We start from the raw sequence: 70933 nt of genomic DNA, 5'->3' as shown, positions 1-70933 counted from the left end.
CTTTCCTTTCTTTGTTTGTGGGACAAAATCATCATCGTCATCCAACATTGGCGCCACACTAAAGAATTTTAGTAGGATAGAACTTTGTGAATTTAAACCGTTTTGTGCACCTGTTGCTACTGTCATTCAGTGTATCATTCAAAATGGATTCATTTACAGATAACAAGTGCTGACTTTCACCGTCGTCGTCCTCTTCTTTCTTTTTGAACAAGGTGTGGCAGTAGCCGCGGCAGAAGAAACTTCAAATGGTTCGGAATAACCAGGATTGAAACCTGCAAATAATATTAACATTAATTAACAATCGCATATACTTTAAAATCATCTTGGCATTACCTTTCTGTAATCATCCAAAGAAAATTGCACTTCCGATCTCGAGCTTACTGAGGATGATTGGTCACCATTCAAGATGTTCATCGGCGGAAGTGGGCAAGTTAAAGGCAAGAGAAAAGAATTATCAGCTGACGCCAAGGAATTTTCACAATCTATCACGAACAAAAACAACAGAAAAAATAATTGCAATCACTCTTTTGCATTTTTTGTTTACATTTACCTGATTTTTTCGTAACTGGATTATTTCAGAATCTGGGTGTTATCAAAATATCATTCTCAAAGAATGAGAAAAAGACATTTACCTCCTGTTATTTCACTTATCCCGTGATTGGATCCATCACCCCTGATTGCGACACCGATAACTTCGTTTCGGTCAGCTGTTGATACAAATGAGTAAAGAAAAAGATTTAGTAAAGTTTTGTTATGCGAAGTTTAAAATTGTATAGAAAAATATTGTTTGACGTATATTGTAGATGTATATTGTTTGACGTATGTTGTAGATGTATATTGTTTGACGCTGTTTTTTTCAGCCGAAGTACCTTCGTTACTTCATAGTCACTGAAGTTGACTCGCCAAACGTCCCAGGTTCCATTGAGAATAAACTCACTCCCATATCCCTCCCATAATAATAAGGTGGTATTCGCTGTGAAGTATTTATCCCTTTTATGATCTTTTGAATAACACTTTAAAGTAAAGCATAACATATCATTACATTTCACAAGATGCAAACGTTTTAAATAAAACACAATACTTTTGTCTTGTAGATTTAAAACTGCCTCCAGTTTCCATTCAAGGTAGTTTCTCGTTAGATAAAATTGTTGCTGAATAGTTCAGCCCCCCAAACATGGGGATTGGTTAGAAGGTCTTCAAGATTAATTGCAAAATAAAGAAAGCACTTCTTGCAATTAGACATCCACGTGGTGGAATCATGTAGAATTCAGGAAACTTGATACCGGTCTTGGTATCAATGGTTAAAATTTTGACAACGTAGTACTTGGATGATTTTGGAATGCCAGTTTTATCGCAGTCCAGTTCATCAGAAGTTTCATACCAAGCATCTTTTGAATGTCCAACATTCTATCGTAAAAGTTAAATGTCACTTACAAACATTTCCATATTCATAACAGAAGAAACATGTTACTAGTGTTGAAGGTTCATCTTCAGCCATTTCAAAGTCACACAGACGGAAACCTATAGAAGTAAGACAGCTTGCAGGGTGGCAACCATTAGAAAAATTGTATTAGCCAGAATCTGCAAGATTTTATTGGAGCGGAGAAATATTGTCATCAACATAAAACAAAACTCTTTGTTTCAGTCCTCACTAATCTAATCTGAGCGAGTCATGAAATAGATAATAAGGTATGCATAACCTTATAGAGCTAAAGGCAAATCTATACATTTCCATCTTCCATCTTTGAAGTTTTCCACTTCAAAATTTGGACTATTAACTACAAACTTGCACTGTCGCCACCTGAGGCATTACAAATTTCGACAAATTTTGAAGTGGAAAACTTTGAGGTATAGGGAAGGGTTCTCTGAGTTGGTTTTATTGTAAAGATTTTTTTAAATTCGTAAAGAGTGAAGAAATCTGCAGCTTTTTGCACCAAGACAAAGATTTTAGCTTGATTTTTAGTATTTTTTGTTTTTTTTTGAAAACACCGTATTTAAAACGGCGCAAACGAGGGAAAACTAAAACCCCTAATAAAGTGAACGATACCGTAGCACCATAGGGGTTAATCCTACAACAACTTTGTGTGTGTAAAAAATGTAGATCATCATGGGATCTACTCAGGAAAAAAGGAAAAAAAATGTAGCCAAAGCCGTTCGGGTAGTATTTGCACTTTTTCTAAGACACGTAGTGCCATAAGAATGCACTGAAAAAAGGGGAATGAACCGAATAGCTTGGTGGGTACTGTAAATATATATAAAAAAAATATATTTTTAGTTGGCTGAATAAATCCTAAAAGAAAAATGCATTGGAATAACTCACCAATTACAAACTCACTAATAGTGGATGACATACACAAAATATATTAGATTGCAATTTTTAATTGACGAATGAGTTAATTAAGAAACGAAAAGGTGATTTGATTACATGAGAAATACTTGAAATTCATAAGGAACCGCTCTTTAATCTTTCACAAAATTCCTTTAATGGAATTGAAACATTCTTGACGAAATCATGAAATGGGTAACTCAGTTGGTCGCTCAGATTATTTCTTCATGCCGAGTTGTTTCAACTCTCGTACAGTTGCGAATCACAGCTCAATTTTTTATGCCACAAGCAATACTTCCTGGTTTCAAGATCAATCTCCATTATTTGACTAGTAGTCTTTGCATCAACGTCTAATTTTACTATTCGTTTCAACAAATATCTCAAACGAAAAACACAGATTTCGTATAGGAAGGGACTGAGAGGTTTGGAGGGTTGAAAAACTTGTTAAAAGGGTTCGACTTTGTTTGCCATCGATTAAAAAAAGAAAATTTTTGTGATAAGAAAGGAATCGCTTTTGAATACGGAATCCAAGTTTTCCAATTCTGACTTGCGTTCTTCATTTTGGGGTTCTTTTCCACAAATTTCTAAAGATTTCGAAAAAAATCTCAAGAAAGCGAGTTAAAACCGATCAATTATCAATCCAGCTAGTGGCAGAATTTTTGGGGGAACAAGTAGAACCGGTAAAATTCGTGTCGTCTGCACGGCGAGCTGGGCTATCTTTAACCACATAGTAGGCAGATGTTAAAATCTGGTTGATATTCCATGTTGCCTAAGTATGTCCAGTTTGAAACGCTCCATGAATGACATTCAGTCCACAACAGCAACCTAGTTCAAGTAAATCTGTCGCCTCAGGGTCGATTGAAAGAAGGTTCCCTTTCAATTGACGCAAAAATGCCCAATTTACGTTAGGGCCATCCATAGACACCTGCAAAATTTTTCACACAGGAAGGCCGGACAGACTTTCTTTGAACTTCGATAACAAGTCGCTGGCACTGGCTTTTGGAGGAAAAGCTGAATTGAAATACTGAGTTACCACCTCTTTGTTGTCTTCGTTCTTGATGTAGTAATGAACAGCTAAATCAATTTGTCCGTTTATTTGTGTTTCTTTGTCATTTTTGCAACTTTCTTTAACGATTCATAAAAAGAAAGGACAAAGAGATTTGGCCAAGTGTCTTTGGCTAGTTTTGGCAAAACATCTTGAAGACATTCTCTAAAGAATGGGGCCAACCAGAAGTTGATCAGATAAGCCATTTTTGTTGACGCAATCTTCTTTTGCTGTCCGTGAACTCATATACTGGCCAGAAGCTCTGCCGACCCATCTGCTGAGTTAAACGAACTGTGGAATACCTGTGGGATACCACAGTTTTCATAGCCCAGAGTAACTCGGCGTAACGGCGTCAGCGATGATAAAGGGACTAGGACGTTCTTTGGTTAATTGTTGATTTCCAGTTTCGTTGATTCGCGAAGGAGATGGAACTTCGCTTCGCTGGCCATCAAGTGTAATACTAGCTGTTGTCGACGGAACTTGGGCAGCTTCTTGGGGAATTAAGAATACTTTGGAAATTGGCTGTTGTTATTTCTGAAGTTCAATGACGTTCTTGTGTTTTGAGTTTTTCTAGTGGCTTACCAAGGCACATCTGCCCATGTTACTAGACTAAATGTTGTGCTGCATGGATAACAACAGGCATTGTTGGAGTTCTTCGGGTTCTCTTTCACCCATGAGAATATTTGGGGCCTTTTCTTGGCTTTACCATTAAAAAAAACTTATTACTTTTGCTTTCGGTTGACTTTCAAAAATTAAACAAAAGACTCCTGCCCTGATACCCCTAAAAATACACATTTCCCGTGAAAGCAAAAGTAAACTAATAGTGCACTGGCTTATAGTTACACACGCTAAATATTGAGTTGAGTCCTAACATACTTACATGATAATCGGAATAATATAACTTACGTTCTCTCCTCTATTCTAGGCTTCTGCTCAGAGTCGTACATTTCTATTTCTTAATTAACCGAAACTAGAGTCCCCAGGCTAATACAGAAGATCAAGACTATGAACAATTTTGGCAATCAGCCCAACTTTTTAAGAAGTCAACGAGAGCCAGAAGCTTCCCCTTTGCTTGTCGTTTGCCTGAGGAATCCTCATCGATTGCAGCATGAGGTATGTTATATGACCATACAGATAGGTAATACTGGTAAATTAATCTATCGTTATAATTCAGTCACTGTGGTTGCAGCAGTTGGTGTTATTCCTGCCACACCAGAATCATCAACCCACCCAAAGCTGTTCCACCATCAGAATTAATCAATTAGCCAACCTTTGGTTGTTCATTTATGGTGCGTTCAGTTAGTTAAGAACCTTCTGGGGCGTATACTAGTGATGTTACATGGAAAAGAACTCCAACTCCAACTTTTAGACGTGATTCCAGAAGTAGCAAGTCAGAATACTGGCACTATTTCTCAAAAAAGACCACATCAACTGGGGAGGTCCGTGCATACTGTGACTTCTGTACAACAAGCTACAAGGTGCCCTGCACCAGCAACATGGAAACCATATGATGTCCAATCACAGCACGAAGATGGTCCCCGTTGATCAGCCTACTTTAATGAACCGTTTTACAAATCAATTGGAAGTAGTCAAGGTACCAAATTATCTCCGTTTATTTTTTTATTAAACTACATGCAAGTAACATACTATTTTTCAATTTTATTCAGCCTTTCAGCAATGAATATGCTAAGGAAGCGTTGCTTGAAATGATCATCAGCAACAATCACTTCTTCACATTGGTTGAAAAGCAAAACTTCATCAAGTTTGGTGCCATCCTCAACCCACATTTCAAACTCACCAACAATGCGTGAATAAATTCAATCTTTCGTCGCTACATTTTCGAACGAAAGGATCTCATGCAGTACTTCAAGTGAAGGTCAATAAGGATGGTTTCAGCTACCACAGATTTTTGGACGTCTGGCAATAATTTGGCCTTGATGGCTGTCACAGTCACATGACTGACCTTTGATTTCGTGATGATGGAGCTCACTCTCGGATTTCGGGAGCTCAGAGGAGATCACTCTGGAGTCAATACTGCCAATTGCTTTTTATCAATCCTTAATGAGTTTGGTCTTCAAAACAGAGTAAGCATAACCATCTACACGGTTTTCTATTGAACCACACATTATGATTACTTCCTTTAGATCAGATGATCCTATCAATCCTTTATTTTCCTAGCTAAGCCATTATTCTTTTCATTTAATTTACAGCTTCTTTGCATGACAATGGATAATGCAAGCAGCAACAGGACTTTTATCGAAGAGCTCGCGCGTCTAACAAAAAACTTTGATTGTCCATTTGAAAAAGAAAATTGGATTTGCTGCCTCGCACACATCCTCAACTTAGCATCTCAAGACGCGCTTGAATGTCTCAAGCCTCATATCGAAAAGGTAGTTTCCATTGTTCTACTCTGACTCAAATATAAAAGTAACTTTTTATTTCATTGCTAATAGTTGAAGAACCTTTCAATCGAAATTCAATCTTCACCTCAGAGGATTGCATTATTCAAGTCAGTACTGGCTACTGATAGTTTTTATATCAGGGAGGCAATCCTTCATTATGAAGAGTCTCCTGGAGAAGACAACCCTTTCATTCGAGTCTTACTTCCCCTTCGTGACGTCCCAACCAGGTGGAACTCTTTATGTCCTTAAAAGAGCATTAGATTAGAGCATTAGCATTAGATGCAACTACAACACAGCGTGAATGGAGAGGTTCGGAGATTCATGAAGAAGAAAAGGGAAAGAGTAAAGAAGCAGTAGAATTCCCGGAGTCATTCGCCCTTACGACTTGTTTTCTGGAAGGCTACAAATACCCCACTCTTGGAGCAGTCCTTCCGTTGTTTACCAAATTGTTAATGTCGTTGAAAAAATGGAATCTTGATGTTGGCCACTCAATGGAATCTAGAGAGGCCACTCTTGCGGCAACAGAAAAGCTGAAGAATTACTATAAGGGCTCACATCAGTTTATATAGTATCAACTGTATTGGACGCAAGATTGATGGTTGAGTACTTCACTACAGTCTTAAGATGGGAAGCTGGCAATGCTGATTATTCAGATATTTACATGGTTAAAACCTTTGTCCTGCCTGCGTAAGTTTAGTGCTGTATATTTTCAATTATTCCCAAGTATAATTTTTTTATAATTTGTTTTAATTCAGTCTGGAGAAAGCCTGGGGAAAGTACAAAAATAACCCTGCTCCCACGCCCAATATCACCAGTGGACTATCTTTGACTTCTCATGGCACCAAGGATACAGAACTGAACGCAAACCTTTCTGACTTATATTCGGCGAAGAAACGAGCTCGCCTTGAAGACAAAGTTGAGGACTACCTTGCTGAACCTCGCGAGCCATCAGATGCAAGTTATGACAACCTGTCATATTGGAAAGCACACATGACGTGCTACCCTCGTCTCTCCTGCAAGGCACGGGACTACCTTGCCATCATTGCAACCAGCGCTTCTAGTGAACGTATATTCAGCTCCGCAAAGGATCTTCTTGGCATATACAGATTTTGTTTAAAACCCACCACAATGAAGGCCTGTGTGTGCCTTCGGTCTTGGCTACGAGCAGGGATCAAATTGATGGGAGGAGAGGACGCTCATATCTCGTCGTCGTCTCAGGAATCGCTGCGCGGATCCATCCATCTGCACAGTGACAATGAAAGTTATAGTACACAAGATAACGAATTCGTAAACGAATACTTTCAAAACAAATAAGAATGTATTCACTATTCAATTCAGTCTAAGAAATAAACGAATTTCCTTAAGCATCAACACGATTTAATCGATTATAATCGATTGTAAAACTTTTTAATTTCTTGTCTTATAATCAATTTTAATCGATTATAATCGTTGAGAAAAATAAATCTATCGGATCAATCTATGGTAAAAAAATTCTAGTCGATTGCAAATCGATTAGGATATAACTAATCAATCGATTGGACCTTTTTTCAATCGATTTTGGTAGGATGAGAAATCTAAAAGAAATGTGCATTACTTTGCTCGTTTTCAGGGATTTATGTTTATGTTTAAGTTTGTTACTCGAGTCCCGTAGACTCCACGGCGTAATAGCATGTTTAGACACTAGAGCGCCGTGGATTCCACGGTGCAATAGGCGCGACCATATATGAATGTATTTGGAACTTTCGTCTACAACACATTTTATAAGGGGAAATAATTTTGCTTCTTTTTAGTTATAAATATCCTGTGTTACATTTTTCAGCCGTTTTTTGTTATCCAACCATCTCTGCTTATGTGCCTGTCTTCTCAGCTGCTTTCTGTTAGGTCGTACTTCTGCTAAGTTTCTTCACTTCCCTTATGCCCTTTTGTTCGTTTTTCTCATCCTTGTCGTCACCTTTCTCATACTTATCACTTTTCCAAACTTGTATCGCCGCCTTCGCGGCGATGCCCAACGGCGTACAAACCAATATTGCTCTGGGCCTTGGCGCATCTGAGGAGTGGAAATGTCGGCTAGGATGATGACTAGAGCTTGATAAGTATAGGGAGGTTGATGAACCATTCCTAGAGAAAGTCGTGTGGTAGGGAGCCGAATGCGTTGGAAAGGTCCAGCCAGCAGATGGTCTTTGTGGTGCTGCTTCGCATCTTCGAGGGCTGCTTCGAGGATCATGGAGTGTTCTTGGATGCCGTGGGCGCCAGGAAGAAAGCATTTCTACTCCACCACCAGCCAGACATTGTTGCTAGCAGTCGTACAGAGACGTGACGCAATCGTGCCTGAGAACACTTTGTAGAGGGTGGAAGCGATAAAGTGTTCGAGGTTGCCATCTTGGATAGTTTTAGTTCCAGGTTGGTGCAACCTCAAAGGGTACACAAGGAAGGATTGTCAAGGAAGGGAAGAATAGAGTTGGGAAGAAAGGGGTCGGTCCCTCTTTTTTCACTCGCTTTTGTCTTTCCATTCGTACCCTTTACAGTTGCCAAAGATACAGAATGTCCAGTTAAAATTACACGAATTCCAACAGTAGAAAATGTCAGGTAAGCTCAAAGTTCTGGTAACGATTGAAAACAGTCTAGCATGTGAGTCAGCCTCATAGGAAGAAGAAGGGGTGTTGTGCAAGACATGCAACAACGTCGCCCCTATCAGGCGTTACGGACATCATAAGGAAAATTGGTATAAAATACTGAAATTGGCATAATAATTTGTCCTACAAATGTGTTTATTTGACTTCAGTCCAAGTGAAAAGAAGTTGCGGTGCAAAACAAATAGCAACCCGCATCAAATCAAAATATCATTTTTCCTGAATCAAACTTATTCGTACACCGTACGAAAAGAATATGGATTTTTTTTTTAATTCCGACTTTTTTCTGTTTATAACCAACTTACTGATCTTGTTTTGGTTGTTCTCGTTTATTTCTTTCTTTGCATTTTTACGGAATTATAACACAGATTTCACCCAATGTACAAGGAAGGCGTCTCTTTCTGATCAGCTTTTTCCAGCAGGCCGACAACCTTTCGCCCTTGTTAATAGAGTTTTTCTATCCGTAAGCGATATTGTCTAGATTGCAGGAAAAGATGTACCCGCCCCTGTGGAATTTTGGCACCGGTGTTCGCATCCACCGCTGGTGGAATTGGTGCTCGCATCTGCCGCTGGTGGAATTTGTGTTAGCATTCGTCGCTGGTGGAATCGGTCGACGGTCGACGCACTCGACAAGTGGCAGCTCCACTCATCCAAGCCGTCTTCGCAGTCCTAACAGTCCTCGCAATCCTCGCAGTCACTGTGGTCGAAGAAAATCTGCAAACGCAAAATTCACCGGCTGCTGTCGCACTGGAATGAATCAAGACCGCCGCACTTGTCGGAGCACTCTTCCGGTTTGTCGCCCGATAGTCTTCGCAGTCACTGATGCCGTTGCAGCGATTTTCCACGTTGACGCTAACGTGATTGCCGCATTCAAAACGTTCCGATGGGCAGTATTTCCCGTCTGATCAGATTACAATTCAAATTAATAAACATGTTAATTAAAAGGTAGGCGGAAAAAATCAATGTAATTGTTATTTAAATTATAATGCGTCAGCGCCATTTTGCGTCGTAGAGCTTCATCCTCTGGATGTTTTTTTTTAAATTAAAACATTACTTCACCTTACTTTTAATTATAGGTAGATTTTCCATTTTCTAAAAACCTAAAACCAATTTGGATTACCAAATCCACATCATTGCGGAAATTGGGCACTGTTGCTCACTTTTAGCAAACTTTTGTGATTGCAACAGATATCTTCGTGACGAAAAAAAATATCTCATCGGACAACATGGGAAAGCTATTTCTATTCTACAATTCATACCGCTCATCAATGTTTGGATATCTTTCCCAATTAACTGGAAAGCTAACAAATCATGTAAATTATGACGGACACTAATTATTTTGATTTCGTTAATATACATTTTTATTTACTCCTTTTGTCCTTTCCATTTCTTTCATTTAGGTTCGTAATCTCAACGACCTTAAACGAGGTGGAATCGAGTCGTGTAGAGTCATTTACATGTCTCACGGAGTACACAGCAGTTATAGTGAGAGCTATTAGAACAGAAACAAGAAAGGATTAAACCCGGGTGTAAGAATTGAATATCTACCAGCTCAGAGGTTCTCGCTGCGGCTTTTTTCGCGTGATTTTTGGGGGCAAGAGCTTTCCCCATTTGACGGGTTTGACGCTATGAGACGCTTAGGAACACAAGAATCGAAAGGTTTAGAAATGGGGATTGAGTACTCCAAAGAGGAATCTCATTCAGAAGAGTTTTTCACTGATGAGGAACTCAATTAAGAAGAGGATGTTATCTTAGGATCTAGAGGTTCGAAGAAGGCTAATGAAAACACAAGCAGCTGAAAAAGAGCCCTAAAATAGAGAGGGTTTTGTAGACATAAATCTGAAAAAGCCAAATCCACCCGATCCAGCTCCACTCCCATTTCCCCCGATTGGTCCAACTAACATTGAAGTAAATGATCCTGTAATTGATCCGGCCGCAACTGACGTCGGCGAGATCGAGACACAAGGCATGGGCTCTGGGGGGGGGGGGGAGTATATTGGAAACGAAACTCGTCCCCAACGGCCGACGACTAGATCTGGCCGAACCACCAGAATTCCGGCTCACTTACAGGAGTTTGATCTTCGGGTCCCCCAATAGGTGGCCCCTTTTCACACCCGCTTAACTATTCCTTTCTCTTTGTGTCCTTTCCCCCCAGTTTTAAATTAAGATACTGGGGGGTTGTCGGGACTTAAGTGTCAATTAATCATCTGTAAAACTTAGTCTTCAGAAATAAAAGCAGGTCGTAATCAACTTACGAGTGTCATCATCTCTAATTTAATCATAATCTCGGTATAGTAATTAGAAATGTTTATTATTCCGAAACACATAGGATCATTTCCAGAAGAATTTGCTACGAAGTGCAATAGCCAATAGGGGAGAATGGGGCAATTAGAGTATCGGGTAGGTTGGCACCCACCTTTTTTCGTCCTCCTGCGATCGGGGGATTGCATTTAACAAATTATTATAGCTATTATAAGTTTTTACCTATTGCTAATAAAAACTAACGTTCTCGAAATTTGCGGAATTTGGTGGTTTTCTAAGTTGGTTTTCTGCAAAACGAGACCATCTAAAAATATATAATTAAATAGAAATGTAGAGCTAATATTCCTCTACAAATATCCAAAACTGTTTTATTATTTGAGGCTTTTTTACCGAGATATTAACTTCTATAATCAAAAAAATAAAACCTTGCATTTTTTTACATTCTCTGGCTTCTTCCTCCTAGCAACCCAACGGTATACGTTAAAAATGCGTGAATCAAATCTCTTTTGAGTCGATTATTTTGTCGTTTTTAATCAACTTTCTTAGCTTTTATTGTTTATTTTATAGCTTAAAATATAAACGGTTTGATTTCCAGTTTATTTGCCTAGAAATACATGTCCCAAAATAGATTTGATCGACGCGTTTTCAAGTGTTCCAGTGTTGTAAGCATAAGTAAAGACGGTGTCTTTATCTGTGTTGCAAGATTGCATATTTGATTTTTAAGACAAATCACGCAACACTGTTCTGAGCGCTTTATTCAAACGGAAAAGTTTGTCGCATTAAACTATTGTTTATGCCCCTGAATTTTAAAATAAAATAAGTGGAAATTCACGGGGCACAGGGAAGGGCTATGCAAAATTATGGTGTAAAATCGAAAAATCCATATGAAATTACATATGCCCGAAAATACGTGTGTTTGAAGCACTCGAATAGTAGGGAAACGGGAAAACGAATGATCTCCTTCCAGTGGCTAATTGTATTCATCATTTTATTTTAATAACGAATGCATCACAAAAAATGGTGACTTGAATGGCTAGTGACTTGGGGAACTCCCTTGATGTCCTACTTATGGTTACTTATTACAACAATAAAAGTCAAAAGTTGCCTAATGTTTTCCTTGGTTCGTCGGGAAAACAAAAAAAATCTTTAGAAATAAAGGAAAATTTAGTAAAACTTTAGAAGAATAAGGAAAATCGGGATATAGAGGCTATTCACCTCGCAGTTTTGTGAGTCAATTGTTTCGATGTCCGCCAATTTATGCTTGTGGTTCTTAAACTCTTTTAGCACAATTTGTTTCTGCATAATATGGAAGTAAGTGCTATGTATTACAATAAACAATTCCGGCACTTAGTGACGCTAGGTTTTATATTATTTTTTTACGCATCAGACCCAATTGAAGGTCATGAGCTTGACTGATAAGCCTGCTCTGCATGATGAACCTTAAGTGGTTGATCCTCGGTGACGACCAAGTCCATGTCATTGTATCGAATTTTTAGGCTGGCTGCAGACACTTCCAATTTATCTCTTGCAACCAACAGGATTATGGTCTACGTAATAAATGAATTTAAGAAATGAATTATTAGCAGGTGATGGATAAACAATTAGACAGTCAGAAAACCTAGCCATAACCACTTTGTTCTCGCCATCTTTACGCCATCTGATCAGCACGGCCAGCGTTTCGATGCCTGGAACCGCAAACACGACGTGCTCACAGTCGTTGGACAAAATCACGGCGGTTCACTATGTGAACAAGTCAGGCTGATCAAGGTTGAGGGACCTGTAGTGGGTAAGCGTAGAGATCGTAGCGTGCTTTAAAGCGCGGTCGATTGCTATTAATGCCGTTTATCTTCCCGGTGCCAAAAATATATTTGCAGATCACCTGTAAATAGCCCCGCCAGACTCAAGCGACTGGATGCAGAATCTAGCCGTATTCGAACACCTAAGATCTAGTTGGAGCCTAAAGGTGAACCTGTTTGCCTCTTTATGAAACAGGCAGATGTACCGATTAGTGAGCTGTCATCCGGGCGCGTTATCAGTAATGTCTTCAGCATCAGCTGGAAGGATATAGACGCACACACATTCCCGCCATTTTGTCTGATTCAGAAATGTCTGACCAAGATATGGAGGGAGCAGGAGGAGCTGACGCTTTTGACCTCTTATTGGCCGTCCCAGCCATGGTTCCCGTCACTGCTGGAGCTAACGTGCAAGCCAACGTTGATTCTTCTGAGGGAGAAGCTTCTGTTGTGCCCAACGGGCCAACAACATCCGCTGGTGAAATAGATCATGTTATATCGCCTTGCGGTTGTCAGGAATCAAATGGAAAGCAGCAGCCTTTCGGAAAAAGTGGTCAAATTTCTCCTAAGATGAGTCTGCCTCCACATCAGCTGCTTAACAATCCGCTTGGAGTGGTTGGCATAGTTGGTATGTTCTAACAAGGAGCGGATCCCATCTCTCCACCTTTTAGATAAAGTCCTGGATTTTTTGTCATGGCTGATGGGCTAGGGGAAGGGCTATAGGACGGTTAACGTCTCCCACTCTATGCTTTCCTCTACTTTGGGTAAAATAGACGCCTTAGACATCGGTAACCAACCTCACATGGTTAAATTAATAAAAGGGGCCTACAACAAATATCCGCTGGCTTCAAAGTATAAAGGTTTTTTGGATGTATACTAAGTTATAAACCATATAATCTCCTTGGGTCCAAACGATGGACTCTCCCTTTGCGCCATATCGCACTAAGTTGGCAATTTTGTTGGCGCTATCATCGCTATGCAGGGTCACGGAGTTGGCCAGCATCGTCAAGGATTCCATTGTGATTAACGACGAGCAAGCCAAGATTCCCGGTAACTGCCTAGGAAATCTCATCGGGTGTCCGATCTTAAAGTGATCACCCTAAAAAAAATTTGCTTCCTTAGCATGCTTGGTAGAGCCATTGAAACAATACATATCCGTGTAGGAACAAAAGCTAGATTACTACTGCTAGGTCTCCGTCCAACTCGAATATATGTGAGCGGTTCAACGGTAGCACGTTGGATCAAGCCAATGTTTTCGGAGGCAGAAGTACACACGAACATTTACTCTTCCCACTCTAAGCGAGGGGCTTCTGCTTCCAACGTGGCAAATCGAAGTGTGCCAACGGACGCTACCTTATCAGCAGGTTGCTAAAAAACGGAATCCACATTCACCCGGTTTTCTTGTTGTTCGACTGCGGATGTATGGGTAGCAAGTGCTTTGCATATGGGTCGTTAGACCATAATTTTTGTATGCCTTAAAGTCACCTATATGGATCGAAGTAGAGCCACTTGTAGGCAATTATCTAATTGCTCAAGGTCACTAACTAGAGACAGAAGGGCAATTGTGATATTCTGGTTTGTTAGAGTGCTTACATTTTTCTCTACGCCGTGAATCCAAAAATGTCCTGAGGTCCTGAACTTCAGTCACTTTCGTATTCTTGAGCATTTTGGGTGTTGACGTTTCGTCCACTTCTGCAGTCACCTTAGGTATAAAAAAGGTCACTTTCAGTTGATTTCCCGTAAAGATATCGGAAGGATGTGACTAAACTTTGCGGGATCTTTTGGTAGTTTCACACTTCGAATCCGTCGAATTCTTAACTTCGCACTTGACTTTGAACAAAAACTTGACTTAACCAATCGAACTAGACTTGGCCAAGTCAAATATTTTTCTTTAAGTTCAAACTTGAAATTAAAAGTCTCAATCAAATTCGGAACCCATTAACGATGCTAACTCAGTTTAGTTAAAAATTATACTCAACTTGGCAAGAATTTACATTATAAATTAATACATGGAAAATTTAAGAAGGAGTTGGAGTGTAGTGGACCAATAAAAACAGTGCTTTTATGGCAGGAAGGAATAATAGTAGACGGACAAACACAGCCTTGTTTGATTTTTTTATTTCTTTCCCCATCGGTGTGGCCTTGTTTTGATCTCATTTGCACAATAATCGAAAGAAATTACGGTTGTTGTCAACTCTTTTTTGGCTCAATCTAAAAAATGCAGTAGTCGTCTTGCTTCAGCATCAGTCAGCACGAAGTAACGAGAGACGTGGACTGAAGGTGAAAATAACTCGTCGTTGCTCTCTCATGTCTTCATTCACAAGGTAAAAATCAGGTTTATTTGTGTGCATCAATTAAAACTAAGCAGAGATTTATATAGGATGCCATTTCAGGTACTTTCAGTCCGGTTGTCACGAAATAAACTCGCCAACAATCTTGGGTGAAAATTACAGAGTTCATTATGTTGGAGCATCCGGATTGTCCACCAAAAATTCCCGATGCTGCGAAGAAGAAGTTTGTCAATTTTAAGCAGAGATCCTGTCACAACATTTGCAGTCATACTGCATTGAGCGAGACAGGTAGCCTCTCCATTTCACTCATAAAACTCTAATTATCATATCTATTTTATAGCCATTGTTTTATTTCCATATATACAGGTGGTGGCCCATAAACTGTCTCAATAAATCCTTTGCATAAAAAGTATTGGGGGCAATATTTGGACATTGACAATCTTTGTTTTGCGGCAACCATTATAGTATGTATCTCTGATTCAATTCAGGGAATTAGAATCCCATTGTCAATTTGAATGATTCAATTCCTCAATCCAAGATGATAAATTTAGACTATTATAATAAATAATTGTACAACAGAGCGCGATCGACACCAAAGCAGCTGATGAATTGCTCAATGGTCAAGAGCAGGAATTGTGTGAGTATCCATCGATTTCATACCTCAATTGGTTAATTTTTTAGTGATATGGCGGCTGAGAATAGGAACGATGGAGATGGGCCAAGATTTTTTTATGAAGAAGAATTTCGTCCAACTATCAACAGACGAGTCTTTCGATTTACGTACCAAAAAGAATACGCTAAAGCATCCGTCTTTTGCAATTTCCGTTTATTCCAGTGGCCGAACGACCCCTGCCACTGACTCAGACCTCCATTCTTTTTTTAATAACATTTCAAAACGAAATTCCAAAACACTCAGGGAGACCAGAACAACCAAGTATTTCAAGCCTTGGTCTACAAGTGAGACTACTGGCCATGCCCGCATGATGGAGACACGCTTGCGATTACTCTCTGCTGCCATGGTGGTGCGTAAGAAGTAGAACAATCCAATGACTGCTCCTGAAATCCCAAAATACCTGCAAGACATTATCTTGGATCCTTATGACAACATTTTAATCTCATTTTTGTCTTTTTTATCCGCAGTTTGTGCCCAAATACAATAAATGATGGGAAAGATTAACAAAAAAAATAAACGACGTCACCAACCTTGATGGTTGCCACCTGTTTCGGCACTTTTTTTCGGCACTTTGATTTCGTCGTTTTCGGCACTGTTTTTGTCGTTTTCGGCACTGTGTTTGTCTTTTTCGGCACCGCCGCCAGATTAGTTCCAGGCGTCATGTTTTTGGGAGGGTTGCCAGGCGTGTGTGTTTTTCCGTTTCGGCACTATATTTTTCCGTCACCTATCAAAAATGTTTTTTGTTGTCTTCTCTCTTTCTTATTTAACCAGTTGGATCCACCCTGTCCTTAGCATTGGGTCTATTTAAAATAAAATAACATTACTACATCATATTCACATTGTTCACATCACTCACAGGGATAAATTAGGTAAAATAGTCTTTGACTTACATGAATGTGATGGATTTCGTGTGATGTTGACTCGAGTTGGTTGTCACCGAATCGTTATGATGTGCTGGAGGTGGTAACCGACAGAATTCTCTTTTTGGTGATGCTTCTAGGGTGACAAAAGCTGGTAGCGACTGGTTATGGTAGTAGTGATGGTACTGTGATGGTGGTGTTTGAAGTGTAGGCTAGTCTAGATTAAAGGATCCAGAGAAAGGGATTCAAATTATGACTTGGGGGACTGTGACTACGCAGATGAAACTTCTGAATCTAAAGAGGGATTGGCGTCTGAGGATTCTTTTGAAGGTGATGAAGAAGATGAGGGAAAAGATGTAAGTGAAAAATTCGATTTTGTTGAAAGATCTGGGCGTTCAGAGAAAGAGTAGAAGATCAACAAAAAACAGCTGAAAAGAAAGGCCCGAAAGAAAAAGATACCTTAGCAATAAAAAAAGTTTGAACAAAGAATGATAATCACTTCTTGAGAAGTTGGTATCACACTGCGACACAGGTAATAAACAGGGAAGAGTAAGTCATTACTTTATTTTTTTTTCTTTTAAAGACGACATAACTCCACAAAGGAAAACAATTTTAAAAACCGTTGTTGCACTCATTTGATCTCTATACATTACCCATCCCAGTAAACGAAAAAAAAACTAAAATTCCCACCAATTCTACGACAGTTAATTGCCGTAACAGTTTACAGCTATTTATTTGATAGTTCCATCCATAACTGTTAACACAAATTTATATTTTACCTACGCTTACAATTAGATTTTACGAACAACTTAGATTTCGCATGGCAACGCAGGTGACTTATATTAATAAAAAATGTTAAAATCATCTTAACCTTTATGGTTTAATAGCAAATCAGGATGCATCAACTTCAGCTTCGACCCTCTTAGCACTGGTTGATGAAACGTTGATAAAATAATAACAATCTTAGCACAAAATTAATAGAAATATTACCATTACTCTTAAAACTTCTTTAGTTTACCAAATATCACCAGAATTGGTCTACAGGGATGAACACAACTAGTCCAATGAAGATATTGGGAGAGGAAGATTATGGTTAAGAAACCTCAGACACAGAAAATTAGAAACACTTCAAATATGAGGAAGGTTCAGAAAAGAAGGATGAATATTCAGAGTAGGATGAAGGTTTAGATGGAGATTAAAAAGCCATAGGAAGGATGAGCAAGGCAACTTAAATTATCTAATAATAAGGATAAACTAATAACAAGAATATGAAATTGAACAAGGAGATGAAAAAGAAGGTGATGGGCAGCAGTTGGTAAGGATAATGAAAAGTGACCATCAATTAATAAACTATTTTTTCAGATTATGACCCCCTTAAAGAACTTAGATCTTATAGGGCGCAGGAAGATTCTGAGGAAAAAGACTCAGTTGAAGCAGGGACTCTAATGATGACCTGGGAGAGTGTGATTACGCAGAGCAAAGTGCTGATTCCAAAGAGGAATCAGCCACTCAGGATTTTAGTGAGGGGGATGAAGCAGGGCATGAAGCAGGAGATGAAAAAGAAGAAGAAGAAGGAGATGAAGCAGAAGATGAAGAAGTAGATGAAGAAGTGGTTTATTTGGAAGAATCTAGTTCAGAGGAAGAAAAGACCAACAAAGCATTGAAAAGAAAGGCCCGAAAAGAAATATACAGCAGCAAGCAAAACGACCAAGACAACTTTGACAACCATGACATCGTTTTCAAAGAAGCTGGTACACTTGAATGCAGGTAACAAATATTTAAGATGGAAAAACAAGAAAAAACACTTCATCTTGTTTGTTGTTTGTTTTTTAAAGATGACGAAGACAACAAATGATGATGATTCTCATGAAAAAAGTCATAAATTATCAAAAACGTTTTTTCTTGTTTTCCTTCATTCATATTTCACCCGTTGGACCCACCCTGCACGACGCGTTGGCCCTTTTTACAATAAAATTACATTACTACATCATATTTACATTGTTCATATCATTCACAGGGAAAAATTAGGGATAACAGTCTATAACTTACGTGAGCTGGGAGCTGCTGCTGCTCTTACCGTTCCTACCAGATGCGGAAAGTGACGACTGTGGCGTCTGATGATTTTTCTATTAAAAAAACAATACATCATCAGAAATGGGGGAGTTTTACAATTAGACTGTACTTATAACATTTCAGAGATCTACTCTATAATTTTACACCCAAGCAGGTGGTACAAAATGTTTTTGTTAGACACCACGGGCATTGGAATGAAATTAAGAGTTTTTTTTACGATAACATTTTTCTTATTCATAATGTCTTCCATTCTGTTTCAATTTTTCAATATAGTGTGATAAAAATAATTAATAAGGAATATTGGGGAATATTCATAACCGACAAGGATTGGGCAGAAATCTTAGCCATCCACGAAAACTTCTCCAAAGTTACCCAGCTGCTGTAGGCTACCATTTTCATATTCTGTAATCTGTGAAAGATTTGAAGAAGAAAAAACAAGACAGATCTGTCAAATGGGTCAAAGCAGGACATCTAAGAATAAATCCCCCAACCCTTTCGATCCCTAAACATAACCCAGCCCAGGAAACGGAAAAAAAACTAAAAATCTCATTTCTACGACAGTGCCCGCCATAACGGTTTTCACTAATTAACACTTTTAAACGCAAAAACCATGAAATATGCTTGATCGTGTAGGTAACTTATAAATAAAAATTAAACCGTATAATCCCACTTGTCTTTATGTCTTTTAGGACACCAGGATGCGAAAATTAAATTTTCTACCCTCTCAGCGAAGAAATGTTGCTTGCTGTAAATTTGGTAAGAGAAAAACATTTTTTCGTACAAATAATTAATAAATTTTCAATTATTTCTTTAGATTACAAGCTTTCATCAGAATTCGTCTACAGAGATGAGAACGACAAATTAGATGAAGAATTTGGGGAGCATGATTACAGTGATGAAAGCCCAGACTCTGAGACACTGACTGAGGAAGACAACGAAGATGAGGACATTTTAGAGGAGGACGATGAAGATATAGAAAGGGATGAGAAAATTTATAAGGATGAGACAGTTGACGACAAGAATGAGGAAAGTGAATGAGGAAATGAGGAAAGGGAAGGCACACAGGAGAAGGAGGAGGAACCTAACGTAAAGCAGCTGAAGCACGCAAGCAAAGACGGTTGGAAAAACAACGAAAGAAGAAAATTAATTATTGAAATTGGATACTGACTTACTGTAAGAAAAGTTGGCTGATAAACGTAATAAAGGTAATGTATGTCGGGCTTGTCTAAAAATGTTTGGTCAGCGACTAAGTTTGTGTTGATTGTCACTAATACAAAATGTGAGGCACAACTCTAACTTATATAAAAGACAAAATACTCACAGTTAAAATTAAGCTTGTATTTTGGATACTTGGGGGTTCATTGTTGATTAATACAGTTGCACCATCACAAGGATTTGGTGGTGCAGGAAGAGAAAGATGTTGACTAGATGGCGCAATTGAAATTGCACCATCCAGTGCAATCTTTGTGAAAGATGAAAGCTAAGTATCAACAGGGGCGTGACGGTAGAAACTGCTGTCGCTGGTTGCCTTTTTTTGTATTTTCACAGCCTAGTTTAGTGGAGGAACCCAGTTATCCATTTGAAACTCCTTTTTTAGCCTTTTAAAACCTCCCAAAATCTAAAGCAGCAGCAAAAGAAGCAAGATAAGTTTAAAGAAAGAAGAAATACAAGTGCACACACACCAATTGTTTTCTCTTCCCTTTGAACAATCATCCAAGCGACTCTATACAACCGCCCACACACACGAACGGCGTGAAGAGATTTTCCATTTAAGGACTGTATATTTCCAAAAGATCTTATTTCAAAAATGGAAGAGTCGACAAATTACGATGCAAATTTTTTAATAGGACCACCAGACTTGATCAGCGAGTAAGCATCCTAAACGACACACCACCCACTTTCAACCGTGCTTAGTGTTTCAATTGCCAAAATCAGTATGAACTGTTCTACACATGAAGAATCACTAATTTCCTCAACAAGAAAATATTTCCTGGATTCAACCAAAGTTGACCAGAATGCCACCATGGGGCCAATACCCGGATTCCAATGTTATCAAGAGGTGACATAATTTTGAAGAAAACTGGGTGATGCGAACAAGTCAAATCGTTAGCTGAAGGAGCAGCAAAAAATTCTAGAAAACCATATAGCAAAAAAAATTTTTTTGAAAATGAGGGTCTCCATTTCCAAACTAAAACACAAACTAAACATATTTCTTATTTTAAAACAGCTGTGGAGACAGAAAGAAAAAGAGGTAAAAAAACATCTACATAAAAATACATCAGCCATTCATATCATTCATAACTTGAATACTCCATAAGCAAGGCCCAAATGAAGATGGAAAAAAATTTACTGTTTGCGATAAGTGTACGTGTGTTTCTTCATATAAAGGAAATGCATACATTTATCACTAAGGATCTGCTCCTATGTTCCGTAAAAGATGTGCTTGAAATGCCAAACTCAACCTAAAACAAACGCTTTAAAGAAAGAAGGGGTTGGGCTATCAGTAAGATGTCCACTTCCCTATCTCTGCATCTAGCGCTGACGTGCACGCAATATTTTTGCGGGAATTTCCTAGACTCATTAGTGAAGCCCAAGTGCACTATGTCTGTGCCAAGGGACCGGGGACCTCCAACAGACTCTCAATTAAAAACGATTCTATCGTCCCATCCGGGCAAGAAATTCGGGTGAGATTGGGTGAGATATCTTATGTTGAACTAAATAAGCTATAATTTTTCTAATTTCGACTGTTTCAAACAAAATTTCTTTTTTTTGATGTTGGAAATAGAGATGAGAGTTCTTAGTTTATGCCTTGTAATTCGTGATTACACATGTGGCTCATGTTTGCTTAAAAGAGCGTAAAAGAAAAAGAGGATCTTGTTGAATCATCTAGAGCTACAGAGGAAAAGAAGGTAAACAAAAAGCAGCTGAAATAAAAGACTCAAAAGCAAAGATAACTTAACAATGAAAAGAGGTCAAACAAGAAATGAAATCACTTCCTGAGAAGTTAAAATCATATTTCAACATTATGATATTTGGACAACAAATAAGAGAAGAAGATTAAGCTGGAAACTGAATCACTGCCAGAAGAGCTAGCTTCGAAGTCACAGGTAATATTACTATAGGAAAACAAAATAATTATCCCTAAAAATTTTTTTTTGTAGACTCTGAATATGAATCTGACAGAAAGGACGACATAGGAAATCACAAAAATTAAAACTACAATATTTCCTCCTTTTTTTGGAGGATCCGGAAGTTCAGTGGAAGAGGCCAACAAAAAGAAACTAAAAAGAAAGGCCCGTAAGAAGAGATACCTTAGCAATCAAAACCAAAAGATAGAACAAGAGATAAAATTGTTTGTTGTTGTTGAAAAAGAATTTGAAGTTTTTCTTTTTCTTCCGAATTAATTTCTAATTTTTTTTTCATGTTTTCTGTTCGATTCTCTAACTGATCAATTCACCTTTTTTAATAAAATCGGATCTGTTTCACATTACGTCATCAAATTGGTAAACTACATTATACTCAAATTATATTAATTTTCCTCCCCATCGATTATCAAAATAGAAATAAAAAAAAATGTGTGGGCTAGTTTCATCAGGGTGGGTTAAGGTTCATCACCCAAGGATTTTGATTATATTTTTTGTTATGCCAATACAATTTACATAATGATTGAAATTCATCACTCGTTTCAAAGATTTAGATGAAAATGGATTCAAAAGAGATCGGAGTTGATGAAGCCAATGAACTGGCAGAACTGAAGGAAACCACTTTCCCCCCTCCATATCAAGTCAAGACCTATGAGCTCTATACTAGACCAATCACAAAAATCATCTGGACTTTGTTTAAGTTTGTAGACGAAATATACAGCATTGCCAATTATGATTTACTTGTCTTGTAATGAAAGGACTTTTTTATAACGTTTCAAACGATTTGAATTTTGAATCGTATTAAGATTAAAATTTTTTTATTTATCATCATCATTCACTATTTACTTAAACAGATTCCGATTTTAATTTTTAATTTCCGAAAGGAGACTGAAAGGTTTACGAAGATTTTTAAAAATTGTGGTATTCGAGCTACTACTACGGATATATACATTTTTTTATGATTTCCAACGCTAAGGTAGCCACCGCCCACCGTAAAATAGGTATTAAAGATGTAAGCCTGGAGCCAAAATGATGGGATTGCCCACCAGCCTACTTCTTCAAAGCATTTTCGCCCGTTTTTCAATACTTCCAGGCATAGAATTTAGGGAAAAATCTGAAAAAAAATCTTTATACAGGCTATCACAACGACCATTGTTAATTTAGCTGAATCTTGATTTTTCGAAAATGACAAAAAAACATGGCTTGATGGTATTGTACTATTCACCGCCCACCTATATAAACCCCCTCTCAACCCCTCTTTCTTCGGGAAGTACGTTTAGAACACCTACCTACAAGAGATAGGAATAATAAACATAATATGGTTTAATCAGGATTTGAACTCTAGACGCTTGAGATGGATAATATATCCACTAAGCAGTAGTATACATTCGACTCACTTCTTTCGTCAAAATGTATTTTTTGTATTCCTTCATAGAACTTTTAGACCTTTTACACTTAAAGTCAGTCTTCCACAGGCCATTTATTACACCATCAGAACCCGTGTTTTCGTAGTTTTATTTATAGGTAAAAAACTTGGGCCTGGATGACCAGGCCTAAATTTCGTACATCTCAAAGCTAAGATCAAGAAACTCATTTATTTGCATTTTTGCCGAAAACATCGATTGTCAACAACATCACGACAGTAAAGATTTTTTTCAAATCATTTTTATTCTCCATAAAAAGACTTAATATGGCAATGGCAATGCAGCGTGAAACTCTTATAATGAATTCCCGACCTCAAAAGAAATGAGAAAATCCATATTTAACAGCTTGACCCAGTAGGCTGGAAAATCCCGCCTCTAGGAGTCCTTTATGTCTAATCCCCCTCCAAGGCTTCGCAGAATGAAAACAGTTACTCATTTTGGTTGAAAATAATGAAAATGGAGCAGTGTTCAGAATTCGAATCAGACCAGTTCTCTATTACAAAACTTTGTGTAGTCCCAAATTGAAAAACGAAATTACGATTTATGAAGAAGGCGAATGGATCCCACAGTAAAGTTTTTTTTTCAATAGATTGATTTTAAGAGCTTAACCTTCGACTAAAAACGAACATACTTCTATTTAACTTTGGAAGCATAATTTGTTTCCTTATCAGCCGAGATTGTTGTCACATATCCAGCAAGTAACACTTTCAACGTGTTTGTCTGCATTTGTTATCAAATTCAATGCTCACGTCCGTTGCCTCTAATGCTACAGGGACATGTTGTCAATGCTTATCTGTTCTCTCGATGACAAGAACTGCATGTATTATCAAGAAATTCCAAACCATCGATGCAACAAATGCCTCGATCCAATTCACCTCACTGAATGTCTACACTTAAAACTTACTGGGGATGAAATAACATATTCGAATAAATTTCAGAGGAAGATGAAGAAACCATCACTACAGCAAATTTTTTGTGGTAACAGTAATTGTGGTCTTGAATTCAGTTATATATTTAAAATATTGATATGTTGACATATATTTCCCAAATAAGAAATTATTGTTATAAGAAATTAAGTTAAGAATACATGTTAAGTGTAACAACTACTCAAATCATTGCCATGTATGGTTCTTTGGTAAATATAATGACGAATAATTATGAACGTATAGATAATTATGTCAAAGGCGGTCTACTAGTGCTTCTGCCACTGCCTGTGTGAGTCTGTCGGCAACCACCAGCACTTCTGATGTTTCCAACGCCTACCCTTCTGTCAGTACCAGCGCCACTTTCGATGGGATGCATCTGTTTTAAAGTTTTAAAAATCGCAAGATTTATATTTCCCTTATTAAAGATTTTTTCAAATGTTATTTTTGCTATTTAAGAATCAGGTAGTTGGTCTTTCCAGTCGTCATTTTTTTACCTATTCAGAACCTGTGTCGGAACCCTACTATATTGAGGGCTCACATCCTAGCATTATACTCGTTCTTGCACTTTAATCTTTTGAAGAATGCATTCACTTTCTCTAATTTAGATGAGCATTTCCGAATGTTTGTCGTGTTTGTCCATTTCGTAGAACTCGACTCGAATTTCATGAGTTTTACAAGGTAAGCAAAAAAGTCAGAATTCTTGTGGCGTTTCAAAAGAAAACTGTTGATTAATTGACAGCAGATTTTGGGACATCGTTTTCGATGGCCTATTGCATAATTTCACTGCAAATTACATCAACGACAATTCCAATGTCAAAATGATCTCGCGTATCTTTTCTTGGCCTATCTTGGAGATAAGCAACACTTCTGAAAATATCGGTGTCCACCAGTTTCGGCACTTTTTTTCGGCACTTCGATTTCGTCGTTTTCGGCACCCCATGCAAACCACACTTCCTCGATTATGAAAAAATATTGTCCATTTCGGCACCAAATTTGCCCGTTTCGGCACCAATTTCGATCGTTTCGGCACCAACTTCAACCGTTTCGGCACCCCATGCAAACCATACGTCCTCGAACATGAAAAACTATTGTTTGTTTCGGCACCCAATTTCACCGTTTCGGCACCAATTCTGTGCCCATATGGAAGTTTTTTGTACAATAATCATGTGATTAAATCACTCGATTTATTCACCCAAGCAAAATTTTGATTTTGGTTTTAGATAATAGCTTTTTGTGGGGTAGAGCCTTCTAGGGTGTGCTCAACAGCGTGCCGCTGAGAAACCAAGGGAATTGCCGCTGAGCTCGGCGACAACTCGCTGAGATTTCTCCCAGTTTGTTCGGCCGGACCTAGAGCTATTCGATCGCTCAATCGGAACTTACTTTAAATCTCGATCGGGAGAAGTAGTCTTTGCTTCGGCTGAGGAATATGTAAAGGCTCGTACAGGCCTGCAAAGACAAATCAGACTAAGTTAGTGACTTCGGCGCTAACTCAGAATAGACGAGTGAATCCAACTGCTCGCAGCGTCGTCTGCAAGTTGGCCGGGAGTAGAGGCGGGTTAGTCCCGGGATGGGGCCGTTCGACGGTAGGTCGTACTAGGTGCCCGAGAAGGAGAGCGAGTGCCGTGTTACTCGAAATCACAGCAATGCGTGTGCTCCTTCCAGTCAGTCCGCCGGAATGCTTCCGGGTCCCGACACATAGAATGCCTGTAATCGAGAGCGATTCTAAGCCCCAACTTTACAAGTTGTTTTACTACGGCTGGCTTCTCGACGGAAGCTGGCAACCAAAACAGTGTTAATACATCGGCGTTTCGAAGCCGAGGGGATGACTCTAAGACCCTAGGAAGAGAATCAAATAAATGAGACGCTTACTGTTTGAGTAAGCGTCTCATCATTTATCTAGCGTGCCGTACCCGTGTCACTAGACTATACGAAGAATAGGAAAAAGAAAAGAGTTTCAAAATGTGGTGTTAAAATTTTGACAAAATTTTATTAAAATCCAATAAATAAATCTAATAATAAATACAATAAATACAATAGTGCTGAAACGGAAAAACATAGTGCCGAAACGGAAAAACATAGTGCCGAAACGGAAAAATATAGTGCCGAAACGGAAAAATACACACGCCTGGCAACCCTCCCAAAAACATGACGCCTGGAACTAAATCTGGCGGCGGTGCCGAAAAAGACAAACACAGTGCCGAAAACAACAAAAACAGTGCCGAAAACGACGAAATCCAAGTGCCGAAAAAAAGTGCCGAAACAGGTGGCAACCAAAATATCTGGCATAGATCTTGGAAGATATAAGTACAAAATTTATAGGAATCCATACAAAGGGATTTTGGACAATGTTCCAAGCATTGTTAGGGCCACCAAGGGAATTTTAAAGAATGAAAATATACCCTATTTCATTGAAGCTTTGAGTTTTGCCGTCAAACCCGCCATTCACGGACACCAGGTTTTCTTCGATTATCAAAAAATGCCGAAACACGGTGAAGTACTTCCATTCAAGTTCTCATGCCACTGCCAAACTTAATATGTGTTGTGGTGGTATGGCGAAGTAGAAATTGGAACAGGACGTTCCCACCAGATGAAATTTGACTTCCGCAATGATCGTAATCCCTGAGGTAATATAAGTTGTAGATGAATCTTTAACTTGATTCATATATTTTATTTATTTTATATTTTAGTCTTACAAAAACTTCTATTAGACTGTTGTTTTTTGTGTATATAGATTTAAAAACAAAAGTTGAAGAGACTCTGATGCTATGCCATACAGGAAAGACCTATGGCGTTTTCACGTGCGCTCTTTTGAGCGCTCGAAAAAAAAATAGATTAAGGTACTTTTTGACAATATACGTTTCAGTGGGCGCTAATGTGTAATCCCAAATTCTCGAGCGTCAATCCGTGCCCTTCCACTGGGACGGAATTCGTTGTCTTGATTCATTTTGGGTTCCTTTCACTGGACAATCTCGATTCATTTTTTGACTTCGTTATCTAGAGCCGGAAACAAGAAGCGAATCCCGATTCGACTTTTTTCTAGGAAGTAGAAGCAGACGATGTTATTTTGTTTACAATCGCTTGGACCTTTAACATACTGTTTCACTGGTCGAGCAATAACATTTTTCATTGCAAGATTTGTAGGCGCTCTAAGTGGGATTTTAAAGAATCCAGCTCCTTGCGTGTTTTGGAGCTCTCGAAAAAGCCCACGCGAAAACGCCATTAATGCTCAGTGAATGGAAGGTGTCGACCGGTATCATATCATACAACTTCTTGAACCGTGTTAGCTTCTTACAGCAGATCTGAGCTCGAGTATATACTCGCCCTTATCAAAACGTTCTACTACTTCTAAACTACTGAGGGATAAACTAGATGACATAACCGCTGCTATGATCACGATGAAATTATTCTGTATTGTTATGAGCAGGAACTATTTACGGAATACCATATTAAAACAGTCTACTTTATTTCAACTTATCTTGATCTTTGGTAAGAATTTAATTATATCAATAAAAATCATTTATTTGTAAGTCATTTGTCCTGTTTTTGTTTGTTTTTTTGCTGTAAGAGTAAGACAGAGTTCCTGTTAAAATGTACACCTCAAGTTGTTTCCAGTTCACTGTAGGAACATATTGCTTTCCACGTGAGGAAAATTCCCCTGCCCATGCAAAGCAACATACCTCTGTCATACACATACATGTTATACACTCCTGACGGCAGGCAGGAGCCTAGCTTCAACATGGGTATAGAGAAGTTCTGGCTTTTTTTTTGGATACAAGAAGAGTCAAGACGAAGCATAGCTTAGCGAGAGGCTGCAGTAGGGTACCGTGTGCAATATACCACAGTATACGCACATATAGAATATCCATATGTATGACAACTATGATTGACGCCGGGTTGATGCGCACTTTTAGTTTGAGTAAGATATTTTGTCCAGTTTCCATATTTTTCTTACAAATTTGGTTCGAAATGCGCTCTTTCATGAGTGTGAAATGTGCTTGTAATGCAAACGAAAACTATTTAGATAAGGCATTTCGAATCCGATTGTGCGTTGCTAGTGACCCTACATTCCCTCCCAATCCATGTTAGTGCTGTGGCAAATGCTTTTTTACGATGTAAATAAATAAATAAGCTTAATCAGAGAAGTCCATCAAAGTGAAGCACAGCATTCCTGTCAGACTACAGCAACATCTTCTCTTGTAATTTTAAATACGGAGAATAAACCATACGCAGCAAATAAGAAATTTTCGCGAGGTAGGCTATTCCTTGATGGAAGCTTGTTTTATCTACTTGACTTAGCCCTTTAACTTAACGATGGGTAGAGTCGTAGAGCAAATCAAACCTATCAATATCAACATATAAAAAATAAATTTGGGGTGCTCAATAAGAAATTTCTCCCTATAGAGCATTTTAAAGTCTATAAGAGTATCCGCAGAGCAGAAAGTCGTGCAACTTCTCGACCAGTGTGCACCGTAGTGGTGGTTGGTGCAACTGCTGCTGCAAGTTTTTCTTGATTCATACTCTGATTGGTTTGATGTCGTGGACTGACCTTTTTGATTGGTCTCTTAGTCACGTGTTATGGCAGACCAATCAAAAAAGGCCAGCCCACAATAACAAATTAATCAAATTCCGAAACAAGACAAACTTGAAGCAACAGTCCCGCCACCCATCCTCACGGTATGCACTAGTCGAAAAGTCTAAACACTTTTTGCTCTGCGCATACCTCTAGACTTTAATGCTCTTTTTGGTCAGTGTTCACTATTCACTTGATCAGACTATGTCAAATCTGCTGGTGGTGCTGGCTTCTCCACTGTTAAAAATCCTTCCAAATTTTGGTGATTTTCCTCCACTACAAACGTTAATTTAACCTAAAAACGAAAATTTTTGCTTGCTTCACAGAAAGAGGTGATTTTTCACCCTTAAAAAACATTTAGGGGTTAACAAACCACAAAACGGTGTAGCCGCTCCGGAAAGTGGCACTAAATACACCAAAAACCATTGACAACAGTCACACAATGGTTTCAAACGCAAGTAATCGTATGAGCTAAATTTAGAATTAAAACCTATAATATCATAATTTTTTTTCCAGCTGCAATTTTAGTGATTTACCTGCCATATTTATTTGATATATAAATTCATTCTTTTAATGTAATGACCTTGGTCAGTATTTTGGGAAAGCTTTCAATTTTTGTTGGTTTTTCTATGTAAAATACTTCAATCAACATGAAGTTCAAAAAAATTTATTGTCTACCCTATTCTACCATTCAATTCAGCAAGAGGAATAGAGCTATAAAATATTGATGATTTAGTAGTTTTTTACAGCGTCATTTAAATTAAATAAACTGCTACGTGCAGTGAGAATAAATAAAATTTAAAAAGTCCGAAAACACTTTCGGTGAAATAAAAGCATATACTTAATTTCATATATTTGACATAGTGTGATTAGCCGAATGTACAGCGCGATTGTCTGAAGCATCCCGTATGAAATATGAAGTAAAATATTAAGCAGTAAAAGATATAAATAAAATTCAAATATTTGAATCTGATACTTGGTGAATCGTGGCCCCTCTTCTTGCGATTAGTTTTCCGCATTATGTCATTGTGATACTTTTAGGTTAAATACGATAGGTTAAATTGGATAGCAATAAATATAAAATATCGAAACATTCACAAGCAATCTGTCAATACTTTGAAAATACAAGTTTAATGATGAGCTATATTTGTATTAATGAAGTATTGAATTTTGGTACTTTACTTCAATCAAATTTCCTATTAAACCGGCACAGATTTTCAGATTATAGCAAATCAGAAGAGACATTGGTTCTTAGAAGTCCACACTCGGCTACTGAGCTGCAGTCGGCCAATTTTGTTGAAACAATTTGATGTGATAATCAACAAAAATGAAGTAGACACTACAGGACTAGACTGCTGAACTCACTGCTGTGGTCCTGTACAGCACTGCTTAGATAAAAGAAACCTGGCCACCTGAGACAAATGAAAAATATACTTCAATTAATGCTTGCAAAAATACTTACTAGTTTTTACGTCAATGAGTCAAGCTCAAGAGTCTCAAGTCTCAAAAATTCACACTCAGCTACGGGGAAAGTGTTGTTGAATCAATTTGATGCGATGATCAACAATAATGTAGAATGAAGCAACGACACGGTTCCAGGAATTCAGAAACTTACTTTACTCGTCTCTGACACAATCTCACAATTCTCTCACAGAAGACATAGCGTTTGCGAAAAATGAAGTCTCGCTGTCAGGAAGGGGAAGAGAACCAAAGAACCAAATGAAAAGTAATGAGTGAAGTACAAAATTTTAAGAAATTTGAAATTTTTCATTCATTTGACAATGTTGCAAAAAAGTAAAATTACCTAGGTAATGTTGTTTTTTTTATTACTAAGTATTTTTTAACTAGGTATTATTATTACTAAAGTAGTCCAGAGAGAAACTAGATAAAGTATTACTAGGTAGAGTAGTGGTAAACAAAAAATAGGTATTCCTAGGTAACCAGGTATTACTACCTTGTATTGCCACCACTAGGTGCGACTTAGGTGTGGGGGAGGCTTCCCCCCGCCATCCCGCGTCAAACTTTGTTGTTGGCAACCACCAATTTTCGTCTTCTTGCGATAGAGGGATTTTATTTTAACAATGAGTCCGCCACTCAATGAGGCCGGATTTGGGAGTTTTCATTTTTTGGGAATCGGTGAGTCGGTGACTGAGGTTTTTAACATCAATTTGGGTTAAAAATTGATGTTAATAAATAGTTTAAAAATAGTTTAATTTGGGTTAAACTATTTTGGGGGGAATTTCGCGGAACATAAAATGGTGAAATCCACGATTTTCTAGCTGCCATAGTTTTTTAGTTATTTAAGAAAAACTAAGGGGGTAAAACAAAAATTGTAGAGTTTTTTCAGGTTTTTAACATCAATTTTCAGGCGAACCAGACCGTTAAAAAAACTAGTTTTCAGAATGAAAGATTTTGCCCCCCTCTACAGACTTTTCGCCCCGTTTTTTTATCTGAGCCTTATTAGCAGAGATAATAAGGATTGAAAATCTAGACAATTTTACGCCATTTTCTAACGATCTTCACCATCAAACGACTTTATTTCGCCATGCCATCTAGTGGTCGATTTCGAAAATGCACGGGGAAATTCTTCAAAAAATGTAGGGGAGAGGGGGGCTAGTTGGCAGGGTCACTTTTTGTGAATTTATTTGAATATTCCGTTCCACACACCAATTGAACCAATTGCTTCAAGCTGATTCATATACAGAATTGGTGTTGTTGCGGCTTCCGGCCAGGAAAAGTTCAATAGCCTGCTGCGAAAAGCCTTGCAGGTCGTACGATCTCCTGAGAGCTTCCAGGCGGCTAAATTTAGCGCGCCGGATTGGAGCAGCGGATGAGGTTCGCCCCGCGCTGATGTTAAGAGTGCGGGTAACGGTCGTAGGATCCGAGGAATGTCGCAACCGTGCTCCAACAAAACCAGAAACCAGGGCTGGCCTGTCACAGACGGGGCAAATTAATACAATTCATGCTTTTTAACGTCGATGTTTTTCAAGGCATCTAAAAATTAGGGAAAAGGGGGGAAACGCGTAGCCGTAAATGTTTTCCCAACAAACTGAGAACACACACAGTAGGTCGCTGTAAGGCTTGATAGCTATTGGAATCTTTTCTGTACGAGATGGGATCGGTCTGGTAACCGGTGCGGTAGGGGGAGCGAATGATGTAACACTTTGGTCCCACGATTCTGGTTCCATGCGATTAAAACGAACGCCTTTTTCTCATCGCAGAGAAATCCGCCTGAGTCGTAACGATAGCCACTCTCTGTGTCGTAATAAAAACCATCTTTGTCAAACGGATAGCGATAACCCTCATCGTCATAGCAGCAACCGTCATCACTATAGAAATAGAAACCGTTCTCACCGCATCTATACCCTCTCTCGTCGCCACGCCGGCTACTGCTGAGCTGATTGTCACGCATGAAACGGTCGTCGAAATGGGTCACAAATCCAAAGTCTTCCGGCCTCGACGCTTCACGATTGTAGTCGTACCAACGGGGAGCATAACGTGGGAAATCGACAGGTGAGCGGTCTCGTATTTGATAATTAAGATACTGGTGATGAGGACGGCTACGCAATTCACGATCGCGCGCTCTCTCGCGCTCGAGCCTGGGTTGATCGAAAAAACCAACACGTGGATCGAAAACCTGGCCATAAAAAACTCACTAGGCGATGGGCGATATCTAGACATTCTGTCGACGCGTATTACTAGTAACAGAGCAAAAATAAGTCTGATGAGAAGGGGGCGTGCCGTGGCCGAGGAAGGCTAGACGACCTTCAGTTTATCTTTGAAGTGCTAAAATAAATAAGTTTACACCCTTAGGGTTGAGCAGAATGTATTCCGCTGTTCAATGTGTAATTTTCACGAAAAAAAGTGTCAACACCTTTTCTGTGAATTTTTAAAGAAAAGAAATTGTTTCTACTTAAGTTAGGATAACCATCTTTTGTATACTTAATCTAACTATCTTAGACTATATTATTATTGAATAAAAAATGAAAAGAACTTGTGAAGTCATCCATAGCGCATAGTTCAAAGTAGGGTGGTTTTAGCGTTCGGAAAAGATCGATGGTGCTGCCATCTCGGTCGTCCGATTTCGACGCGATTTTTTTCTAAAATTAAGTTATCATTCCTTCATCACATTCTGATCAATAGTTTCCCCTTAATTTTAGTTTAAAATACAAAAAACTGTAAAGTTGTTTGATTTGATTGGAGTTGGGCTGGTGTGGTGTCAGATAAATAAAGTAATCACTTGAACAAGGCTTAATTATTTACTATTAATGTTTTTTTAATAATTTTATGATTCAAAAATCAAAATATCATCCTTAAATTTAGCAAATTATGAGCATTTATTTTATTCGAAAATTTATTCAAAATACGAATAAAAATAAATTTTATTTTTATTCTTTATTCTTCATTTTTTATTTGTATTCTTTATTCTTATTCTTGATTCGATCCAACTTCCATTTTATTCATGTTCATATTCAAATACATTTTACCTTATTCGGCAGAACACCGCAAAAAGTCTTATTTTGACCTATATTTAAGATTTATTATAAGAAAAATTAATTCGGGAATATGACCGCGGCAAGGTTTTGTCGTTTTTGTTAGAAATGTCCCTGAAGTTTCCGTTTTGAAACTGAATTAAAACTGAAAATTGGACTATTTAAATCCATTCTTCTATTGACACACAACTGACTTCCAAGTTCCTTTTTATATGCAAACATGCAAAAAAACCGGATTAGGCTCTCATTTTTAAAACATTTTTTAAATTATTTTTAAAAATAAAAAAAAATGTGAAAATACTAGCGATCCCACCCGAATTGCATTTGATTCGAATCGATTCGAATTGATTCGAATCGATTCAACTTGAATTGCGTTTTTTGAGATTTTTCGAATATTCAGTTCAACTCGAATTGGAAAAATCAAAATTCATATTCATTTGAATTGTGATATTTTTGGGTAAATATTCATGAAAATTTACCTGAATATTCATTTCCCGATTCATGAATATTCATTGTGAATATTCACGAATATTTGGGTCAATTCGTGTCAAATTTGACAAAATTTTTGCAGAGTTTGAATATTTTTAGTTTCAATTTCGACCGCTAGATGTGCAACCTCTTCGTATCGATAAACGAAGGTGATGGATATTGTTTGGGTACTTTCAAATGGACAAATATTCTATTATTATTGAATTATAACTAAATCCAGTCGATTTAAGTGATATTCTACTGCAATTACTTAAAACAGTTAAAATTATGGATGTTTTAGTGTAATATTTCTTGCCTAATAAAAGAAATTTTTTTGAAATTTTTTCTTGATTTCATTCGAATCGATTCGAATTCCATTCGAATTGATTCGAATTGACTTTTTGTCAATTCAAATCAATTCAAATTCAACTCGAATTGTATTTTGAAAAAAATTATTCAACTCAGATTGCGTGAAATACCTCGAATTGATTCGAGTGGGATCGCTAGAAAATACTATTAAGATATTGAGTGAAAGACAAACTGCAAATTTTAAAAAAGAAAAAAAAAGATTTTCAATTTAAATTATTTTTAAAAATAAAAATAAAATGTGAAAATATTATTAAGATGTTGAGTGAAAGACATACTGCAAATTTTAAAAAAGAAAAAAAAACAGATTTGTAGTGTACGGAGAATGTTTTATTACGGGTTCGAAATAAACCATTCTCCGTACCACCCCAGTTTTTGAAATTCTCCGTACCACCCTATGTTAATACCCAGTGCACAACGAGGCTTGACAAGCCTCCGCTCATGGATTGCAATGAAATTAACGATTGAATCCTCACAAATAGCGGTTTAAATACAATATTTCGTTTCTTTAATTCTATTAAACCTTTTTATCATTCTATCTAATTATTGTGCGATGTATTTACTATCGATTCCTAAGAATCGATAGTAAATAAGTTGTTTTGGTGCAGACAACAGAACTTTTTTGTTTACGTTTTTTAAACGATGACGTCTTTAGACGAAAGAGCAGTGCAGAAGCTCTGCAGGCATTAGTTATGCCTGAAACTTTCGAAGAAATTGCACGATGAAGCTCAACGGGAGAAGCAACGCATAATCGGTCAACGAGTAAGAATAAGCCAGGGGAAATCTAGTGCTAGGCTTGTGGGTCAACCTGAGCTGGCCTTAGGAGTGAGAGTTATCAAGAAAGGCTCAAAAGAAGTATCTTAATATGGTCCATGTAAGAAATGTTGCTTTTGTTCAACTATATTTCTGTTTTAAACAAGCTGTATTTAACTTGGTGTTTTCTTACATGTTTATAGACCTTGGAACGGAAGACCCAAAATCTCAACAAATCAGATGGTGGAAATCCTGGCAATCAGACTAAGCGATTTTGTCTTCAGTCAACAGAGTCTTCATGGCAAGCATGAGCAGGTGTCATTGAATAATCATGCCATCCTTTGGTCGATTTGTGTGAAAGCACCAAACACTTTTCGTGCAGTGTCAAATGGTGTAAGTTTTATGATGAAGTGCTGAAATCTCAGGTAGCTAAATTCACTGGTAATCCAGAGACGTATAATGTTAAGATTAAAATGTTACTTTTAACCAAAATTATATTTGTACAGATACCCAAAGAAGGCGTGTATTGAAAAGCTAATTTTGATCGTCTTAATGAGAAGGACCGTGTTATCGTGACGCAACCAGATTTAGATGTATTCCCGTGACACATTTGTTTCAGGTAAAGGCTACTTTGCTCAACGTATTACGTATTTTATTTATATCATTATTTAAACAAGTTCTGTTGTCTGCACCAAAACAACTTATTTACTATCGATTCTTAGGAATCGATAGTAAATACATCGCACAATAATTAGATAGAATGATAAAAAGGTTTAATAGAATTAAAGAAACGAAATATTGTATTTAAACCGCTATTTGTGAGGATTCAATCGTTAATTTCATTGCAATCCATGAGCGGAGGCTTGTCAAGCCTCGTTGTGCACTGGGTATTAACATAGGGTGGAACGGAGAATTTCAAAAACTGGGGTGGTACGGAGAATGGTTTATTTCGAACCCGTAATAAAACATTCTCCGTACACCCCCCGAGACCAGGCTGCGATATTTTTAAAAATTATTTTAAAAATTATTTTAAAAATTATTTTAAAAATTATTTTAAAAATTATTTTAAAAATTATTTTAAAAATTATTTTAAAAATTATTTTAAAAATTATTTTAAAAATTATTTTAAAAATTATTTTAAAAATTATCATTGCAATTTGATTTTAACGGATTTTACAAATATTTTTCGGTATTTTCCATCAAATAGATGTGAGCCAAATAGGCCTAACGTGCCATACTCCGTCAGCCCAAAAAAATCATTCCCCGACTCCCCGTCCCCGAGTCAATTCCCCGAGTTTTAATCTTTTTTTGTTTACCCGTCACTCCGTTTGAACGGGGACTCGGTCGTAGCCATTTTCCCCGAGCTTTAGTTCCCCGACCCCCGAGATTAAGTTACCCCCCATTTCCAACTCGGTGATTGTGATTATCATCTTCTTCCGAATGCGCTGGATTTCGGTTTTCAACTTGGTTTCCGCATGGACAAGATTTCGATATAGACATTTGCTGACATTTGCTTCCTTTAAAAATCGTTTGGGAGTGAATAAGTGACTCAAATGGAATTACTTTAGCGCTAAAGCTGATATACGTAATTACTTTATAGACTTGAGATCTTCCTCCTCATCGGTAAGTCGGCTTTCCATATCGAGATTGATTGGTTCATCTAAGCTGCAATTCCATGCGACGAACGCGATGTTCTTCAACTTTACGAGCCTGAATATTATTTTTAAAAAGGGAATTGTTAATCAAATTATCCAAATCATTCGATGTCAGTATACGTACAGTCTCTGGATTTCTTTGTATGGTTAACGCAACTCTTCAAGTTCGTTTTCTAGACGGCGATATTCAATTTCTAACTAATAGAATCTGCTGTTGAGTTCAGACTTCAGAGTACTGGCTCTTCAGCTCAGCGATCTCATCTAGTTAAGGAAATATTGTCAGTAACTAACAAGTGAAACTCGGAAAATATGAATTTACTACCCAATTTCTTGTTTTCACGGGTAAGCTGATCTTTCCGTTCGCGAGTTTTGTTCAGTTCGTGAGTCAAACGGGAAATCTCTGTCGTCTTGTTATGATTATCTCTCTGGGAAGCGTCGTATAGGACACTCAGCTCAATCTTATCCAACTTGGATTTGAATTCAATGTTGATGAGCTCCAGTTGCTTGCTGCGCTTCTGCATCTCTCGAGCGGTGCTATTAGCCTGGATTGATCAAGTTTCAATTATAAAACTTCGCTTTTCTTTAGTGTTTTGATGAATTACCTTCTTCAAATCGATGATGAGAACGTCTACCTCATTCTGTAAACGTAACGTGCTCTTCTCCAAACCTGAGCATTTGGAGATCAGAGCGCTGATCTGTTTTTCCAGTTAAGTCACCTGGATGTGAAATTTGCGCCTAACAAACAACGGGAAATGAGTCACGAACCGTTTTCATCAAATCGGAGGGGAAATTTAGACGTCCTACCTGATTTCTTCGATCTCTTCGGTGTGAAAAGTGCAGGCATGTTCGTACTTGGATTTCCAAGACAGACAATCCTGGTTGACTTTGGAGAGCTGACGTTCCAAATCCAAGCAAGCTTCCGCTTCCTCTTCCAGCTGAACGCGGATCGACTCCAGCTCAATTTTGACTGAGTGCAAATTACCTTCCAAAGGGGAACGGCGCTTCAAGAGAACAGAAATGAATTTTTTTTTGTGCCATCGGTGGAGATTTACGCTTTCTTCTCTTATTAGTTTTTACGCGTTTTTTGTCTTCAAAGCGACGACGCAGATCTTCGAATTTGTTTGGCTTGAGCTGAGTTGCTTTTCAAATAGCTGATGTTTTCGTAGCTGAATTTCAGCTCTCGTACTTCCTTGGTCAGTTCAATGTTTTCCTGTTAACCAATAAAGTTTGTAAGTTATTGTGATCATTTCCCTTTATTAAATTGTAAATTAATCGTTGTCTTAAAGTGTACAAACGAGTTTTGTGGCTGCTGATGTCGATAATAGTGCTGTTGAGCTCTTCCACTTAGAGTGTGAACTCATGAATGTGCAACTCAAACTTTTCTACTTGCTTGGTGTATGTTTCAACTTCCTGGAAAATAAGCAATGATTTAAGAATAATTATACCGTTCTATTCAACAATCTACAATGGAATTTTACCCTAACTTTGTAAGCTGACTCAACATGAGACATAAGCTTGATTGCAGAGACCACAGAAGACAACAGCTCCTTCTCCAACTTTGACTTCTCTTTCTTAGCCCTGAATGAACTACTCGATGAATCTTTGCTGGGAGAATTATCAATTGAGTGTTTCTCAGCTCTGTTTTTTATATTTAACTTCTTCACCTAGATATTTTAAAAATAGAGAATTATTCTTCTTGCCGTGACACATCAAAACGTGTTGACTAAAAATTACCGTTAATTTCGGCGCTATTGTATAGTGAAATCTTTGCAATGACTGATTCCGTGGCAATGTTAAGGTTATTCCTTTTATTAGTTGGCTGAAGCCTGAAAGATCATAAACAGAATTATATAAAACTTTTTGTTCTCATACAAAAAAAAACAATTCTTACCTTAGCTGAATGCTATCACTCCCAGAAGCAGCCAATATTAGCTGTAAAGGGAAGGCCAGCTGCAGCTCAACCTGAAGTTGACAGATCTGCTGTTGAACAGTTGAAGATGCAGTTTCTGGAGGATCTGCTGAACACATAGTTGAAACTGAGCAGTGGCAGTTGCTGAGCAGTGCATTTTTCTCCATTAATATAGAGTGGACATACTTCTCGCAAGAAATAAAGTTCTAACAGCTCAACTACACAGGGGCTTCTGATGTACCCAGTCCCAGCTCCTCCAGTGAAAAACATCTTTTTAGTCAAAAAGTCTTAAATGTGAAAACTTGGTTAGAGCTGATAACCAAGAAGTTTAAGGAATACCTACAATAAGAAACATAATTATATAAAAATATTTGTTCTAGTCTAGCACACAAAAAAAAAATTCTTACTTTTCCAAATTAGGAACAATAACAGACCAAGCACAAGCAAACACCAAGTTTCTTATTAGAAATGAAAACATATCGTCTGCTTCACAAACATAATTATTAATTTGAAAACAAATGACAAACGACAGTTGTCTAGATCATCAAAGGAAACACAAATAAAAAATTTACGAAGAAAACTTTCATAGTATCACCCATGAAAATAAGCTTGAATAGAACATAATCAAAGGCTTCTGACAGCTATCAATTGGCAACGGCCGACGGGGGTAACTAAAACTCGGGGGTCGGGGCATGGACTCGGGGGTCGCCATTTTCCCCGAGCATACGGTGTGTCATTTCAATGTCACACGACACCAAAAAACACGTTTAAAGTGTGTTCAAACGGGGTGATGGCCTGACAGGTAAACAACGAACGACGAAAACTCGGGGAATGATTTTTTGGGCTTGCAGAGTGATTTTCTTTCTTTTTTTTTTACAAAGTCCCTTTCTTTCCATCCCATATTAATTAGCTGTTGCGAAGGTTGCGAATTACTATAGGGTGCGGAACGAACACTCATTTTCTGAATTTTTTTTTTCAATAATCGATCACCAAATTGGATTTGAAAACTAAATCAATCAAAATTCTAGAATTGTTTCGTGACGGTTCTAGAACGGTATTCCAATCGTGTTTCGTTACGGGAATTCTCCTCGTGATTTTGAAAGACAATCATGAATTGCCTCTAGCTAATTTTTAGTATATATGTTCAGTAGGCTATGCCCTGTGCTCGCGGCTGCTCGCTGTTATATTGGAAGTCAATTCTGTTGAATTATTTTTCTCATCAACTTCCACAAAAATTTTCAGATCATCTTCGTCCGTCTTATCTCATCTTCTTGACGTAGGTTTTACCGCACTATTGATCAGAACTGTTGCACTTCAATTAATACGACTATTAACTTAGCTTATCTAATGCGATTCCTCTAAAACGGACAAACCAAGAATCAGATTAATAATAAGTGTTCTAATGTGGTAACAAATCAGAATAATATGTAGTTATCTTAGAAAATATTCATTGTGTACCGTGGTAACTCATCAGTTTCCGCAACCTACACGCTCTTTGTTCCGGTACGTCGGGACAATAGTTATTTCGAAATAGTGCGTGGGAAATACACGGCGATGACAATGGACAATCGATTCATTTTTAGGTAACATTAATGTATTATCTCTGTAGAATATTAGAAGGAGCCATTGACAACACACAGTTAACGTGTAATATCGACATGAGTTTTTCCGAGAAAATTCTAATCATATCAAACGGGTTGCGCTCTTTTGTTTTGACAAAAGCCGATCCATAAGTAAAAGAGAATCGACATGGAGATATGACATTAAAAGATGAAGGAAAAAAATAAAAAAGAAAGAAGAAGACCACTTTGATTTTGGAACGAGAGAAAGGAGATAAAAGATGAGAGACATCGAAAGCACGATCAACATTATATCCATTCCGAATGTTGTTTTTTTTGTCTTTTTTCCCGATTTTTATGACTTTTGTGCGAGAGATAAAAACACACACACAAAAAAGTCTGCCATTTGCAAGTTGGATTTCGAAACAAAATCTCTAAAATTGAGAAATTTGTCTAAGTTTCAAATAGGAAGAAATACAAAGATTTTTCTCCCTCCAGTACAAATCTTTCATGTCTCGTTTGTTTTCCTGGTGTTTTTTTTTTGCTTGTGTAACGCGTGAAATGTCATCAGTCTAAAGAAATATTTTAAAACAGAGAGATCGCCCTCGCGGACTTGGTGCACATTAGAAACTGAAATTTTTTAAATTTTTATTTCGAGGTTGTAGTGTTGTTATTTAGAAAATCTTCAAATGATTTGAAAATTAAAAAGTACGTCTTACTTCCTTTTCAATACGATACTTTTTTTAAAAAATATTAAAAGATGCGTGTCGCCAACATCTTGACGAGTACTCCGAGATCAATTTTCTTTTAGTTTTTTTTTTCCAATTCTTCGCACTCGATAAAAATAGAGATTATCATATCACCACCAGGATGTGGGCCTATTCTTAAATGAAAAAATGGGGAGTGTGAATTTCGCGGAAACATGGGAGTGTTTGATATTTGAAGATAGTGCAGTTAATCTTTCGCGCCTTACTTATACTGTAAAAGAAACTAAGAAAAATTAGTCGACAAATAGGAAAGGAAAAACGAAGAAACAAATAAACGAAACAACAGGAGAAATAGGAATTGGGAATTAGGTCCTGGGTTTTCAAATGAAATTTAATCTTTAAGGTCGTGCGTGAACAGGGGTTGTGTCTTCGGGACTAGGCGAGTCCTCTTCTCGGCGTGATTTAACACGAACTATCTGACGGCTGGGTCGACCTGATTCTTCTTCAGTTGCACCATACCCGGCCCCTGTAAAATCAGCAGTCGAGGAATACATTAAAAGCTTGTTCGAAAATGTTTGCATATACGCAGAAAAATAGCATTACCATAGCTACCGAATGGCACGGCCGAGGTTGTGCTGGAGCCCAGTGACGAGGGCATCACTCCGCCGAGAGAAGGGCCGCCCTGAATCCGTGCCTTTTCCGAATCGTAAGTTGACGCATTTGCCAAATATTCATCGGATTTCAGGAGAAATACGGAACCGACGTTGAGTTGGGGAATTTCGTAGAATACGGTCAGCGTCAGTACCATGAAGACCAAACCAATTAAAAGGTAGACTATTTTCGAAAGGAATAAAATATTTAATCATTTTCGACTTTGATAAAGTTTGTCAGTTGGTTTCTTTTTGTTACCGGTGGTTCCGATTTTGTAAAGTGGTCTGAGTGGCTGATTGGGCGAATCACCCGGGATATAATCACCCAATCCAATCGTCGTGAGAGAAATAAAACAATAATAAATGGAGTCGAGATAATTCCAGTCGGGTTCCAAAACGTTGAAAACTCCAGCCGGAACCAGAAAGAAGAAAACGACTAGGACAGTGGCGATGACTAGAAGATGGAAGACGCGAATGTTGAACGGCTGGTATAGATGGCCTAGTTTGGCATTGAGGTAGCGTAGCAACCAGGTACTAGGAACCATAAGTCGGTCCACCAGGGCTGTCAAGAGCATCAACGTCATAGGGATACCGATCAATGCGTACACGATGCAGAATATTTTGCCTCCCTCAGATAGGGGCGTTACATGTCCATAACCTAAATTTAGAGAAAATTATGTAAGCATTAAATCTCATCCAGCTGTTTAAACATATTTTTTATTCTTATTTATACCGATAGTCGTGACAACAGTTCCAGCGAAAAAGAAGGACTGGCCAAAGCTCCAGTTGGGTTCGGAAGAGACGTTTCGAGTCACAGCTACTCCACGATTTGTCGCTTGGACAACATCCATTAACAATGCGTCTAATTCTTGTTCTAAAATAAAATAAAATAAAATAAAATAAAATGTTAAAGGTTAAGCACACGTCAATGCCATTTCAAATCAAGGTATTTCTTTTTCATGATCAACCTTGAACAGCTTATCTTCTAACCCATACGTATAATTTTTTTTTCCCAGGCATATACGGAAATATTTGATTGCCTCCCCTGGGTAAAACGGAGGAGGCGAAAATACAAAGATAGAAACTGGAAGAAAAATCCTGAGAGTCATGTGAGTCATTAAAGGGGTGTTTTAGACCTGGAATCAATGGATATTTGAAGAGAAATTTTTCGACGCGATTGCGTATATCTAGACGGTACTGGCGATTGAGGGGCTGCTCCATGGAACTAAAGACTAAGGCACCGAGAGATAGGTACGTTATGAAGACGGCGAGAAAGGCGATCAGGAACCAGGAGCTGCGTTGGAGGCCTAGCCACAGGTGTCGAAGTGGCGACTCACGAAAACGACCATTATTCGACAGTAAAGGCAAGCGGTCGTCCGACCGTCTTTGAGCAACATTGTGGGCCATAGTTATTTCAGATGGGTGGAGCTGAACCATCACAATGGCAATAAAGCACAAACAGTATTGTGTTCGATGATTAAAAACATATAAGCACAATACGATCAGCAACTGCTGTTGGGCACGACTGACAGCCTTGGCTGCAGCTTGTTCACTAATTCCTTACTTTGACTTGCCTCCTTAAAGAAGACTTAAAAGTGTTTTCGTACGTCCACTTATCTAACGCCCTACCCTGGCACAAAAGAGCGGAACTATTTAAACCACTTCCTTTAGATATCGATGGATATTAAAACAAAAGTACTGTTATCACTTTGTTGATATTCCAGAACGAGAGGATCTTGTATCTATCGAGTTCACAGGGGAATGTTAGTCGAAACAGAGTGACTCACTGAAGAGATCCAATTCGATCTAATTAAACTCCCTACGAGGCAAAAAGGGATTTGTGTTGTTGTTAGTGTTCTTTTTTTTTCAAGCGTGCGTTATTGTCTTACTTCTGCACCATCTAGCGCTGGAAAAAGAAACAGTTTTAAACTGCCACCTTGCGGTTACATTTTCGTAAACGGAATGAAAACATTTCGTTCAGTAAAAAGAATCGACCAATAATGTCGGTTCCCTTCCCAGCGTATACAATGTTTTAAACGATTAAAACAGGCGTTCACTCACGCGCTTAAAACTCACTTATATTTTGTATGGCCTAACCGTCACACATGATGGGAAGAAAAAAATGAAAAAAAGTAAAAAATCGAATGTGCGGATATGCGGGACACACGCTGCGTCTAGCAAACTGAGAGAAAAATCAATACCCTCTACCCTTTTCCCGCAAGATAAGGGGATGGGAGGAATGGTAGGGGGGAGTTTGCTCTCCGACTCTCAGCATTGTGTCCATGCCTACGTAACAACGCACCCTCAATCTCCGCCTACCTCATGTACAATCTACACTTTACAGCCCTTTCTCTTCATTTCTCTTGTGATGTCTAAACGTATAGACGATGGCTGCCCGGCCCACCCAACGCTCAGCTTCTCAATCAATATTAGGTTATAGATGGCAAAGGCTATGATATTTGTTTGTGTCTGCTCCGGTATTTCGTGAAACATCAGAGGAGGAAAACAACCCGACCAAGATGAAAGAGAGACAACAAAACGTTGACCCTTATATAAGAACCACTCCCACGAGTTCGTTCTCCGTCCTTGCAATCCCCAATAGGATCTTTGACTCCTGCTGAACTCTGGTACCCTCCGGTTTTTTCGCTGGTTCGTCTTGCTGGAACAAGATCACTTGCATAACACCGGGCATGTGTTGCTGACATCTCATCGATCGAAAAGAAATAAAAAAGAAAATACTACACCGACTTTCGAATCGACCTTTTTTTTTGTCATTTCTCGGCAGTCATTTCCATAAATAAGGGGGAGGGGTGAATCTGTTATGTCTGTCAAGTTTCCTAGAGACGGGCAGCCCTAATGACGATCGGCTTTCTTGCTGGCGCTCTTTTGTTCAAGGAACCAATCATTCGGTTCGTTGTTTCAGCGGTGAGGGCCTCACATCTTTGCTGCCTTGGTTCCTGCTAACTCTAAAACAACGTCGGGCAGATGGTCTGACGTTTTCAACAAGCCATTATGATTATTTCTGAAGATAAGCCACTATTCGATTAGGATCGACTGACGTCAATTCTTACCCTCTCCAATGTACGTTGCACGACAGACCATACCGCGCAGTCCGCCATTAAACCCATCAATATGCATCCCTTTGTGAGTGGTGCATGTCGAGTCTGGTAATTGATCAATCGTTTAGAAGATAGATCGTTTCATATGGGAGGGGGGAGGGGTATTAACATCGTCATTCGATTATCTAATACGGTCGCTAGTTTATATTGAATTTCGATCATTTGCTGCAGCGCATCAGCAGTCGCCGAGCCAAAGTGAAACTACCTGTTGATGATGAACTTGAATCGACTTACCAGTGATACAGGAGTGGGTGCGGAGGAAGTGATTCTTGCGGTCGCGCATATTTTTCACTTCGGCCACCTCCAGCGGAGACTCGATGGCCGAAAAAATCGCTGCTCCCAAGATGAGAAAGAGTCCATAGAACGCTATCAACAATAGCAGGCGAAAGTTGCTTTTCTTCATCTTCAAGAGGCCTGTCCAGTCGGTCGTGATTCCACTACTCATGACCTCGTTCCGATCTCGGCCTCGGTCTGGCATTCAACACAAAAAGAAGTCATAACATTAAGTTCAATCTCATCCATAGGGTACAGTACACTGGGCTATATATGTAAACGGTCATAATGGGCACAATAGCCATTGCTTTGCAGAATAGAAGAAGGGAGAAAAAGAAAAAGCAAAAAGAAAAGGAAAAACTGGGAAAATGAGAAAAAGACGCGGCTGTGTGCAACCCTCATTGGGTCTCATGGTTCGTGACAACCCGTCATTCAAACGGGTCGATGCTGCCAGCCGTCCCAGCACTCCCGCACGTCATTAACTAACTTTCATTCCCCTAATGCATTTTGTATGGAAGATGAAGGAAGAGTCTCCGCTCTTTTGCGTGATGATACGATGAAACATCTATTGAAAGTATGCTTGCCTTTCAGCCAATAGCCGAAAGATCAAGCTCTCAAAAAGCTCTTATATATACGCACGTCTGTTTCACACAGAGCACAGCGTATACACTAACGGAAGACGAAAGGAAACAATCAATAAAGTTGTTTTAAAGGCTCCGCTATGTATAAGAGCAACTATACACATCAGATGTTAATCCAGACGCCCACGCTTCCACTGGAGCACAGTGGAAATCTGACGGAACAAATAACGGACAACAAACACTGAATTTGGATTCTCAAAGCCTAGCTGCCACCTATCAGTTTCAATCAAATGTCTCGTTAATCAGAGAAAATCGAGTTACAAATGACGTGTGAAAAAAAGGAGAAGAAATCTTTATAAAAATGGCAATACCTTTTAAAGGAGCGGCGTTAAGATTGATTGGCGGAAAAGACAGCAGTGAGCCAGTTAAATGGCCTTAAAGGTCATAACCAATGCGAAGAATGGAAGAGACACGACGCCTAAAAGGATGAAAGCTGTGCGAGAATCTGTCCGTTGCGTCTCTTGCCGATCATCAGAACGGCCTCTACAATCTCCTGTGGCAACACAAGCACAACCGGACACGACCTAATGGGGACGAGACTAGAAACGAGGACGACGAAAACGCCGAACCGAATAAAACGTCCGTTGCTTAGGACGCAGATTCGCCAGTGCGCAAGTGTTGTGCCCATGCGCGTGCCGATGCCGCGCGGCACTCGTCTCTAGTTCTATAGGATCAGCTACGGGCTACCGTCGTAATAGCCACTGCACTACAATTCCTTCCAACAACCGCCTATTTCTCCCAGTAATAACAGTTTTTTGGATGCGGACGTGTTCGTTTATTCTAGGTCTAGCACTTCGTAACGTAAGCAGTATGAAAATGAGTTTCTCGAGAGTCGAGAGTCACTGCAAGAGGCCGGGCAGCTAAAAGCTAATCATATGAAATGGTTGTTTCGCGATTCCACTTTTTATTTCACGTTACTAAGCTTCACAAACTTTCAAGATAATCTATTCAATCTGTGTGTTATTACATACCGGCTCTTGAGTCCGGAATTTGATTTGGCGACGTGAACCGCTCAAGGAAATATTAAAATCATTTTTCAAATGAAAAAGCAAATACGAAAGGGAGTACGATCGATAACTACAACATTCAGCCACATTCAGTTGAGACTTTTTTTTTGGGGGGGGGGGGGGGAGGGGAGGGGGACAGACCGACACACACTCACACAAACATGCAAGTACAACTCTGTTTGCGGATATTTGTTGACTATCTAATCAATTCAAGGCTAGCTTGGCGCGCGACTCAGCTCTTTATTTTAAAAATCTAGACCATTCTTCTTGTTCGATTTATGTCGAATAAAATAAAACATTTACAACTAAAACATTTTCGTTAGTTTGTCATTCGTTTTTTCTAGCAGTTTCTGGCGTTATTTTTCTTTCTAAATATTTTCACCGACTCTTCTTCACCGAAAGAAAAGGCTTCAGACTTGAAATCCGACTCCTACAGCAGCAGACTACCGAATTTTCGGCTTGGCGCCAAACATTGACGAATAAGCGCTGCGTCCTGCGTCCTTCCAACTGCAACAATAATTTAACTATATTTTATCCAACATACAACAGCTCTTTTAATGTGTTTTTTCTTATACTTGGGAAAGCAGATTTTCTTACCAAGATGCAATTAAATTGTAAAGTCAATGTGGTGAATCGCCTGCTTCCTTCAGCTGGACAATCGGGTCCTAGTCGATTGGTCTGGTCAAACGTAACACTTACTGAAAACAAAGCTTCCGTCATCGAATTATCTTTAGCCACTTCCCGTAACAAGACCGGGATGAAATATAAAGTTACAAACAACATTGAACAAATCTTTTCCAAGTTCGTTAGCCAAGGGAAACTCACACTTAGGTTTCGACAACCAGCTCATGACTTGTGCCTCAGTGGAGAAGTCAGACACATGGAGAAAATTCTTGCAATTATAAAGGGAGAAGATTCACAACTGAAAAAGGGAACTCTTTGTCCTCTTTTGTCAAATCGTGCCAACAAAGTAGTGATACCAAAAACAAAGCTGAATATTTTATCTCGTGCAGATTATCCAGTAACCACAAGTTTTCCTGATACACTGACCAGCTTAAAAGTAAAAACTCATATTTCAACAGCTGCAAGCATTAATTAATAACTATGTTTGTTGTATTTGTGTCAGATAAGTGGAATAGCCCTGAAAAAGTTCGACAGAAGGCTTCTCCACCTCAAGGCACTTGAAGTCTTGGATCTCTCCAGTAATCAAATTAGTATTCTACCTGAATCCATCCACACTCTAGCAAAACTAAAACAGTTACATCTTAACCACAATGAGATCAAAGTACTTCCATCAACATTCGTCAATTCTACAAGAGTTATCTGCTTAGATATAAGCCATAATCAAGTAAATATGATAATAAATTAAAAAAACAAAGACATGAATTTTACTTAAATTTATATTTACAGATAGGATTTATTTATAGACTTTATTGACCTAATGTTGCTGCCTGTGTTTTTTCAATAGTAGATTCTAATTCCAAATTATCATGTCTTTTCTTTTGTTATAGTTAGTCATGATTCCTAGCTGCATTTCTCGAGTATCTGGGCTCCAAATATTAAAATTAGACCATAACAAACTTAGGAGCCTACCCTCAACCATTTCTAAGTTACGGAGTTTAAGGTATGTATATTATTCTGGCATCAGCAAAGAAACAATTGAATACTAATTGATAACTTTAAACAGAACTCTGACTGTGTCCTCAAATGAAATCCGAACATTGCCGGAATCTTTTCAAACCCTTGCTCTTGATCACATTGACGTCTTTGGAAATCCCTTTGAAAAAATAGAACAGGAAATAGCGCTAAATCCTGAAAGTCTGAATCTCAAAGTCCCAACACTACGGGCCATCTCCGCGAAATCAACCATTAAGTTCAAGTTAGTTAGTTAGTTTTATGTTGTTTTTATTTTGTCATTTAACTTATGTCTATTCATTTTGTCTCCATACAGGCTAAAGTATAGCGAAGAAGATATCCCCGCCACACTCATTACTTATCTCCATGAAAGCTCCACTACCTGTCCATGTGGAAAGCTATGTATCGACGATGGATTACCAGCAGAAGGCGAGATAAATCTTTTAAAAGTTTCTGGCAGTGTTACTGGGGACAAAATTGTGCCAATGAAAATGACTCTTTGTACCATTGCTTGCTTTCAACGATTTTCTTCTAAAGTGGTATCGTAAACTCATCGTTGGATTCATCCGTGTTTTATTCAATATTCAAACTAGAATACAACTATGTTAATGTATAAATGGTGAAGTCTAATTTTTGCTTGCAACAGGCTCTGATAGGTTGGTATTTGATTCTGCTTTAGCAACTCTGAATTCTCTTTTAGCTTCATCAAGTAATACATTGTGCAACCAATAATGATAATTTTGAGTTGCTGGTTGCAATGCTGGGAAAGGATTTCCTGTAAAAAGGAATTATTAAGTAAATATTCTATATTTATTGCAACATACACATCTTTTACCTTTTAATTCCAAAATGGCGGTACCAGCATAATAACCAGGATATGTTTTTGGACCCAAGACGAGCTTCGTATAAGAGGAATTGTATTCTTTGTATCTAGGAACCAAAACCTTAAAAAGCTTGTGGATGAGTTGCTTCTCATCTAACCAGTAATCTGCCATCTCCATTGTGTGTTTGTGGCAATCACCATTACGAATAGCATCTGAAATCAACTACAAAAAAACAATTTTACTTATCATGTCACTAACTTCCACTTTTAAATAACGGTGTAGGAAAAGGGTGATTACTCTTTCTGCGTAGCCTTGCGCTTCTTCCGCCCTTGGATAGTTTAACTCGATGCGCTCATACTTGACAAGAGCAGTCACAGTAGCCTTCAATTTCCTTAGACGACCAGCTGGACCTTCTGGACTGGCGAAAAGCCGGGGTTTAGGTTTTACTGCAATTCTGAGTGCCGACACTAGTTTGCTCAAATCAGCTTGATTCATTCCTTGTAATGTAATTTCACTATTGGCAATAAACACCCTCAAGACACATGGGTTGTCAATTTACTAATTTATTTAGTACAATACCAATTTAGTCTGCTAGAAAGAATTCAATTATCAGTTGTTTGAATTGTCGTCAGGTGGCACTGATAAATAAAATGTTTCCAAATGGTTAAATCTATTGCCATGACATGATGTCGTGGCGCGACGGTCGAAACTGTCTATTGCCACGACATCTGTCGTGGCAATAAAGAGAAAATTGTCTATTGCCACGATACGCCTATACTTCCTCTCTGATCTCTCATATCGTGGCAATAACACGAATTTTGTCTTGATTTTTGATTGATTGAATGATTGAATGATTGAGAAAAGAATGGAATCGATGTAAAACCTCTGGGCTTGATTGGCTATCGATAGTTGAAGTTCGAAAAAAAAATTAATGGCCAGAAGAATAGTAGATCTCCCTTGCTTTTTTCAAAATCGGCCGCTAGATGGGGTGGCGAAATGACGTCTGTCAATGGCGAAAATCTTCAGAAAATGTCGAAAAATTTCCAAGATTTTCAATTGCCAATATCTCTGCCAATAACCGTTTAAAATAAAAACGGGGCGAGATGTCTCTGGAGAAGGGCAAAATCATTCATTCTGAAAAATTAGATTTTTTTTAAAGGTCCGGTTTGCCCGAAAACTGATGTCAAAAATAAGAAAAAACACTACAATTTCTGGGGGTTCCCTTAGTTTTTATTAAATAACTTAAAAAATATGCTAGCTAGAACATTGCGGATTTCACCATTATGTTTTCCGTAAAATTCTGCACAAAATGGTTTATACGGGGACTGACTGTGATGCCTTCGTCACCCTTTTCCAAAAATTGTAAACCCCCAAAACCCCCAATTTTGGCCTGATTGAGTGGTGGACTCAGTGTTAAAAAATAGAAAATAGGAATAGTGTACTTATTGAAATTAAAACATATAGAGAAATTGACTGACGCGTACCCCCTGGTTTGTAAACGCACTCCTGTGGAATCCGCCATATTTTCACCCAATTTCGTGTTTCTCTCGATATTCGCATAGGGAAAAGAGGGTGTCGCGAAAAATATTCGTGAAACGTTTCCAGGTAAAAGAAGACAACATGGAATAATTTCATGTGAAAGGTAATTGAACAAGCTGCATTTTAATAAAAATTAATGTGACATATTTAAAAGAAAATCCGTCAAATTTAATTGTTTTCCGTAATGTTTACGGTTTTATAGACCAAATCCACAAAGAATCGGCCCGAGAGAAGAAAAAGGCGAAAAGGAAAGTATGATAAAAAGAAAGGCCCATACTTTTGTAACGGTTCCTTAACCGTTCACTTAGCGACAGGCTCGACACACTCCTCAATAGGTAGTAGCTGTAAAGCTACCAGCAAGATGCACAAGATCAACTCGTATCTGGATCGTCTGGGAACTGATCTCCAGTCTGTGCCTGCAAGGCACAGCCACGTCAGCAACTCACCACTACTTAAGCGGAGCCCACCTGAGACTCCGAAGAGACCATACGATATAAACTGTTACTGTATGTATCATCTAGACCTGTTTCTTATAAATACAAACTGTTCTCTCTAACTCCGCGTACGTGTCTTTGCTACCTGTAACGTGCTGTTACATTTGGTGAACGTGCGGATTGGAGTGAAGCTGACATCTTCAACATCTTTTAGGCCGAACCTTCCATCATCTTCAAAACAGCCCTTGGCTCGACATCGTGGACGCCTTCCTCATTGCGTCTTCAGTCCCCCCACCAACGTGAGTTAAGAACAATCTAGCTGATATCACACCACATTGTTCTGATGCATTAGCCCTGAATTATACCACACCATTAAGCATAAAACTACCAACTCCAACCATATACCCCCTATTACCCATTGATTCACCATAGCCTCAACTATCGACGTTCTTCCTACAACCAAACCCGAACCTATCTAATTCTCCAATCATGCGGACGCGTTACAAGACCTTATCACGGCAATAAACTGACGTGAAGACATCCAGGCCATATCCTTCTTTGGCGGCAACGCCACGGACCAGTGCATATCATCATGGCTCTCCGAAGCAGAAGAAGTTGCCACCATCCATAATTGGGACGATGCAATCAAAATTCAAAATTTTGCTTCAAGACTCAAAGGTCCTGCCTTAAAATGGCACTCTCAGCGCACTCGAGCTCACCCAAACGAAGCCTACGCCGTATGGAAACAAGCTCTGAAAGACCACTTCAAACATCCAGCCGACAGAGACAAGCAGATACAAAAACTAGAGAACCTGACCCAAAAACCCAACCAACCTGTCCGAATGTTTATCGACAAAATTAATAGCTCCTACAACGCTATATACGATGACACGGATAACAATAACTTAGCGATACAAAATGATTTACTCGTCAAGATCCTCCTCAAAGGCATCCTGAAGCCGATTAAAACACTCGTGGTTTTGAACCAAATGCTCCAAAAAGTCACTACTTGGGATGATGCACAAAGAGCAGCATTGAGATGTGAAACCACTCTCTACAAAACTCAAACGAGCGGTGGAATACTAGAACTCCCTACTTTCATTAGTCCTAATATGTACCTGGCTCCTGGTCTGGGCTACTTCCAACGCCATAGCCAACAACTCAGCACTGTCAATTAATTTTCAAAAGATGGGAACTCCTTGTGTTTTAAACTAACCTGGATATCGGATTGGAGGCCTTCTATGAATCTGTCCATCATTATTTGCTCTCGTGATGCATTTGTGGTGGGGTCTAGATGAGTGCCTTTTAATGGATAGGCCAAGTAAAACGCCTTCCTTATTCTATTAGCGTACCGCCTCATGTTCTCTTCCGGCTCCCTACTCATGTTATGAAATTCAACACTTCTTTGAGACCTGTCTCCATAAAGTGAAACAGCTTCATTAACCGAGATTTAACCTCGGTATACGACCTGCCCCTAAATGGGTTGTCGAGTTTAAAAGTATCAAACTCTACGGCAGCTTCCCCGTACAGCTTGGAACACATCAGGCCAACGCGGCTTCCAGATGAGCTATCCAGTCGTCAAAGCGGCCAGAAGTATCCCGATCACAAAATATTGTAACCGAGATGAGTGCCTGCATGGCTTGCGACTGCTTAATATTTTTCGCTTTCTCTTCAGGAGTCGAAAAAAAACTACTTAATTGTTGAGTAGGGTCTTGTGATGGTTCATTTTGTCCTACTGGGGGTGACAGGGCGACCGCTATCCCCGCATTGGGTGTTAGGGAAACGACCGGTCCTGGCGCGGACGTGACAACTACGGGTATTGTAGAACATCCTAAATTTTGGAAACCCCCTGCTAAAGGAGAGGTGGTCGGTTGGGTAGCTGGATATGGGGTGGTAACCTGGTTGGTATTTATCTGATTGTTGTTACTGCCTAAAGTGGACAGGCAATTTATACTCGACGAGGCGGCAGTGGCAAGAGGAATAATAGATCTCAAACTTTGAAATCCTCCCGTGGGAAGAGATCCTGTTTGTTGCGTAGATGGGAGTACATCAGGTGTGGTGGAATTTGAATGGTCGACGAACGTGGGATTCGGTCGGGCCGGAATAGCTGGTGCGGAAGAGGATAGCTCGTGTACTGCGGTCTGAGCTAATGCCAGGGCAGTTGAGACGGCGAGTTTGTGGCTAAGACCAGAAGAGAGCAAATGTTCTAATTCCAGAGAGTACATCTCATAGAAAATGTCTTGGTACGGCATTGTGTGTGGGGGGGGGGGGGGGGGGTTTAGAAAGGTTACCTTCCTATTCGCTTTGGAGGTATGTTCCGTTTTCGTGATGGGGAGGATGCCAGTTGGAGTGGTTTCTAGTACTGGGACCGTTGGTCGAATTGGGGCACTTTTTGTTATGTCTACTGAGATGGCTTCCCTTGTTGGCGGGTTATGAATGGAGGGGGTGGGCCAATGATGACATGGGGGGTTCTTCTCGGACGTAAGCTCGCAAGAGGGTACGTGAGTTTGCGTTATTAGTGGAGGAGAGAAAGGACAAAAGGTGCGTCCTTTTCTGTCGTGGTCTCACAGGGCGAAACGTGAGTAATGGGGGAGAAAAAGGACAAAAAGAAGTGTTCTTTTCTATAGGAGAAACGTTGATTGTCAACGGTACGGCTGCTTTGTTGCCTGTGGAAAAGGATGGAATATGATGAATGGTTGGTGGGGTAGTATGTTCAAGTGATTGCTGTTGGGGACAGTAGAGGAGAATAGTTGGTTTGTAGCTCCAGATATTTCAATAATTTTATAGATATATCTAATTCGGGTCGCGTAATTAGTAAGTGCCCGAAGTACCTCTGATAGCTCTGAGTCAGTCAATAGCTCCCTATGATTAAGGAGAAGATGGTGCTTGACTTCGAACAACAATTCGTCCTGTGGGACGTCTATTATGGGAAGGTTCCCGTAGTTCAGAAAGAACTTTTGAGAGTTGAAGGAATTGGTCAGGGTGTTTTCGGCTTGGATGATAAGGGTCTCGTTTTTGGCTAAAAGAGCCCTTCTTTCTGCTTCCTGTGAGAGGTCGTACCCCTTGAGTTGCTGAGCTAATCCCGCTAGATATAGATAAGCGGCTCGTTCTTTCCCTTGAAGCGCTTGAGGGGTTGGTGGTGACACTGTAAATTTGGTTACCGTAGGCCTGGCACCCAATGCCTTCCAGTTAGAGTGATTGGTTGTGTTTATGCCCAGTTGCTGATTTTCGAACTCCTGTGTGATTTCCAGGGGGGAAGGTTGGACGTGCCGGTGGCACCCTCGGGGTGTTTGCGTAAAAAGGAACTCTTGAGTGATTAGGATCGTTTTTTTTAAAGGAGGGCGGGGGATTCATGATAATTGAAAGCTATAAGCGAGGTTTGCCTTGGTAGCGGCGGTCCCATAGGTTGGTAGATCTGACCAGTAAAATTCGGGGGGAAGGAAACTTATGAAAGACTTCTCCCGTCTCCCGACCTGTTTCCTGAAAGGCTTGACAGCACTTTCACTACTTTCGGCCGACAGGTACCAGTTCTGGGTACGAAGACTTCATGCGATGCTAGCTATTATGGGTGATACAATAATTTCGGGACTTACTGTAGGTACATGTTACAAAAGAGGGTAACCGCGTCGAGGTGAGGGCGGTGGCGATCTAGTAGGCGGTGGTAGTTGTGGTTGGCGCTAGATGAGGGTGAAGCGGTCGTTCGTGATCCTGCGGGATGCAGCCGTGACTGGGTGAGATGGCGGCGGGTGTGGTTTGAAGATCCAGGCGACGTGGTGTGAGACGGGATGATGCGGTGAAGCGTTTACTACAAGCTGGACCTATGTTGAAGGACGCAAAATACACTGCCCGGAACAAGTCGTGTTGATGGTAACTAAAAGTTTATTTTCTTGCTAAGGGGACAATCACTAATATAATATGTTAGGGAAGAGCGTTACAACCACCTGCACAGTACGCGTATCAAAAATGGACTGGCCAAAACGATCAGCTATTATTTAAAGTTGCAAGGTCGGATGTTTTTAATCACCGCCGAGGGAATGGGTATTCTGCGTGCTACACAAATTTTTATCAAAGTTAATGGAAGGTCAGAATTTTGGTGTACAATGGGCAAGGTTAGCAACAAGAAAGTTCAACGGAGGGCAAGTCATAAAAAGTGGGTGCGAACAATTAGGGATTGAGCGAGGCAAGGTGTGAATACTGTGGTTCCAGAGGGACGGAGTCAAGATTCAGTCATCTGGCCTTGCCAGATGTGAAGAAGCGTAAACTATTACATTTTTATTCGTTTATTATATTATTATATTATTATATTTATTATATATTATTAGCATATAAATATTGTCATTATCGGTGTTAGTGGTTGTGGAAAGACATCCCCTCTGACTGTGTTTGAAAATGATAAATTTCCTGAAGTGTACGTGCCTACAAAACTAGGAACTCGAGTAGTAAATATTACCATTCGTGACAAAAAGGTATTCTTCATTATGTTATTAAAGTGTTTGACACCCACCTAGTTTTGCTTGGTGGCTTTGTATTGTTCAATAATTTGATTATTTGTTTGTTTCTTTTTTTGAATTGTTTAGGTTAAATTAGAATTATGGAAGCCTTTTGGGCAAACGTTATATGATCGTCAACGTCCTCTGAAGTACCAAGATGCTAACGTTATCATCTTACGATATTCTATCAATGATCGAAGTTCACTAGAAAAAATTGCTAATAAATGGACAAATGAACTGAAGAACGAATGCTCAAATGCCCTTATTATTCTCATTGGGAATAAGAAAGATCTTAGAAATCATCCTGAAACTATCGAAGGTCAGTTTTCAAAACCATCTCAATTATCAATTGAACTGTTTATAAATTTCAATTATAGGATTAGCCCAGATGGGGCAACTGCCGGTGGAGCTAGGAGAGGGTGTTGTCATGATTGAAGAGATAGGCTTATATGCCTAAGTGGAATGTTCTGCAATTCGCAGGGAAGGTGTACGCCAAAAGCAGCCTGCTTTTTCCCTGGATCAAACAGAAATTCGGTACAGCATTCCTTCAAATCCCTGTTGACGGTGCATTTTTAAACGGATGTGAACATTTCATTGAGAACATTTCACGGGGATACCAGCTGATTGTGGTTTACGACCTTGGACAAACGTGACTACGGCGATTCCAAAGTATTTCCCCGTTTTCTTTGGAGCACTTCAAGTAACTACGGAATCGTGCGAACCTTGGCGTCGTAATCTTTTGTCGCAGCCGCGGTTGAAAATCTCTGCTGTAAAATAGTTAATCGGAAATGTTTTTATCTTTATTCTCCAACGTAGCTATGGGAAATCCAATTTCGGTTTTAGTGTACTACTTGAACGTGATTGTGATACCGATGTTGTGATACTACTCGAACGATACCGATGATGATCGTGATGATGACGATGAAGAAGTGAAAGAGTTAGATGTTAGTAAATAAAGTAGTATAGTAGAGTAAAATAAGAATCCATATCGATTCGGCAAAACCAATTCGGCAAATCAGTTTTTGTCGATTCGGCAAAAGTTGCCGAACCGACTTGATAATTCGGCAACACCGATAACGATTCGGCAACGCTACGGGACTGGCGCCAAGTTGGGCAGTAATCTAGACTTAGTTCCAGGTTCAACAGTCAATACCTGTGTCTTTGTGCTGTGTGTTGTGTAATCATGGCTCAAAAAATCTGTGTTACTTGCAATAAATCTGATCTTGGCAAAATAATGGTGCAATTTGTTTCTTGTGTGGGATGCAGAAGTCCTGTTCATCTTGGTTATTTACCTGGAAATTTCCTTGGAAAAGGTAAAATTAATAAAACGTAAAAAGTTTAAGTGGCATAAGGTGACTTTTGTTGGTTTTTTCTTAGTTCTTTCTAAGGCTGCATATGTTTTGATGAAGAAAAACAACGAGTCTTTTAACTTGAAATGTGCTGCATGCACTGTCTCTGTGACTGTGGCAAGAACAGCCGAAAAGCCGAAGAATATTTCCGATTTGCATGTCCCTGATTTGCATGCCCCTGATTTGCATGTCCCTCAATTGCATGTCCTTGAGGCTTCTATCCCTGTGATGATAGCAAGAATGCAGCTTGGCCCAGTAAGTTGAGAGAATAAATAAGATTTAATAACATAGAATAACATAAACAAATTGATGTAGTGGGTGATTGTTGAAATTAACCAGAATACGGGTGTGACCATATCGCCGATAGATGGAATGGGAGCATTTGAAAACATGACTCCAAGTGTAGAAATTATGCCTGTAAGTATATATATATATATATTTAGTTAGATAAGAAATGCAATGTAATTAACATAAACTTATTTTAAATAGAATGCGGCCGTTGTGCAGCAACCAATAATTTCAACGCCAGTTGATGTGCTTCCTGACCTGACAACTGATTTTGAACGCAGCGTTTTGAGGAACCCTAGTCCTGTAAATGAGCTTACGAGCTATTTTGAAAGACCTGTTCCAACTCAGGAGCCCAGTATCGACGATCGAAGGAATCCACCAGCCAATCGTTCACGCTCTTTTCCATCTTTTTCAAAATCGATTCGAAAGTGGCATTTAGAAATGGCAGCTGGAAAACGGTAATAAATTTAAGTAAAAAAAATATATAATATGTATAAAATATGAAAAATGTTTAAAATAACAAATAACACTTGCATTATTTATTACGTAGACGTCATCCCATGCTCATCGACGATACCGAACGTGGACTTGAAAAACGAAATACACTAAATTGTGGAACGGTCATTTGGCGCTGCAATTATCGGCCCAAAATAAATTACTGTCCAGGACTCGTCGCTCAAGTTGGCAACCACTTCGTCGAAAAGCGGAAGCATACATGTAAGCCGAAGCAACATCTTAAGGTTAACACAATTTTGTCTTCCCGTGCTAAAGCCTAGGCCCTAAACAATGTAAGGGAGCCCCCCTTAAACATTGAAGAACCCCTTATCGTTGAGACGCTTAAAAATAACCCTAATTAGGAACCGATGGAGCCGACCGTTTTAGCCAGAGCTGTTTCAAAGGTGAAGTCAAAATTATTCGCAAAAAACCCGAATGATCTTTTCTTCCAAATCCAACATGTACACATTCCGAATGATTTTTACCGTGGGGAAGTTCTGGTTGGGAGTATGCGTCATCTCATTTTCATGACAGCAGAACAAATTTCTTTACTGAAATATGCTGTGAGGTGGTATGTCGATGGAACTTTTAAAATCATCGACCAACCATTCACACACCTTTTTTCAATCCATGGTTTCATAAGAAAGGAACACAATCTTGAACAGATCCCGATTTGTTTTATATTCATGTCTGGGCGGACGGAAAGGGACTACAGAAAAGTTTTTGAAAAGATAGTCGAAATAGTTGGTGGGGAATGCTCCGTGGAAGAATTCGTAACCAATTTTGAACGGGCAATCTGGCGCGGTGCCAAAAACTCACTACCTGAACGAGTAAAATTTCTTGGATGTGCATTTCACTGGTGTCAAGTTGTTTATAGAAATCTTAAAAAGATTGGCCTGCAATACTGCTAGTTCTGACACTGACTACCTTTTTTTCTGGCTGACGTGCGACATTGTCGTTTGCCTACAGAATTCTGGTAAATGCTCTTATATTAGAACTCTTTTTTTACCTTCGCGGCATTAAGTTCCGACAGCTGTTTAGCTGTCAAAATTGGGAAAGTGTGGGAAATGGAATAACATTGTTGGGTGCATCGCCGACGTTGCCAGAAAAAAAAATTGAAGAAAATAACAAAAGTTAAACATAGTTTCCCGCAATGTTGGTAGGTGGCTTTCAAAATAAAATCGCTGTTCGGATTTTTTCGAACCATACTGCACGATTAGTGTTTCGGGCGGGTTAGTTGAGGGTGCGGGGATCTACTTCTTCGACGGAGTTGGCTTGTATTAAGCTGCTCTTGTTTGCTCTCCCGCTTAGCTATTTCCTATGGTGGGGCTAAAAAACAAACAAATTACAATTAATAAATATGGGAGGGCACCAACTTCGGACAACTGCTTACATTTCCTTTTCATCGTACAAGCGAGTGACCATTTTATGGTCAGTGTACCAACGCTGTTTATCCATAACCAGAGTGGAAGGCGGCTCGTGTTTTTGTCCCACGTCTAAACAGAAAAGACATCTGTAATTAAAAAAAACCAGCAAAACCTCAATTTTGCACGTTTTGTGCCAAACCAATGATGATTAATTACAGCTGACGACCAAACAGACAGTGTTCCGCCGGGAGCCAAGCGCAGTTTTCACTGGCCCATCGCAAAAAAGGGCTGACCGAGTCACGATCACGAGCTCCATAGAGAGAACCCGCACTCGTTGTCTAGCCGCATGATGCAACAAAAGTACAGAGACGAAGAAGGGCCGTCCCAGCTAGAAAAAAGGCCTACATTTGCTTTTGTTTTACACATTAATTACCTGCAATGGAAATTGACACACGATGAGCCTTGGTTTCTGCATCCCGTGTCATTGTGTAGTGTGGTAACACGTTCAGGTGGCGGGCGAAAAAACGATAAATTATTTCCCTGACATTTTCTCCGTCAGTGCGCGGTTGCAGCACAGGTGGAGGAGCAGGAATATCAACTGGTGTACTTATCTCCCTCGGTCTAGCTCCACCGAAATCGGGAGCTGTGGCCGATGCATTGACACCCACACCGTCAACCACGCCTACTTGACTTTCGAGCTGTTGGGCAGCTCGAGAAGTCCTAGCTCACCTTGGTATTTCTTTAACTTTTGGGCCACTATTCCATTTACACATTCACCAGCAAAAGTGACAGGATATAGACCATCTTGTGGTTGTCCAATCTCGACCGTCAACCAAGTTGATTCGATGATTGATGTCCATCTATTTACCGGAAAATTGGTGAACTCTTCGAAGAAACAGAAAATGCCGTACGGAGGCTGGGAAAAGCGAATGAGAGATGAAATTGGTGCCAAAACGGTGTCGCGCCTAGCAAACTCTGTGGACCCGTGGTCAACTAATAAAAGCTTGACTACGGGTCCATCTTCTTGAATAATCCTGACACGATTGTAAATATCTAAGAAAAATGACAATTTTAAATTAACAATAAAAATATTACCGATAAAAGATTTTGATAACTTACCAAAAGTTGCATCGTGTTTGACTCCGTAGTAGCCCAACAGGCTTTGTTCTGTTGTATGATACAATTTGGGTGGGTTATCAAGTTTCGAATACGCTTCCTTCATCTCAGTACTCATTTCCTCAAGTCCAACAGAAAGTGGTTTTTCTGTGCCGACAAATTCAAATTGTCCAAAGAATTTCCCCGGATTTAATGCCTCGGAAACAAAAAGGACCTGCCTTTCTGGTAAGTTTAATGTTGGTAGCTGAAAACCATTTGTAATAAAAATATTAGAAATTATCATCATTAATTTAAATATTAAAAAAAAAAAACCTCCTTAAGATGAGTTGTATACACTTGGACGGGCACGAACACGGTCACGGTCACGGGCTCGGGCAATGGGACAGCCTCACAACTTCTCGAGTTGCTGGGCAAGTCGAGAAGTTGTTGTAAAGTTATATTGGATGGGAATCCTTCTTCTGGAACTTTCCATGGTTGTCTGCAAGTAGCACATGGAAACTAAAAAAAAAAATATAAAATTAGAATTGGAAATGTTTAATTATTTTATTTATTACCTTCACATTGCCGTTAACATTCGAAATTTCGATGCATCTCAAAATGCATACCCTGCAAAATGTATGCTGGCATGGTAGCTGTCTTGGGGATTTATACCACTCAAAACACACGCAGCATGTCAGCACTTCATCCAAGTAATCATTCATCTTGGAAGTAAAGATAAGGGAGACTCTAGAAAATTTTTGCCGTTAAAAAAAAGTAGGAAAAAAAATTACGTAACTGGCAAACGCACGCGAGTCACCAGTCACACACAAACACACACACGAAAGAAAAAAATAAAATAAAATCTCACAAATATAAATATCATAATGTACACAATCCCGGCCTATCCATTTTGCCAGACAAAAATTTATTTCCGTCAGGGGGATAGGTGAGTTGTTATATAAGACAACAACAAAAAAAGGGGGGAAGAGAGAAAAATAAACGAGCCGGATCGAATCGGAACGACGGGGCACGCGCGTTGATTAAAATATTTTTCGTATTTTTTTGTTTTGTTTGTTTGTATAACAAAATGGGAAAACAAAAACAAAACCAAAATAAAAAAATAAAAAATGTTTGTTTTTTATACGTAAAGCGGATATTGTTGTTGCCGCCAAGTCAATAACAGCAACAGCCGCCGCCGATTGATTTATTCTGAATAAATTCAATTTTAATTTGGTTTTGATTCGTGTAGATTCTCGCAAATCGCGCAAATTATCGCCAGACTCGCTAGACCTCCCCATCCATCCATCCGTATATAGGAACAGCACAGCACAGCAGAGGCAGAAACGGCGCAACCCAAACAAATAAATAAAATATAGTCACAACCAGACTGCTGAAAACAACTACGAGGTAGTACAACATCCAGCAGACTCTCGGCCGGCCATCAGATCGCGCTATTCAAAGGAGGACGGGGGACTAGCAAAGGCCGGAATCCCTCCGGAGGGGGAACACACACACACACACATCAGCGGAGCGTTGATGACGATTACATAAGGGTTGCGATAGGGGCAAAAGAGGGTGGAGATAGGGTGGGGGGCGAGAGAGTGCAAAAAATGACCATTCTTCTTCTTAATATGCTAGAGAGCCTCAGGCATTGCGCCCCGCTTTGTCTGACCCTAAGGCTCTCTGATAGATGAAAGCTTCCAACGACTGCTCCGTTGCCGCGAGGGTGTCAAATGTGAAAAAAACATGTCGAACAGCCCTATTGTTTAAAAAAATAAACTCAAAAAAGACAATCGCAACAACAATATGTTTGGGAAAAACTCCTTTTTGGTCTAACCGTAAATTAAAAAAAAAAGATTCGCAAGAAAGGCCAAATTTTTTGATTGTTAAGTGAAAGTTACAACCGAAATAATCTATTTCTCTGCGATTTTCACAATTGCTGCAGCTAAAATATCAAACGTTTTATTTTTATTGCGTTGACTTTCAGCCAAAGATTTTAACGCTTCGACTCTTTCCTTCTCGATCCCCATGAATTCTTTTCTCCAATTTTGCTTGCTCTTGGGCTCCAATGTTTTCTTCGCCTTTAACCTCAGACTTCCCCGCCATCAACCTCAGTTACATGGTCCAGTTCAACAGTTGGGTCATTGCCAAAGATATCGTCCATCATCTTAAACCATTTCCAACCTTTTGACGACGCTCCGGGCCTTGCGAGCAAACGGTATGTCCCCTTCATGTTTGCTATTTTCTTGGACAAGAAAGCTGACTATTTCTTCATTTTTGCTATGTCGTCAACTTTAGATAACTACGAAAGAAAAAAATTAAAAAAGTTCATTTACCAAACGTATGGAAACCACCTTTATCCATATCTTCATTTTCTTCGAATAGGGAGCGTCGAATTGTGGCTTGAATGTTTCAAAGACTTTCAACAGTGTCACAGTTTGTGTATCGTCCCACTTATCAAGATCCCGTTCTTCTTCCTGTTCTTCGATTCCATATTGATTAGCCTCCTCCAATACATCAACAGCTTCCTCGTCATTTATTTCTATAGAGAGATTATGAATTATGGATTTATGATCAGTTAAATTTGTCCTATTAAATTATGTTCTGAATGAAATATTTACCCGTTATTTCATTATAATAAGAAAAAGGATGTGGATGCATCCGTCGTATGCCAGCTGACAGCAGCAGTGGCGGAAAAATCCAATAGGGGCTTTTTTCAGACGGCTTCCGAGTAGAGCCAGTTGAAGCCTTTCTTTTCTGTCCAGTCTTTTTCACGACAATCTTTGACAGTACTTTAATTTTGCCATCTTCAACAACAACACGGGGATTGCCTAGTGCCCTATTAGTTTGTACAGTTGTCCTGCCTTCACTTGATTCGTCGCAAGAATCCACCACCTCTTTTTCTGCTAAAAACCAAGAGTACAATATTAAACATACAAGTAAAAATTTTGGGAATGTTAAGATAATTTACAATTAATTTCAAGATATTACCTATAAGAATATGCACTGCTTTTTGTTCTTCCTCTTCACGCAAAGTTTGCAGTCTCTTTTCCTCCTGCTGTTTGAAATGTTCATAGACCCCAGCAGCGGTAACTTGTTCCTTGTAATCCGCATCTTAATCCTACATGTTTGTCAAAAATATTGTTTGCTTAAATGAATTAAAAAGCATTCATACCGGTATCCATTCGCAGCTTGTCTTCGTCAGCTATCGTCAGGTATTCATGATTATTTTGAGTATGATAAGTGATAAACTTTACCGTTCAACGCAGAAATAAAACTGGACAATCTTGTGTATCATTTACCATCGAAATATTTTGCGTACCCAACATCTGTTACCGAAAGAACTACCATTCCTTAAAATATTGCTGCCATTTAAAGGCGCTTTTAAAAGTGGAAATGTTTTCATTCCAGTCCTCATTTTGAATAAAATCATTTTTATTTCTCTCGTTTACTTAATTTTCTATAGTACGAAACCTGAGAAAAACTGAAAATTAACCCAGACAGCACCATTCCGTCTTATTCAATTCCAAGTTAGTCTGATAGAACATAGCCTACTTAACTTCTAGGCCGGCGTTCGAGCTATGTGCCCCTTAGTGTAACTTTGCCCCTCATCCTTATCTTTAAACCCAGTCGGTACATAGCACATCTAGCGGTCAGATTTCCAGCAAGGGTATTTATTTACAAGTAAATATCCATTTAAGCATGATGAGGCCATGGCTAGAAAGAATTCAATTATCAGTTGTTTGAATTGTCGTCAGATGGCACTGATAAATCAAATTTTCCCAATTTTTCTCTAGTTGACTAAATTATGATATGCCGAAATAGTCCAGTCATTTTAGCATTTATACCTAGAAAAAATGTAATTAGATTTTTTTTAATGAGCACTATTTCTACTTACTTTTTAAATAATGGAGCAGTCTAACATCCACGTTTCATCAAATTTGTGTCCGATAACTTAAACACATAAGTTTAGGCTCTCGGGCGTAAGTTGGGCAGGAGAATAAAGTTATGCTAAAATTATACCATGATAACATTTATTATCCAAACTTACCCATCCCAAAGTTTTTGGTGTCGAGAAAATATTAACATTTTTTTCACAAGTTAACAACAAGAAACAACAACAAAAAAAATTTCTACTCATGTTATTAATAGGTGAATGTATATTCTTAAAATACATACTTATGCATGAATTAAGACTTAATTTTATATAGTTTTAGCAAAATTGAATTTTTAAATATAAACAAAAACGTGTTTTATCAAATCTGGCAACAGAGCAGCAGACGACGTACTTCTTTCTTCAAATTTTGCAGGTTATTTTATCAATTCGTTATAAATTGCGTTTTACCGCAGCTCCTTGAATAAAACACAATTGGCATTGTGACATCGCGCCTTCACACTAATTTATCTGTATAGGGACAATCTATGAACCCCCGTTGACCATTTACACGATGCAACATCTGCTTCCATAAAAAGGAACTCAATCCGAAAGTTTTTGTTGGGTAAGGTTTTAAAGCAATTAACGTGGTCTACCGAGGGCTACCTTAGAGTAAAAATCGAAGATCTTCCAGAAATCGAAATTGCTACAAAATCAAATTTAGTAATTAACAGTTACTTATGGAATCCAGACGGTAAAGGCGATTGCACTGGTTATAATCAATATTCACTTAAATTAATTTGGGGTGGAAAAAAAAATAAAGTGTATAAATTTATTATAAAAAATATACTACCCAATCTTTTCATTGGGACCAAGTTGATCACTGGGAATATATGGGATTAGAATATGGTGATATCGACATTTTGGAAGCTGAATTAAGCTTTCAAGCTAGAACTAGAAGTAATGATTTTTTTGGTTAAAAAGAAACAAACCTATAAAATTTTCTTTTTCGGTCAAAAACCCGATTTTAGACATGGTGAATTGACGATTTTCATAGGTAATTTTAAGAGTACTTGAAAAGCTTAAAAATTAATATGAGAAAATTTCCTTTTCGGTTTGATTTTGCTTCTTAGAATTCTATTCTATCCAATATTAAATTTGTGTGGAAACACACGAAATATGATTTCCTTCAAACAGACCTTTTTTATATGGCATCAATATTTAAGGTAGAACTCTGATTTTTGAATTTTTTAAAAAGTGCAGAATCTTGTATTTCTACTGCATTATATTTATTGGTAGACATTTTGGCTGAATAAACCACGGATGAACTTGACGGCTTTCACAATAAGTTCTGTCGGATTATTCAGGCTACATACGTGAAGGACAAGAACAAAGCAAATATTGGGGAACATGTGACGCCGCACATAATTTTCGCAATAGTTTTATATCTCCATTATCTGGTATTTGTCAGCAGCAATATACAGGCCCGCACCAATCGCTCCTATTGTTGCGGCGATAACTCGTCGAAGAATGTTAGGCTGCCACTCGGCTTCTTACATTTTACGTTTATTTCTTCTTTGGCAAATATAAAATTTGCATTCAGCCATTCTTTTCCGTAATAGTAACAGATTCTCTTTCGTTTAAATAAACGATAAATCGCCTGGAATTGAAACCCACAACCATATCATAGGCGAACATCAGACTGTGTAGCTTATTCTCGCAAGGGGTCTTTACAAGGAGATTATTTTTTTTTCTTTGCTGCTCCGGTCCTGCAGGCTCGTTTTCTTGAAAATGATTAGCACTGCTCTCCGGTTTTCTTTGTTTGAGGGTACATGGGGATTTTTCTTCTCGCATGTTATCTGACTTATGTTCTTGTGAATGTCTCTTCTTTCTTCTTTATAGCGTGGAAATTCCATCAATACGTGGTCTGTTGATTCACTATTACAACAAGTGTCGCATGGGCCCATTGGGTGTAGGTTTCCTGAAATCTCTTTTGGTTAAGGTTTAGTTTGTCAAGGCAAACTTTGGAGAGTAACACTTGCTTGGATCTCGATTCCCCAAAGATAACTGGGCAGAGAAGCGTGGTTGTGGAGTGTTTTTGGCAGAACTAGCCGGTGGTAGTTTTTGGCGATGAATACTGCCTTTGTCACATTTTCTTGGTGATCTCGGTTATCCCCTTTTTTTGTAGTTACCGATGGCTTGATGCTCATTTTTGCTGGGAGCCCGGCTGTCAGTTTTTTTGCTCTGTCAGCCTCTTTGTTACCTCTGATGCTGGAGTGAACTTTGATCCATGCGAATGTTAGGCTGCAGTATCTGTTCTTAATTTCCTTCCATATGCTCTGGATGCATTTTGCGGATGCGGAAGTCTTTTTCGCTGTGGTAGACGAGATTTTTCTGAGGCCTTGCCTTCATATGGCAGTATTACGGCAATTTAGCTGCCGTTTTGCCGTCTCCACCCACTTAGTCGCTATATATATTGTTGCAAGTTCTCCCTCCTCCTTCGACTCGATTTTCGCGAGTGGAAATTTTTTTCTTAATCCCATATCTGGAATTGCATAAGTTGCTTCAGAGTTTCTGTTTTAGCGGGAAAAATAACGATTTTGGATGCCATGATCCACCACGGTGGTTTGGTGTAGACGTGGAGTTTGTTGGTAGTTCGACTCCTGCTACCTCAAAGAATCAGGAGGCTCTTGTGATGAATGAGGACTCTTGGTTACATTCCCTTTTGTACCAAGCTTTATCTAACTCTCTAATCAATAGAAATTGGAAAGCCATTTTGGGAACTGATTCTTAAGAGGTACTTTGCTGCTGCAAAATTTTCTTCTTAGAGTAAGAGCCATCTACACTCCCTCCATCCAAAAAGCTTCACTTTAAGTTACTCTTGGAAAGCCGATATACACTCTTATGGCCTTTGCTTGAATCGAGTCCAGATTTGCTTTTGTTGTTGGAGTTGCTGACTCATACAACTCTGTCCCGTAATCAAATTTTGAGCGGATGAGACCATAATATACGCTCATCATCTGACTTGGATGGGCCCCCATTTCGTTCCGCTCAGCGTTCTCATGATGTTGATTGATTTGTTGCAGCTTAACTCCACTTCTTCCATGTGTTTCTTCTAGCTCACTTTTCTATCAAAATTTACTCCAAGGATTTTTGCGTCGGTTTGAACGGTCACTTCGGCCCCTCCAATTGTCACCATCATCTTTTCCGACACTTTTCTTAGGAAGAAGACAATTGATGTGGTTTTGCTGGGCGATGATTTGAAACCCAACTTTGCATACCACTCTAAAACCCTACTTGCGTCGACTTCAATTTCTTTTTGGAGGATCGGCAAATTTTGGTTTTGATCCCAGATTATCTTGTCGTCGGCGTACATCCCTGATTAGTTGTGGCGAATGGTTTTTGGAAGATCATTCACCATGATGACGAAGAGAAGGGGACTTCTCTTCACGCTCCCCTGTGGTGTGCCGTTTCTTAAAAATATTTTCTCTGATCTGCCTTTTCCGGCTTTTACCTCGAACGATCTATCCGATAGGAAGTCACAGATCCACCAGTGTTCTGCCTTTGATGCCCAGCTGATGAAGTTTGAAGATAAGCTCGTTGGTCCAGATAAGGTCATAGGCTTTTTTAGGTCTAAAGTTATCGCCATTACGTGCTGCCCACTCGATTTAGCCCCTTGCATGCTGTGCTTCATTCATATAAGGTTGTCGATGGTGCCTCTTTTGCTCCAGAAGCCGCTCTATTCTACCACCGGGAGTAATTTTGTTCTAGGATCGAGGACATATTCTTCTATGTAACATTCTTTCCATCAGCTTGCAAATGCAGGATGTCAAGGCTATCGGTCGGTAAAAAGACGGCTCTGTGGGTGGCTTCCCGGGTTTAACAATCAGAACCACCAGCGAGTACTTCCAATTAGGCAGGGTTATGACATTTCCTCTGATTTGTTTATTAGTTTGAGTAGCGTCAATTTGGCTGCCGGGGATAGATGTGGGGTCAAAGCGACTGTGATGTTATCGTCTCCTGGAGTCTTTTGCGACTCCCATCAAAGCCTCCGCTAGCTCTAATGGAGAGAAGAAGTCGTCGAGTTCGAGGTGGATTTGGCTTTCCTCTTTTATTTGGCAAATATTCTGCTTTCAAAATATCTCTCTTTCATTCAGGAACTCCCTAGATAGGTTTGAATCACTGCTTACTTTCACGTAAACGTCGGCAAACATGTTGTTTTCTGTTCCTCATCGGAAATAATATCGCCATTTTCACTCACTAGGACGGATGGTGCGCCGGATTTTCTTATTTTGGTCATCAGGTTTATTTTGGTCCACAGTTGTCTGGATGTTGTGGTTTCTGTTATCTGTGTGCAGTACACTTTCCAGTGTTCTGCCTTTGCTAACTTGATGGTTATTTCGTTCACGCCGCTCTCTCTTTTTTGTTGGCGGCGAGGTCTTCCGGATTCCTCGTGCGTCTTACTTTATTAATTGCCTTCCGTCTAGCTTAGGTTGCCTTGCCCGTTTAGCCTTGGGGCACTTATCGTTCCACCATGGAACGGGGGGTTCCATGGTTGGCTGTGGGATATCTTGTACCTTGGAGATAATATTTCTGCTCAAGACATGGCCTCAGTTAACTAATGATTAAGTTCACTCACGTTTTCTGATCCTGTCACTATTTCTTTTTCGCTAAGTATGTTGAAGCTGTCCCAGTTTATTTTCTTTAGGTTCCACCTCTCCTTTGCTTGGATTTGTGGTGTGGCTCGTTGCCCTTTGATGCAAATAGGGACTGGAAAGTGATCAATCCTTATGGTTGTCGGATGGTCTATGGACAATGTGCACTGGGAGCAAGGTGAGTTTTTAAAGTAGGAAAATTGGATCATACGGCATAATCTTCTCGGACATCCTTCATCATTGTGATTTTGTTGAAATAATTGTTTCCACAATATTCCATGAGTTTCACTGCACATCCGATTGGAGAATAGAAATTAATTGCATTGATGCACTTTAGAATTATTTACATTTTTCAGTAAAGTCGTTGTATGCATTCCAAATTTCCTCTTTTAAAGACACATAAAATGTAATTTTTTTTTTAGATCAAACTTTTATCCCTCCCGTTTGTCATGTTTAGAAACACGAACTCTCTTGACATAGCAATTTGGTTATCCCACACATCACTTGTATCCCACCCCTCCCTTCCCTTTATGCTGATTAATTTCCCATCAAACTTTGTGTTTTAAACCGCTTCATCTCCATTTTAGATATCGTAATTGTATGGCAGCAGCGTATAGCATGTTGGATTATCAAACAAATATTTTTTGTCTCTGTTCCGTACTTTTGAACCCAATATGAATTTGCAGGAGAACAAGTTGTGCGAGATTGTAATGAGACTACCATAGATGAAAATTCCATTAAATCACTTTTCATTTTTTACTACACAGATGTTATTCGATGTCGTCCCCATTTTACATTCCCGAAATTAACTGAAAAATTATTATAGTTTTTGGATCTTACACATCTCACACATCACTTTCTTCTTTACATTGTCGACAAGAACAGGAGCAACACAACAGAAGGTGGTGACCCTATCCAGCCAATGAAGGATGACCTCGAGGGGGAACGAGCAATGACCCTATCGTTCCTCCTCCACCTCCTCGCCTTCGAGGGGGAACGAGCAAAAAGCTGACCCTCCACCTCCTCGCGCGAGAGGTGGAGGAGGTGGAGGGTCAGCTCATTGCCTTTTCCACCTCAAGGGCGAGGACGTGTAGGAGGAGCAATAGGGTCAGCTCGTTGCTCGTCCCCCCCCCCCGAGGTCATCCTTCATTGGCTGGCTAGGGTAACCTTCTTCTTTGTAGAGAGGGAAGGGTAGGACGCTTTCCTAGATCTACCAGAGAAGTTTGAAACGTGCTCAGTTGGTTTAGAGCTTTCGAGGAGCAAGAATGTCGACACCAAAGAAGGTGAAGTACGCTCCGGCAGTGGCCGAAGACGAAGCGTTGGTTACGTAGTTGCTTTGAAAGTGAGAAAAGTCCTCAATGTAAAAAATTCGGCGCTTGAGGAAGTTCAGGAGGAACTTGCTTGTCTCAAAAACAAACTCCTCGCGACTGTAAAACCTGACTCAACGCGCCAATTGTACGTAAAACATGTGGCGAAAGGGTGTGATGTGAAGACTATCAGGGTAATTTCTCTTTTTTTTTGTGAAACATTTTATTAATTTTTTTATTTTTTAGGAAATGTTTGGGGAGTGCGGCGCCGTTATTGATGTCGAGATGGTGGTGGATTTTGATTCGAGATCCTTCCTGGTTTACTTCTTGGAGAAGGAATCAGTTTCTTTAGCTCTTCGTAAACATGTAAGTTTTTACTAATTAAATTTTTATTTACAAATTATAAACATTTTTGTTTTAATTTTAGGCAGAAAAGCCATTTTCGTTCGAAGATGTGCCGCTATCGGTAAATGCGCGCCACGTAAATTCCGCTCAGTCTCCCGTCGCAACTTCCAGCTTGAGCTTTTTCCCGCCACATGGGGCACAGAACGTCCAACGTCCGCCAGGTGGACGTCCGCTAGTGCATGCGCGTCCCGTTAATACAGCTACCGCTGCCCGCCAAATTAATGTCCCGCCAGATGGGGTTTTTCCCCGCAAGATGGAGGAACGTGGAAAAGCACGAAAATAATTGTGAAGAATAGATTGTCAAGTAAAGAAATCGGTCCAAAAAGTTAAGTCGAATTGGTCAGTCAAAGTAGCTATTGTCAAAAAATTGGTCAAAGAGTCAAGTCGAATCGGTCAGTCAAATAATTGTCTGTTTAAGTGGAAAAATTCATGTTGTCATTGTCAAAGTGGTAATTTCAAGTTTTTGTCAAAGAAAGTGTAAAAATGTGAAATTTTCATTGTCTAAGTGTTTAAGCGGCTGAAAAGTTTGAGTAGAATAGTAAAAAGTTTTTCAAGTTGTCTTTGTCAGAAGTGTCGAAGTGGCTGAAAAGTTTGAGTTGAGTTGTAACCCGGAATTATCTGTCTTGTAATAAATGTACTTTCAGGTAAAACATACAGTGGTGATTCGTTGTGTTATTTTTATCTTTTTGTATCCATGAAATAGGTTTACCACAATTCCCCTGAACTCAGAAAGTCTCTTGATTCTAATTTGAGTTACGGGGAACATCATCAACATAACATTGCAATGCATTATGCATCAAAACATGGAATGAAACATTTACTAAGGTCACAGGGTGAATTATTGTACAATTTAAAACAAACAATTATTCTGATTTTCAATGCTTTCCAGAATCCAGAAGCCAGCTACGATGGCACCAAAAGGAAAACAGTCAAGAAAGGCTTTTTGGGCTAAATGGGCCCGCGTGGTTTCACAGGACAAAGAGGCTTCCCAGGTCTACCTGGAATCCCTTGAAGTGAAGGTATAACCGGAACTAAAGGATACTGCCGGATGATCTGGAGGCCATGGTGCTCCAGGTAAAACGGGAACCAATACTCGAATTGGTCCACTTCACAAAACACTGGCTTCTTTTTCCGGTCATGCCAACAACGAAATTGAGC

The 70933-nt window shown here is 39.1% G+C and overlaps 5 protein-coding genes and 1 long non-coding RNA gene across 19 annotated transcripts; 2 read left to right on the top strand and 4 right to left on the bottom strand.

The window, feature by feature from the left end:
* Nucleotides 1-33071: 33071 nt before the first annotated feature.
* On the bottom strand, nt 33072-33991 carry LOC124341849. The gene is made up of 2 exons (XR_006918630.1): nt 33894-33991; nt 33072-33211 (listed from the first exon to the last, which is right to left on the bottom strand). It is a non-coding gene; the product is annotated as an uncharacterized LOC124341849 (long non-coding RNA).
* Nucleotides 33992-35642: 1651 nt separating this feature from the next.
* LOC124341864 lies at nt 35643-39018 on the bottom strand. 13 transcript variants are annotated; one of them, XR_006918647.1, is made up of 12 exons: nt 38470-39006; nt 38249-38316; nt 38045-38168; nt 37888-37979; nt 37632-37817; nt 37445-37563; nt 36958-37363; nt 36756-36888; nt 36476-36695; nt 36278-36414; nt 36092-36208; nt 35643-36015 (listed from the first exon to the last, which is right to left on the bottom strand). XR_006918647.1 is itself a non-coding variant. In XM_046794816.1 (4 exons), exons 1-3 carry the CDS (start codon nt 38227-38229, stop codon nt 37786-37788), a joined length of 309 nt encoding a protein of 102 aa, XP_046650772.1. In that variant the 5' UTR covers nt 38230-39018; the 3' UTR covers nt 37444-37563; nt 37632-37785. The 13 variants fall into 13 exon arrangements, 1 of the variants encoding a protein (XP_046650772.1); XR_006918637.1 differs by having other exon boundaries at nt 38045-38401; nt 38470-39007; XR_006918639.1 differs by having other exon boundaries at nt 38045-38349; nt 38470-39007.
* Nucleotides 39019-39634: 616 nt separating this feature from the next.
* LOC124344310 (potassium channel subfamily K member 1-like) lies at nt 39635-45567 on the bottom strand. Of its 2 annotated transcripts, XM_046797813.1 has the most exons (6): nt 45323-45567; nt 44332-44568; nt 41712-41852; nt 41238-41636; nt 40932-41162; nt 39635-40854 (listed from the first exon to the last, which is right to left on the bottom strand). In XM_046797813.1, the coding sequence occupies exons 2-6, from the start codon at nt 44540-44542 to the stop codon at nt 40727-40729; spliced, it is 1110 nt and encodes a 369-aa protein (XP_046653769.1). In that variant the 5' UTR covers nt 44543-44568; nt 45323-45567; the 3' UTR covers nt 39635-40726. The 2 variants fall into 2 exon arrangements, with proteins under 2 accessions (XP_046653769.1, XP_046653768.1); XM_046797812.1 differs by lacking the exons at nt 44332-44568; nt 45323-45567 and adding an exon at nt 42115-42852.
* A 649-nt stretch (nt 45568-46216) lies between these two features.
* On the top strand, nt 46217-48270 carry LOC124344309 (leucine-rich repeat protein 1-like). The gene is made up of 5 exons (XM_046797811.1): nt 46217-47078; nt 47145-47366; nt 47530-47642; nt 47706-47897; nt 47970-48270. Exons 1-5 carry the CDS (start codon nt 46620-46622, stop codon nt 48199-48201), a joined length of 1218 nt encoding a protein of 405 aa, XP_046653767.1. The 5' UTR covers nt 46217-46619; the 3' UTR covers nt 48202-48270.
* LOC124344311 (39S ribosomal protein L17, mitochondrial-like) lies at nt 48210-52087 on the bottom strand. Its single transcript, XM_046797814.1, is given in 5 exon segments — nt 48210-48428; nt 48489-48699; nt 48775-48991; nt 51895-51997; nt 52000-52087. Coding segments are annotated over 5 exon segments (768 nt in total). The 3' UTR covers nt 48210-48279.
* Nucleotides 52088-54550: 2463 nt separating this feature from the next.
* LOC124342143 (ras-like GTP-binding protein Rho1) lies at nt 54551-55397 on the top strand. The gene is made up of 4 exons (XM_046795112.1): nt 54551-54559; nt 54773-54916; nt 55028-55259; nt 55318-55397. The coding sequence occupies exons 1-4, from the start codon at nt 54551-54553 to the stop codon at nt 55395-55397; spliced, it is 465 nt and encodes a 154-aa protein (XP_046651068.1).
* The last annotated feature ends 15536 nt before the right edge of the window (nt 55398-70933 follow it).

Source organism: Daphnia pulicaria, chromosome 6 (genome assembly GCF_021234035.1).
Source record: "Daphnia pulicaria isolate SC F1-1A chromosome 6, SC_F0-13Bv2, whole genome shotgun sequence".
NCBI classification, from domain to species: Eukaryota; Metazoa; Arthropoda; class Branchiopoda; order Diplostraca; family Daphniidae; genus Daphnia; species Daphnia pulicaria.
Note: the sequence above shows the minus strand (reverse complement) of the source record. Positions and strands in the feature narration are given on the sequence as shown.

Coding starts and splice junctions, on each gene's coding strand:
- LOC124341864 (XM_046794816.1), bottom strand. CDS start 38,229: ATGGAGAAAAATGCACTGCTCAGCAACTGCCACTGCTCAGTTTCAACT. Junction 37,980..38,044: donor AGTGATAGCATTCAGCTAAG/GTAAGAATTGTT, acceptor ATGATCTTTCAG/GCTTCAGCCAACTAATAAAA. Junction 37,818..37,887: donor CAATAGCGCCGAAATTAACG/GTAATTTTTAGT, acceptor TAAAATATCTAG/GTGAAGAAGTTAAATATAAA.
- LOC124344310 (XM_046797812.1), bottom strand. CDS start 42,415: ATGGTTCAGCTCCACCCATCTGAAATAACTATGGCCCACAATGTTGCT. Junction 41,853..42,114: donor CAAATATCCATTGATTCCAG/GTCTAAAACACC, acceptor ATTTTATTTTAG/AACAAGAATTAGACGCATTG. Junction 41,163..41,237: donor TTACAAAATCGGAACCACCG/GTAACAAAAAGA, acceptor TTTCGAAAATAG/TCTACCTTTTAATTGGTTTG.
- LOC124344309 (XM_046797811.1), top strand. CDS start 46,620: ATGCAATTAAATTGTAAAGTCAATGTGGTGAATCGCCTGCTTCCTTCA. Junction 47,079..47,144: donor ATACACTGACCAGCTTAAAA/GTAAAAACTCAT, acceptor TATTTGTGTCAG/ATAAGTGGAATAGCCCTGAA. Junction 47,643..47,705: donor TCTAAGTTACGGAGTTTAAG/GTATGTATATTA, acceptor AACTTTAAACAG/AACTCTGACTGTGTCCTCAA.
- LOC124342143 (XM_046795112.1), top strand. Junction 54,917..55,027: donor TTACCATTCGTGACAAAAAG/GTATTCTTCATT, acceptor TGAATTGTTTAG/GTTAAATTAGAATTATGGAA. Junction 55,260..55,317: donor TCATCCTGAAACTATCGAAG/GTCAGTTTTCAA, acceptor TTTCAATTATAG/GATTAGCCCAGATGGGGCAA.